The 72,089-nt window shown below is 38.3% G+C and overlaps 2 protein-coding genes and 1 non-coding gene across 3 annotated transcripts in view; 1 reads left to right on the top strand and 2 right to left on the bottom strand.

The window, feature by feature from the left end:
* The window catches only part of LOC103675194 (calcium-binding mitochondrial carrier protein SCaMC-1-like), a 54,106-nt gene extending 49,928 nt beyond the window's left edge, over positions 1-4,178 (bottom strand). The window contains exon 1 of the mRNA XM_008704214.2: positions 3,996-4,178. Within this exon, the coding sequence (XP_008702436.2) occupies positions 3,996-4,178 (183 nt within the window). The remainder of the gene's footprint in view (positions 1-3,995) is intronic.
* Positions 4,179-14,162: 9,984 nt separating this feature from the next.
* Positions 14,163-63,831, bottom strand: LOC103675195 (calcium-binding mitochondrial carrier protein SCaMC-1-like). Its single transcript, XM_008704215.1, has 10 exons — positions 63,652-63,831; positions 59,358-59,484; positions 58,267-58,354; positions 51,871-51,982; positions 50,471-50,628; positions 44,313-44,457; positions 41,736-41,843; positions 34,060-34,227; positions 25,849-25,990; positions 14,163-14,338 (listed from the first exon to the last, which is right to left on the bottom strand). Exons 1-10 carry the CDS (start codon positions 63,829-63,831, stop codon positions 14,163-14,165), a joined length of 1,404 nt encoding a protein of 467 aa, XP_008702437.1.
* On the top strand, positions 25,406-25,512 carry LOC121102152. Its single transcript, XR_005834240.1, has one exon. It is a non-coding gene; the product is annotated as a U6 spliceosomal RNA (small nuclear RNA).
* Positions 63,832-72,089: the final 8,258 nt, after the last annotated feature.

The following is a 72,089-nucleotide window of genomic DNA, read 5'->3' as shown; positions in this document are numbered from 1 at the left end:
GCCTTTTGCCTCAAAGAGGGACAACTCGAAAGAACTACCCCAGATACACAGTTCCTTGAATTGTCTGAAGTCTCTGTTGCAGCTCCATCATAGCTCAACTTTCCCCTCTGTCCGATCCTGCTTCCTCCAGCTCTCACAGGTATTATCCCTAGTAGTACTCACCAGTAAACTGTCTGCACACGAATCTGAGTATTAGACACAGCTTTCATGGAACACAACCTATGACAGCTGGTACCAGAAATGGTCTTAGGAAGCAGACTCTACATGATACACAGTCATTGGTGGGAGATGGTGAACTGTGATGGAAAGAGAATGCATTGGCTGATGCAATATCTCAGTTTTTGATAAATGTGGGAGAAATACCAATTATAAGTACTATGGAATTGGATGGATGTTACTGCAGGCCATCAATGCATTGGAAAAAAGGCTGAGAATAATACAGCACCAAAAATATGGTATAAATATACAATGAAATATTATTCAGGCTTAAAAAGTAAAGATTCTGATATATGCTACAACAGGGATGAAGTCTGAGGATATTATGCTAAGTGAAATAAGTCAGTCACAAAAAGACAGATACTGCATGATTTCACTTACATGAAGTACTTAGAGTAGTCAGAATCACAGAGACAGAAAGGAGAAAGACAGTTGCCAGGGGCTGGAGGGAGGGAGGAATGGGGAGTTATTTTTTAATGGGCATAAAGTTTTCATTTTACCAGATGAAAAGAGTTAAGGAGACAGATGGTTGTGCAAAATTATGAATCTGCTTAATACCAATGAACTCTATACTTAAAACTGGTCAAAAGGGTAAGTATTATGTTATGTGTATTTTACCACAATAAAATAATTGGGAAAAAAATCACAGCCCAAAATAAATAGCATGGATTAGTACTTACAGACTTACTAAGGAATTCAAAAGCGGAGGTGTCCATCATTTAATTCACTGTTCTGAGTCCTACAAAAGCTAAATGGATTGCAGTAGAGGATGACGGTGGACTGCTTCAAACTCAACCAAGCAGCAGAGGAGTCAATTGCAGCTATGGATCCACAGGTGGTATCTTTACTAGAGCAGATTAACACAGCCTCAGGGACATAGAATATGGCCATTGATCTGGTGAATGCATTGTTTTCCATTTACCAAGAAGGAGAACCGGAAACAGTTGACATTCCCATGGCATAGACAATAATATACATTTAAATCTCTTGCCCTCTGTCACAGAGGGACCTGGTCCATCTACATATTCACTATATTGATGACATCATGCTAATTAGACTAGATGAACAAGAAGTAGCAATGGGGGGGGTGCATAGGAGGCGCAATCTGTTAAGTGTCTGACTCTTGGTTTCTGCTCAGGTTGTAATCTCAGGATCCTGAGATCGAGCCCTGTGTTGAGCTCTGTGCTCAGCGGAGGGACTGCTTGGGACTCTCTCTCCCTCTCCCTCTGCTTCTCACCCCCCACTCTAAAAATAAATAAATAAATCTTTAAAGAATAATAATAATTCTCTTATTAAAAAAAAAAAGAGGTAGCAATAGGTTGGAGGCCTTGGTAAGGCACATGTATTCCAGAAGGTGGGAGATAATAGAGTCAATGAAGATTCAGGGATCACATCAATTGAGTATTTCCAGGACCAGTCTGGAGTATGTCAGGACATATCCCTACCACCACCAAAATGAAGGGCAAATGATTGCATCTCATACCACCTAAAAAGGAAACACACACCTGAAGCCTCTTTGAGTCCTGGAGGTAATATATCTCAAAATTAAGAAAACGTCTGTGACCCATTTCTGAGGAACAAGAAAGGTTGACAGCTTTTAATGGGGACCAAAGTTGGAAAGAGCTCTTCAGCAAACAAAGTCATGCAGCAAACAGCCCTGCCTCTTGGGCCACATGTCCCAGTAGACTCTGTGGTAATTACAAGTATCAGAGGTAGGAAAAGATGTTGTGTGGGGTGTATAGTGAGCCCTAAAAGGAGAATCTATAGCAGAACACTCTAACGGTTCCTGGTATGCTATGAGGCCCAGGTAGAAACAGAGAGCTTAAATATGGGACATCAAATGACATACAGCCAGAGTTGCCTATCTTGAGTTGTATTCTGTCAGACTCAAGTCATAAGTTTTGGTGATTTGAACAACAAACCATAGGATGGAACAGTATGTCTGAAATCAAGCACAAGCAGAATCAGAGCACAAGCAAGGCCCACACACAAAGAGTGATCCAGATTTTCACACTCCATCACTGTTACACCATTACCGCTCCCTAAAACCACACCTGTAACTACATGGAGATTCAGTATGACCAGCTGACACAGGACTAAAAGGGATGAGCTCAATTCATGGATGCATTTCTTATGTGAGTGCAAATTTAAAAAGCCCAGTTATGCACTACTCAGCACTACTCAGGAATAACGCTGAAAGACAGCAATGAGAGGAAATCTGCCCAGTGAAAAGAACTTCAAGTAGTGTACCTCATTGTTCACTTTGCACGAAAAGAGAAATGGCCAGAGAACAATATATATAGACTCACAGCCAGTGATAAATAGCTTGGTTAGACTGTCAGTGGCCTGGAAGCAAAAAAGATTGGATAATCAGAGACAAAGAGATCTGGGGAATATGTACAAAGATTGGAGTGGACGCAAAGGAAAAATATGTTTACACCGTATGGTCACTACCATGGAAGAGGTATGAACAACCAAGCAGACAGAATGACGCAGCCAGAAAAAGTCAACCAGACTCTGTCAGCTGACACAATGAACACCAGTGCCAACACAGTGGTATCGTAATGGAGTGTTTATGGTGGTGAAGATAGATCGATGAGCCAAACAGCACGGGCTCCCACTCACCAAGCCTAATATAGCTACTGCTGCTGCCAAACACCCAAGCTACTAGCATCAGAGACTAATACTGAGCCACTAACATAACATCATGCCTTCAGGAAACCCACCAGCCACTGAGCAGCAAGTTGATTTCTCTGAAACTATCCCACCCTGAAAGGTGCAGTGTTTCATCCGGACACATATTTTAGGTACGTGTTTACCTTATTTGCCTGAGGAGCCTCAGCCAGCAGGACAATCCAATGACTAAAGAGTTTGTAATCTTTTGACATAAAATTACACATTACACTGCATTGGGGCTGAAGGTCTTATACAGCAAGGGGGCTATATAATGACTATAAAATCCACTAGTCCTAGCGCATACAGGAATCTCCGAACCATGGGAATATTTTGGACTTACAACACGCAAGTCTCACCAGTAGAGAGCTGAAACAAGTGGGGTGACATCTGAGGATTGTTTTGCACTGATGGAAGGGAAATAGAATAATTGTTTTCTCTTGATATCCTGAAACTTTCACCTAACAGTTTTTAAATAATCAAGTCAAGACTGGTCCAGAAAAGGAAGACATCCCTAAGTTAGGCAAAGCACTAAATCAGCTGAAGCGTCACCATGGATCAAGGTCCGATTCCCCCTAGACCTTTGGTGTGAAGGAAGACATCCCTAAGTTAGGCAAAGTACTAAATCAGCTGAAGCATCACCATGGATCAAGGTCCGATTCCCCCTAGACCTTTGGTGTTGATGTCAGAAAGACAGCACAGCTCTGGGGCCCTATCTGTGCCTGTCTTTTGTACAAGATCCTGAAGCGCGAACCTAGGCTGTGAACATCCTGAGAAAAGAGAAGGTCTCCTACTCATGAATTCACAAAGGCTAACATGGCCCCTGAAATTCTGAATGGGTTCAGTAAATGTCGAATCACCAGAAACGCACTCAGCATCTCCAAAAAGCCCAGGAGTAGGCTCTGGTCATTGTGAAACGTGTTCTAAGAGGGCTGAGAACCTGTTTCGCTGGGCTGCACTACTCCGCGCTGCGGGGACTCACGGAAGAGAACCCCACCCTCACAACACGGGTCTTTCAAAGAAGCTCTGCAAAGAGCCAGTATGGCTTCCCCCTCTTCCCAGCATCTCCCCCAAGCTCCCGCTGCCACATTCCCTTGGTCACTCACATTCTCAGAGTTCGGACCAAACGATGAGCCCCAGTTTTTCAGCCCCTCCTGGAGCTCGACGATGTCCACCAACCCGTTCCCGTCGCGGTCCAGGTCTTGGAAGAGGATCTCGTAGCCGAAGTAGTCATTGTCCTCCTGGCAAGCCGCCGCGGGCAGCACGAAACCCCGGAGCCAGCGCAGCATGGCCCGTCCTGCCCGGCCCGCGGCGGCGTGGCAGCCCGGCCGCCTCTCCTCTGGATCCAGGCGAGGGATTCCCGCCGCCCGCCTGCGCCGCCTGCCGCCGCCTCGACGACGACGACGCTGCTCTCGTGCGTGCGGGTGCGTGCCGTCGGGTGGCCCAGGCAACGGCCCGACGTAGCCTCGGGGACGAGCGGACCCGCGCCGCTAGGCTACTGGGCGCCCCCGGGAGAAACTCGGGAGGCCACCTCGTGGGAAGCCGGGCTTAGGCCCCTCAGGAAGGGCGCCGCTCCCCGGAAGTTGGAAGTTGAGGCGCCAAAAGCAGTGGCAACCTGCACCCAGGACTGTCCGGGGCTCACCCGCGCGAGGAGGGCGCGTGCTCTGCAGGCGGCGTCAGAAGAGCATCCGGGTGTTTCCCAGGGCAAACTGAGCAGCGGCGACAGGTGAGTTGCTCTGACCTGCGTCTCAAACGCCTCACACCGGAGCATCCCGTGCCCCGGTGCCACCCCTCCTCTCGGGGGATGTCTGAAGAAGAGAGTCCTTCCAGAGGGGCCTCCGCCCTCCTGGCCCTCTCCCAGGGACTTTGGGGCTGTTTCCAGAGCCCCCTTCTTCCTCGCCTCCCACTTTCTCCTGGACCCACCGCTCCAGCGGCTCCATAACACCCAGCACTCACACGCCTTCCCCATCCCCCCACTCCCGTCCCCTCCAGCAACACTCTGTTTGTTTCCTATGATTAAGAATTTCATGGTTTGTCTCCCTCTCTGATTTTGTCTTGTTTTATTTTTCCTGGGTTTGTTTCTTTTAGTAACCAGTATCGTGCTGTATGGATTGTTCTTTGATTTGCTTGTTGAAGATGTTCTCAGCTAGCACACTCCTTTTTTTTTTTAAGATTTTATTTATTTATTTATTTGACAGAGAGAGACAGCCAGTGAGAGAGGGAACACAAGCAGGGGAAGTGGGAGAGGAAGAAGCAGGCTCCCAGCAAAGGAGCTCGATGCAGGCCTCGATCCCAGGACCTTGGGATCACGCCCAGAGCCGAAGGCAGACACTAAACGACTGAGCCACCCAGGCGCCCCTAGGACACTCCTTTCATCCATAACATATTCCACAGAATGAGTGTCACTATTCAGGTTGCTTCATTTTGCTGTTATAATTATGCCCGCTTTTGTGCACAAACTTGAGCACAAGGGCTGGAATTTGAGGGGAAGAGTGTCAGTTTGAGCCCTTATCAATCTGAGGTGAAGCTGTATTGACTTGGCATTGAGCAGGTGGCAGGCTGTGCATGCCCACTCAGGCAGGAGGGCAGCTGGACTGTGAATTTGGGATCCACAGGCCAGTGGCATCGTGTGCGACGGGGACATGTCTGATTTTGCTTATGGTCATGAATTCCTTTAAACTTTGTCTGGGAAACTCTACCTCTCCTTCTATTCTGAGTGAAAGCCTTGCTGGATAGAGTTTGTTGTTGTTGTTGTTGTTGTTGTTGTTTAAAGATTTTATTAATTTATTTGACAGAGAGAGAGAGAGACAGCCAGCGAGAGAGGGGACACAAGCAGGGGGCGTGGGAGAAGAAGAAACAGGCTCCCAGCGGAGGAGGGAGCCTGATGTTTATGGCTCAATCCCAGGACCCTGGGATCATGCCCTGAGGCGAAGGCAGACGCTTAATGACTGAGCCACCCAGGCACCCCAGGATAGAGTATTCTTGGCTGTAGATTTTCTCCATTTTAGCACTTTGAATATATCGTGCCGTTTTATTCTGGCCTGGAAAGTTTCTGCTGAAAATCCAGACAGCCTTATGGGGTTTCCCTTGTGTGTAACTGCTTTCCTTTCTCTTGCTGCTTTGAAAATTCTCTTTATCACTACTTTTGGCCATCTTATTTACTTAGTGTCTTGGTGTAGACCTCTTTGGGTTGGTTTTGTTGGGACCTCTCTGTGCCCTTCTGCCTCCTTTTCTTGCTCTTCTCCTTCTAAGATCCCTGTCTTGTGACTGTTGTGCTTGACAGTGTCACTGAGTTCCCTGGGTCTATTCTCATTTTGCGTATTTTTTCCCCTTTAATCTGTTCAGCTTGATTACTTCCCATTACTCTGTCCTCCAGGTTGCTGATCTGTTCTTCTGCTTCCTCTTGTTTGCTGTTTATTCCAGGTGGTCTATTTTTATTTTCATTTAGTGAGTTCATTATCTAACTGATTCTTTTTCAGGTCTCCTATCTCTTGATGGAGGGTCTCATGGAGGTCCTGCACTCCTTTCTCAATTCTAGTGAGTATCTTTATGAGCATTACTTTAAATTTGCTATCAGACATGTATTACTTATCTCTATTTTGTTTAGGTCTCTTGCTATGATTTTGTTGTGCTCTTTCATTCGGGACATATTCCTCTGTCTCATTTTGTCTATTGCTGTGTTCTGTTTCTATGTGTTAGGAAAGTCAGCTATGTCTCCCACACTTGAAGTAGTGTCTTTATGAAGAAGAGGTCCTGCAGTGCAGTGTCTCCTTTTCACCAGAAAATGGTGCTTCAGGGGTGTCTCCTATGTGTGTTGCTACAGGGGTGTCCTACTGTTGTGGCAGAGCTGCGTTTGCCTTCAGTCCAGTCTGTGATGGCTCTTTGCCTATTGTGGGCAGAGTCTGGTGCCTGTGTCCAGGGCTGCCTTGGGCTTGAGTTGAGTCAGACCAGGTGTTTGCCAGAGATGAAGCAGCACCAAACAGCGGGCACTTTCCCTGTGTTTTGCCCTGAGAAGCTTTTGTTGGTGGGTGGGGAGTACAGTCAAACCAGCTGCCTGCCCCAGCCCAATGCTGAGGCCACAGTCAGACTGGTGTGTGGTTATCTTCCCCTCTCCCTGGAGCAGGACTCACTTTGGAGTGGTGTTGACCCTTCTTTGGGCTGCTTGCACACTGCCAGGCTTGTAGCACTGCTTTGATGGGATCTTGATGAGAGCAGTCGGAGGGGGTGGATCTGCTTTGCCATGGCCTCTTGTCTACATCCAGCTATGGAGAGTCTGTCCTGCCAGTCTTCGGGTCACTTTCTGGGTTATTTATGCTGATGAGGGTGTTCTCTAGGTGGCCACATGGCAAGAGGAGAGCCCAGGGTCCTCCTACTCTGCCATCTTTCCAGCAGCCTCTGCTCTACATACAGTATTCTTTATAATATGGGTTCATTATAGATATAAAGAGAAAGTATAGTTGGAATGTAATCAAACTGCTCACCAGGAAAAAAAATTGCATTTATCATATTATGGCCATTTATGTTTCTGTCTCACTACTTGATGCCAAGAACAGAGCATTATTCAATTTCCCCAGAATTTAGCAGAATTCCAGAAAGAAAAAAAAATTCAATACTTATTTAAAGTGTGGAATTATTAAATCTGAACAAGATCCCTCTCCAGAGGGATTTTAATCCCATTGACCCATAAACCTAACTTCTAGGATTTAGGGTGTGTTTGGTAAGGGGAGAAACTTAGAATTTCTCCATGCTTTTGTTCCTTTTCATTTCATTTTTTTATCTCTCTATCCCATTCTTCACCAAATCATAAGATTAAACTTAGAATTAAAAGTACTAGATGTTGACTCAGACATACTTGATCTTGAATCCCAGCTCTACCACATACCTATTATGCAACCTTAGACAAATTACTTTTCTAAAACTCAGTTTTCTCATTTGTAAAATGGGTTTAATAATTATACCTACCTTGTAAGAACATTATTAAAGTTAAAAAAAAAAGATGTAAAGTGCTTACAACTGGCTCATTGTACGCATTTAAAAGTTTGCTAATACTACTTTCTTCATTAGAAGTCATATCCTTATGTTACTGAACAGGCCCCTTGGGCTCACCAAGCAACAGAAATTGACAAGAGGCCTGACAACAGTTCCAGACAAAGCTTTATTGGGGCTTATACTCAAGACAAGGGAGACAGCACAAAGGAAAGTGTCCTCAGGCTGGCTTTTCAAGGAAGGTCAGGGACAGTTTTAAAGAGATTGGGGGTAAAAGGGTAACATTTAAGCATATAGAGATAGGGACTTATCAGTACCCGCACACTGAAAGATCATGTTTTGTCATACATTGCACGTCTGATTAGCATATTAAATCTCTACCCCCAGGCATGAATTTTTTTAAATATTTTATTTTATTTTATGTTATGTTATGTTATGTTATGTTATTTTTTTATTTATTTATTTTATTTTTTTTGAGAGAGAGATCACAGAGGGAGAGGGAGAAGCTGGCTCACTGCTGGGCAGGGAGCCCCACCAGGAGCTCAATCTCAGGACCCTGAGATCATGACCTGAGCTGAAGGCAGATACTTAACCAACTAAGGTGCCCCACCTGGCATGATTTTTAACATTATAATGAGGGGGAAAGTCAGTGAAAGGTCAGGGCTGGGCTCCATTGTGGCTCAGACTGGTCTGGTCTGGTTCTCACAGGAGCAAACAGGTTGCAAGCTTGGCCATGGGGCTTGTTTCGCACTTGTGGCTTCTGGCTTCCTGATGGCAAGAAGCACCTGTAAACTGGGCCAGAGACCTGGGCTATTGTGGGTTTTGGGGTTTTTTTGTGTTTTTTTTAATGAGAGTTTCTGGGTGAGGAGCTTGAGTTCAGTCCCTGCTTTGTCTCACAGCAAGCAATATGGAAAATTTCTTAGTGGGCTATATTGGTGTAATAATATCAATTGTTTAAAAAAGTCACTTGGGAGATATGGCAGATACTTTGGACTGGTACTTCCAACCTTCATTCTGCATTTGTGCTTGGAGACCACAGAGCGCTCAAAACTGCATTTCTAAACTCCTTTGAAGCTAGAGTTCTGTAAGAAAATTAGATTCCCTCCAAAACCTTACACAGAATTTGGAAAGAGGAAGTACGACAGCTTTCTTCTGATGTTTCAGTTGGCATGCAGGGTCATGAATATCAGGTCCAGTTTTTGTGCCTGGACTCAGCATTCCAATGCTTATTCTCCAATTTCATTTCAATCTTGAAGCAAATTTGACAGTGGTGGTGGTAGCTATAGCAACTTTCTGATCTCTGAATTGCAGCTATGTTCAACTCATCAGTTTAGTTCAGGGATCATCTTTATTTTTTCTACAAAGGGCTAGACAGTAAATAGTTTAAGCTTTGTAGACCACATATGGTCTCTGTTTGTTATTTTTTGTTTGTTTTTACTACACTAACCATGAAAGGAAAACTGAGAAATTGGACCTCATCAACATTTAAAACATCTGTTCATCAAAAGACACAATTAAGATAGTTGATGTTCAAGTCCCAGACTGAAAAAGAGATATTCATAATACATATAGCTAACAAATGACTCCTATACAGAATTTTTAAGAACTCCTACAAATCAATAAGAAAAAGGCAAACAACCCAATTAAAAATTTAGCAAATAGAAAAAAGACTCAAACAGGCACTTCACAAGAAAGAATACCCAATGGCTTCTTAATTTATGTGTAACAAAGGTGTTTTTTAAGTTAACTGGGTTCCAGAGGCTGTTGCTATGTTTTTTACTCTTGAAAGTCTGCAGTTTGATAAATTCTAAATAGTACTTTATTGCTCTAATAATAATATTTAAATGACTTCTCTGTTTTCTGAAATGTAAAAGTACTTGTTCAAGCTTCTTTGTTCTTTTAATAATTCAGAAGAAACGTTTGGAATTTCCTCCGTTCTCTGTTCATAAAGGTATAAAAACCTCTAACATGGCTTAATATTCATTAAAATAGTTTAAGACATCAAGCCATGGGGGGAAAATTAAAAAATAAAATAGCTTAAGAATCTGTTTCTCATTTGACAAGATCGGGCGCGTTCAGGGTGGTATGGCCGTAGACAAGAATCTGTTTCTCATTTGAATTAACTTAAGTACCCATCAGAAGATTAGATAAATCTGTGTATGTATATGGTGGAATACTCTATAGGAGTAAACATGAATGAAATAAAGTTACATAGATAAATCTAACAATGTTGACTGAAAAGCAAGTTTTACAAGATATATACAATATGTAGTTATGAAAAATATTTATGGATACACTCATACATAAAATTTTAAATGTGCATAGGAATGAAACACACCCAACTTCAGGATAAGGATTACTTTTCAGGAGGGGGAGAGAAGGAAAGGTAGTGTTTGAAGCAAAAAGGTAGTGTTTGAAGTCAAATAGTACATGACTGATTTATCATTTTCTTTGTGAAGTGCTACATATTTAATTTTAAAATATATATATTTAACAACATATATATAAAGACAGAGCCAATTTACTCTTTTTTTAGTCAGACTGGCAAAAACAGGTCATGGAAGCATTTAATAAATGACAGAGATTAATTCAATAATAATTGTTCCCATCCCAAATGTCAATGCTTTGATATTACTTTCAGAAATAGTCCACAACTTATTTTTTTAAAGGTTTTGTTTATTTATTTATTTATTTGAGAGAGAGAGAGAGAGAGAGAGAGTGAGCACGAGCAGGGGGAGGGTTGGGGAGAGGGATGAGCAGGCTTGACGCTGAGCATGAAGCCCAATCTGGGGCTCAATCTCATGACCCTGAGATCATGACCTGAGCTGAAATGAAAAGTCTGCCACTTAACCGATTGAGCCACCCAGGCACTCCCAGAAATAGCCCATAATTTAAAATGATGTTTGAATACATGTATACAGGATAACGAAAGTAAGCCAGAATTCCATTTAATATAGACCTAGTCCTGAAAATCAAGAAGATTCATAGACACAAGTCAAGATTTCTGAAAGAATTTATAGCTGTGGTATTCTTTCATTAAATGACAGGTTTGGAAGTGTTTCTAATTTATCTTACTAAGAGAAAGAGGAGTACTTTGTCTTCTATATATTAAATAGGAAGACAGCATATGTATTAAATAACACCTATCACATTGTGGGTACTTCAATATTTAACTACAATCAACATTTTACATCTCTATCTACCCCTCTCCGTCAACTTTGATGCTTATTGTCTTACTCTATGGTTAACTGGAATAAAACACATGACTGCCTATAGAGCATTTATTGTGCATAGAGGAGAGTTTAAATTTTATTTCCCTAGCTTATTAGAAGCCAATTCAAAGATTCGTTGAATCCTTGGAAAGGTAGATCCACACATCTAATTCACAGGTACTCTTCTTCATTACTGCTCTTCTCTCCACAGACAACTTGGTGGGATCAAACCTATTTGGGCCACCCGGGGATTAGACTTTTCATGTCCATATATAAACTTCTATATATTAATTGAATTGTATGGAGAAATGCTTCTGTCTTTATTAACAAACAAAATAATGGGAAAATACATAAACTCACAGGTTAGAGTCAGAACACTTCTCCGAATCTAGGAATATGGAAAGGACATAATAATTCCAATTTATATGCCACATTGCCATTCACAAATTGTATTCTAAAAAATAGAGAAAAAAAATGACAAAATACTTTAAATGAGCTCAGTGGATCTGATCCACTGAGAAAATGTTTCAGATCCTCTGAAGGATTTGAAGTATTTCACCAGTATGTAATTATTTTAAGTCAATACCTGATCTTTATAATCTGTATTTATTGAGGGGTACAGCTTGCCATTTATTTTCTTCTCTCTGTTGTAGAGTAACAGTTCACATAAAAATTTAATTTCTAATTAAATTATTTTAATTAAATTTAAGTATCTAATTAAATTATTTTAATCTCTTTTATGTGAATTTTAGAAGCTGAGTTATATATTAATTAGAATCCTTCTATCAACAAATCCTACTAAGAAAAAATGGGAATCCAACTAGAAATTTGGCTTGGTTTTGTCATTCAAACTTATGTTAGTTGTATATTCATATTAATTTTAATTTTTAGGAAATTTAACTTAACAATTTAATTCCATCATTAATAGTTTATTAAGTACCCTATCCCAAAGATCCTCCCCTTAGCCTATCCTAAGGAAATTAAATTCATCTAATTTCACAGCAAATTAAATCATGCCATTTAACAAGAGAGAAAAAGACTATATGAATTATTCTTTTGAGTTTCAACACTCTTTATAGTGAGAGCAAATTATAACTAAATTTTAATAACCTTGATAAGTAAGACATAACTCCAAATATTAGAGTAACTGAAAAATCCATAATCTATAAAATGGCAGAAATATCTTGTCCGAAAAAACACCTGAAAAGAGAGCTGGTCTAATCCAGTTACTAGTTGTTGGCTATAATATAAATTGTATAATTTATTTTTTTTTACATTTTCAAACTGGTTTATCATCTCATATCTCCATTTTTTAAAATTAAACAATTCATAAAATTTTATTGAGACATAATTTACATATAACATTGTATAAGTTAAAGGTATACACTTGATTTGATACATTTATATATTGCAATATGATTACACCAGAGCATTAGTTACCACTTCTATGGCATTGTATAATTATCATTTCTTTTTTGTGGTGAGTACCAGTAAGGTCTAGTCTTTTAGCAACTTTGAAGTCTATAATACAATATTGTTTACTATAATCTTTATGCTGTGCAGTAGGTCTTCAGGATTAATTATATAATTTATATTTATATCCCATTAAATCACAATTTTAGAGCCAATGCAAACTTTAAAATGTACCTATATATATATATATATACAACCTTAAATATCTTTGGCCTGTTCTCTCTCAACATAGATTGAAAAGATAGAGGCAAATTTGCAACAACATGAATGGACCTAGAGGGTATTGTAAGTAAAATAAGTCAGACAGAGAAAGACAAATACCATCTGATTTCTCTATATGTGGACTCTAAAAAACAAATGAATAAGCAAATAAAAAGCAGAAACAGACCCATAAATACAGAGAATAAACTGATGGCTGCTAGAGGGGGGATGTTGGAGGGATGGGCAAAATGGGTGAAGGGGAGTAGGAGACACATGGGAATAAAAGGTACCACGTAGAGAATATAGTTAATGATATTGTAGTAGCATTATAATGACAGATGGTAGCTACACTTGTGGCAAGCATAACATAATGGTGTATGTCAGTTATACCTCAATAAAAAATAAATTAATCCATTTTTTTAAAATGGAGTCAAAATACAAAACGAAACAACCTCTAAAGGGCAAAGAAGAATACTATTCCTCCTTCATATAAGTTTAAGATTTCAAAGGGGGAGTTCTAGCCAGTCTTTATTCTTAAAAATTGGAGTTTAAAAGCACAGTATAAAGGGTAGAAAATATATATGAACTCATTAATATAAAAGAAAAAATATATGAACCTTTTATTTTAACACAGTTTTAAGACCAGGAGTTCTCAATTTTTTCTGATTTACTTTGTTCACATTGGTGAATTTCTTGTAATTTTTAGCAATGTTAAGAACCAAGAGTAAGTTAAAAATGTGTGAATCCACAAATAAGAGTGTTCAGGAAGTGAACAATTAGTCACCAGTATTCCATTAACAACACCAGTAGGAGACTGAGGTGTTATGATGCCATGTAATTCTGTTTAAGACAGAACTATTTTGTTTTGTTTAGTTTAGAGAAAGAAAAGGGGTTCAAAACCACTACTGTTTCCCTCTTAATTATAATTTTAAATGCATAGGTTTTCTTTTAATGCTTTCAAACAGATCTAAAATATGCATACAAAACAGTGTTAGGTTTTTAAAATAGAAAATAGAAAATGCTGAAAAACTTCAAAATATTCCAATTTCCTCAACATAAAAATATATTAGGTTAATAATAAAATTAGGTAATATTAGGTAATATAAATTGCATTTTAATCTATTTAAATGCAAATTTCTGGTGAGTATTCATTAAAATTTAGAGAAGCTTAAATAGACTTTCTGAATATTAAAGATTTCAATTCATAAAGAACTTAATAAGCTATAATTCTGGCTTACAAAAAATTAAAGTTCAGTATTTAATTCTGATTTGTATGTTTATCTTTTTGGAGGATGGATATAGCATCTTTTCATGCAATCCTCTAGAAATTTAAGAAGAAAGACAAGACAATTCTATGCTTATAAATAAATGTATATAAAATGGCAGTTCACAATTTCGTTTCTACACTATTTCCAAGAGTGGTTTTATTGACTCGTAAACCATACAATTTATGCATACTGAAGGAAGCAACTTTAAGAAATTTGGAGTCATGCCTCTGAAAAACCTTAGCATTCCACTGCTTTTATAAATTTGACGAAAGACGCTGATCATATTTAGCTGTGGGACTCCCATTATGCCTAGAAAATGAAAGGAAAGGAAAAAGCCTAATTAATTTGATATTTAGCTTTTTTCAAACATTAACTAAGGTAAAACACATGTTAAAACAAAATATATATATATAATTACTTAAATTCTTTCACAAGCAGTTCCAGGGGGACATCTCTGCTTCATCATAATACATATAATCAGAGACCCTAATGGAACTATCTGATACTCATCTCTATTTAATTTTCTTTCCTTTTGGAACAAATTCTGTCCACTGGTGGTGTAATTTACTTATAATTATTGTAGACATAATTTTCAAAACTAGCTAGTCATACAGAGGTATCTTTATTCAACTTCTTATTTCTTAGGAGCAACTTAAACTGTAAAAACTCAAATATGTTTCTCACTCACTACTTCTTTTCTCAGAGAGTGGCTCCACCATTCTTCTACCTGTTGAAACTTGGAAACCTGAAAGGCATCCATAATGTTTCCGTTATCTTACGTATCCAAACCGTTACCCATCAGTTTTACTCTCTAAATAGCTCTCAAATCTATGTATTTACCTACAGGTCCACTGCCATGCCTCCAAACTACCAACATCTCTTGCCTAGTCTCTTACCATAATCACCTCTTTCATTTTTTTTCTCCATACTTTAACCAAAGAGAACTTTTAATAATGTACCTCTGGTTATGTTACTCTGCTGCTCCAGTAATTCCCCATTATACTTAAATACAGTATGGTCTAGCCTCTGTTTCCTCTTCCCACCTCACTTGTACCATTCCCTTCCTTTCTGCACTCCAGCCATAGAGGCCACTTTCAATTTCTCAGATGTCTCCAAACTTCTTCCCTCTTAAGGCTAGTTGCACATGCTTTTCCCTTTGAATGAAAGTCACTCCCCCAACCTCTGGCTGTTAACCCCATCTCAGCCTTCAGTTCTTAGTCCAAACAATACTTCCCCAAGAAAGTCTTCCAGAACTGCCTCAGCTCCCCCCATGGTAGTGTTTAGAGAATTCCAGTTTTCTTTTGTAGCTCTCGTCACAGTTTATGCATTTTATGTCCATATTTAATTAATAACTATCTTCCCTGCTAGATTATCAATTCCATGAGAGCAAGGACAAATGTCTTTTTGCTTACTCAAACCCCACATGGCTGGCACATTGCTCAGTACCTGACAATATTCTCAGATTCTCATCTAGCATTTTTCTCCTTAATCATTACACCATGTTCCCGAAATTGACGTAGCTAAAGTTAAGTAAAAAGCAGTAGAGAACTGAAAAGTTTGTCTGTTGCTATTTGTTTTAATCCACACATTTCCTCCCTCCATCCTTCTTTTGAAATCTAGATAAAGTCTCTTGAAATTTAAGAAAATATCATGGAATTTCTTGGAGAATGTTTTCTTACTACATTCATTTTTGGCCTTTTATATTTTAGTAGAAGCTAATAACACTGCTCTCAATTTCTATAATTTCATAAAAGAATATGGAACAGGCTTACTTTTTTCCTAATGTTGAACCTACATCCCCCATTGATTTACGCCATCCCATTATTGTGAAAACTGTAAACTATAGAACTGTAAACTATAGTACAATGAGTATACTCACCACCTAGTTTCAAAATTTGACATTTTGCTGTTTTTATTTTTTGTCTCTTTCTCTTTTCTTTATACACACATATAAATATATGTGTATATATGTGTGTGACTGTATACACTCTGAAGGTAGTTACAAACACCATGAACCCTGCAACCCTAAAAACTTCAACATACCCTAAAAACAAAGACATTAATCTACATAACCCAAATCATAATTATGCCTTAGAAAATTAAAAATAATTCTCTATCTCACCAAATACCTCCTTATTAAAATTTTCCCAATTGTCCCAAAAATGTCACTTAGAGCTGGGTTTGTTTTTTCCAAACTAAAATCTAAACAAAATTCACTCATCACACTGGTTACGTTTCTTTAGTTTCCTAATCAAGACTAGTACCAGTCATTCCCCTGCAACTACCACTTTTTCTGTGACAATGGCTGTTTGAATAACACAGGCCAATTGTCTTATAGAATATCCTACATTCTAGATTTGTCTGATTCATTCTTAATAGTATCATTTAACTTATCCCTTGATTCCCTGTATTTCCTTTAGGTCTAAAAGCATTCCCAGATGCCAGTAAAACATTTTGGGCAAGAGTACGTCATAGCAGATGCTATGCCATGTAATATGCACTTCATATTACATTACATCAAGAGGCAGATTATGTCAGAGGGTATTTTTTGTTTTACTGTTGCCAGTACTGGTTGCCAAGTTGGTCAGTTGGTTGTAATGGTGACCATCCAGTCTCTCCATTGTAAAGGTGTGTTTTCCTCTTTGCAATTAGCAATAACTCCGATGGATGATACTGTGGCATCATCATGTAAATATACTATTCCCCAACTCCCTTTAACTTAATAAAGCTTCAATACCAGCTGATGATCCTAAGACTCAGATATTGATTTTGAAATATCACTACCTAGGCACTAAAAGGAAAAATAGCTGATTACAGATTTGAGGGCAGGTACAAGTGACCATGAGACATCGCTTAAAAAAAAAGAAAGAAACAGAAGAGTTCAGAAATAAATATGGAGATGTCAAAAGAACAAAGGAGGATTTTCAGTTCTAATTATGACAGAGCAGTTTGTTTCAGACTAATCCTACAAATAAAAATATATATTAAAATATGAACAAACTACATGAAATCATTGTTTGAGAGTAATAAATGCAAACAAGACGAGGATCCCTGAGAGAAGGAAAGTATAAAGGTAAGCACTACATTTCACTCCAGTTTTGTTTTTTTTACCTTAGGCCATTTGACAGTTTTCAGCATGAGAGAATAGGGTCCAAGCAGAAAAGACGTGGTACTAAACTGAGGACAAAAGTTGGAGTTCAAGGATGCCAATGTGCCAGATACTTGAGGAACAAAATCTGAAATGGAGGTAATACTAGTGAAGTGAGTCCAAAAGTCTCCGTGCAGTTTTCCCTTGAGGCATTGCCAACTCTAAAACTGCACCAAGTGAGATTTCAAGAAAACCACAGAAAAGAGCAGGTGGAAGGCTAAAGATCTAGGAAAAGACCTTAGCAGTTACACAATGCTGGATCATAAAGGTTGGAGTTCAAGCCCAACAAGGTGAGATGAGGCACCTTGGTAACCACTCTAGGCTTTCAGATAAGCCCCACCAAAGGTTACTGTCTAGGAGTAAGGGCCATACTCTATAAGTAAGTACCTTGAAGAAAGACCAGAGCTGAAATAAATCATCCCTAACAAATGTAAAACCAACCTTCAATAGATTAAGGTTGATCTGCCTATACAGTACCTACCTACCAGAGGAAAGGTTAGCCCTATTTGGAGAAAAATAACATCATCCAGAGTTTACAGTTTTTCATACAAAATGCACATTATTCAATCTAAAATAATGAGACATGATTTTAAAAAAAACAGGATCAAATCACTGAAAACATAGAAAACTAGACAACAAAACAAGTATTAATATATTAAATTTAAAATAATTGTGATTAATATGTTTAAGAAATTAGGGAAAAAGATGGAGACTTTCACACAACACCTAGTATCTATTTTTTTTAAGAATAAAATGTAGGGGCGCCTGGGTGGCGCAGTCATTAAGCATCTGCCTTCGGCTCAGGGAGTGATCCCGGCGTTCTGGGATCAAGCCCCACATCAGGCTCCTCTGCTGGGAGCCTGCTTCTTCCTCTCCCACTCCCCCTGCTTGTGTTCCCTCTCTCGCTGGCTGTCTCTCTCTGTCAAATAAATAAATAAAATAAAATCTCTTTAAAAATGCAAGCACCTGGGTGGCTCAGTTGGTTAAGCATCTCGCCTTCAGCTCAGGTCATGATCTCAAGGTCCTGGGATCAGCTCGCGATCAGGCTCCCTGCTTGGCAGGGAGCCTGCTTCTCCCTCCTCCTCCTGCCATTCCCCTCCCCACCGCTTGTGCTCTCTGGCTCTATCTCTGTCAAGTCATAAAAATCTTTAAAAAAAGAACGTATCAAATTTAAGACATCAGTGTATTAGGTTCAACAGCAGATTAGAAAAAGATTCATGATTATGGGGGCCGGGCATAGCGGTTAAGCCGCCTGCCTCTCGGCTCAGGGCGTGATCCCGCGTTATGGGATCGAGCCCCACATCAGGCTCTTCTGCTATGAGCCTGCTTCTTTCTCTCCCACTCCCCTGCTTGTGTTCCCTCTCTCGCTGGCTGTCTCTATCTCTGTCAAATAAATAAATAAAATCTTAAAAAAAAAAAATTAGATTAGTGAACTTCAGAAGATAGGTGCAATAAAAAAAAAGTATCCAGATTGAAGTGCAGAGAGGGGGGAAAGGAATATAAAATACAGAAAAGAACACAATAGGAAAATTGAACATGAAGAAAAAAATCTAACATACATGTAATTGGAATGTCAGAAGAAGAGGGAGACAATGGGCTAGAGCACTATTTGAAGAAATTTTGACTGGGAATTTTCCCAAAACTGACAAAAGTCATCAAACCACAGATTTTAAGAACAGGAGGAGGAAAAGCAGAAAGCAAACCACATTTTAGGCACATCATATTCAAACTGCTGAAAACCAGAGACAGAAGGAAAAATCTTAAAAAGCATGGTGGGGAGGGGGGGAACAGTACCTTAAAACACCAGAAATAAAACTGTTGGCTAACTTTTCAACAAAAATTATGAAACTCATAAGACATTGGAATAATAGCTTTTACTGTGCCATAAAGAGAAACAAACAAAGCTGAGAAAATCTGTTGCTAGTAGACCTTCCACTGAAGAAAGAATTCTAAAAGGAGTTCTTCAACTAGAAGAATAATGATCTCAGGTGAAAGCAAGGAAATTCTGGAAGAAGGAAGAAAAGAAAGCGAAAAGAAAAAGAAAAAGAAAGAAAGGGAGAGAAAGAAAAGGAAAAAAAGAAAGAAAGAAAGAAAAAGAAAGAAAGAAAGAAGAAAGGAAGGAAGAAAAGAAAGCGAAAAGAAAAAGAAAGAAAGGGAGAGAAAGAAAAGGAAAAGAAAGAAAGAAAGAAAGAGAGAGAGAGAGAGAAAAGGAGAGAAGAACATATTGGTAAAAATACTAATTTAAGGTAGGCTGTAATTAACAAAGAATTCACCTTGGAATCTATAGGGTAAGAAAAGAAAAAAGAATATATAACTAACAAGCTAATAGAGGAGAAATATTGAAATAATGAATATACCTAATTAATTCAAAAGGAGACCCAAAATAAGAGAGAGATAAAGGAAAATGAAAAATGTATCAATAAGAAGTAGCACTTTAATATGTGGTTTCCACTTCAATGCAACTGTAACACTGCTTTAAAATATAAATGTATTAAATGTTAATTAAAAGACAAAATAATCACACTGGATTTTTTTTAAAGATTTAACTATACTTTTTACAGAATGGATATACTATATATAAGGACACAAAAAGACTGAAAATAAAAAGACGCCCTAAAAATTATACTAAGCAAACATTAATCAAAGGAAAGCTATTGTAACTACATTAATATCAGACAAAGTAGACTTTTTAAGACAAAAACAAATATTACTAGCAATAAAGAGGACACATTTCATAATAAGGAAAGGATCAATACTAAATTTTAATATACATAATAATATAGCTTCAGACGAGATTGGGCACATTCAGGGTGGTATGGCCATAGACAATAATATAGCTTCAAATATAGAAAGCAAAAGTAGACCAAATTAAAGGAGAGATGAAGAAATCCACAATCCTGTCTAAAGATTTAAACACACCTCTGTCAGTAACCAATGGAAAAAGCAGATAAAAAAAATCAGGATATAAAATATTTGATTAACATTTTAACTAATTTACTTTATAGAACATGTATGTAGAACACTAAATACAACTTCAAAATCTTCTTTCTTTTCAAGAGGATTACAAGTTTACAGTGAACACTTACAAAATTGACCATATCTAGACCAGTAAGACAGGTCTCAATAAATTTCAAAGATCAGAAATCACATAGAGTACATTCTCTTTCTCCAGTGCAATTAAACTACAAGTTCAATAACAGATCATTGGAAAAATCCCCAAGTGTTTATAAATTAAGCAATATATTTCTAAATAACCAATGAGTCAAAAAGAAATCACAATGGATTTGGATGATATTTTGAAATGAATAATAATGAAAACAGTATCAGTTTATGGGATATAAGTAAAGCAGTACTTGGAGAAATATTCAGAAACTGGAATTGGTATATTTAAAAAGAAAAAAGATTTTTTTTTTGCTCCTTTATTTTTTTTTTAATTAATGATTTTTTATTATATTATGTTAGTCACCATACAGTACATCCCTGGTTTCCGATGTAAAGCTCGATGATTCATTAGTTGCGTATAACACCCAGTGCACCATGCAATACGTGCCCTCCTTACTACTCATCACCGGTCTATCCCATTCCCCCACCCCCTCCCCTCTGAGGCCCTCAGTTTGTTTCTCAGAGTCCATAGTCTCTCATGCTTCATTCCCCCTTCTGATTACCCCCCCTTTCTTTATCCCTTTCTTCCCCTACCGATCTTCCTAGTTAAAAAGAAAAAAGATTTAAAATCAATTATCTTAACCAGGGGTCAGCAAACTTTTGCTGTAACAGGCTAGATAAGTAAATATTTTAGGCTTCATGGGCCACATGGTCTCTAGGAACTATTCAGGTCTACCACTGTAGCATGAAAGTAGCCATAGACAATAAATAAATAAATGGCAGTGACTGTCTTCCAATTACATTTTACTTACACACATGGGTGGTGGGTAAATTTGGCCTGCAAGGCATAGTTTGCCAACCCCTGATCTCAACTTCAAACCTAAGAAACTAAACAAAAAACAAATAAGCAAAAAAGAGGATAAAAATAATAAAAATAAGAACATAAAACAGTGAAATAGAACACAAATGTACAATAGAGAAAAACCAACAGAATTAAAAGATGAATAAAATTAATAAACCCCAAGACACTGATTAAGAAAAATAACTAACTGCTAATATCAGAAAATAAAAAGGAGACATCACTGTAAAACCTACAGTCATTACTAAAGGCATATTAAAAGGACATTGTTAATGACCTTATGCTATTAAGATTAAACATTTAGATGAAATGGACAGATTCTTTTAAAAACACAACACCTCAAAACTGATGTAAGAATAAACTAGAAACTGTTATTAAAATATAGAAAGAAAGAAAAAAGCCTTCCACCAAAAATATCCAGGCAAAATTGGCTTCACTGGTGAACTCTCCCAAATATTTAAGGAAAAAAATAATACTAGCTGTACACAAATTCTTCTGAAGACTAGCAAAAGAAGGAACATTTTCTAACTATCTTTATGGAGCCAATGTAACAATACAACAACCTGACAAGAACATTACAGGAAGGAAAATTACAACCAAAAATTCTCATGAACATAATATAAAAATCCTATTCAATATACTATCAATCAAATCCAATATTATATAAAAATGGCAATGCAACATGACCAAGTGAAGTTTAATCCATGATTTCAAGGTGGTTTTAACATTTGAAAGTCATTCATTCAGAGAAAAAAAGGAGAAATAATACTATTATTATGATGCAGAAAAAAGCACTTAATAAAATTCAATACCTATTCATGATTTAAAAAACACTTTCCACAAACTAGGAATAGAAGAGAACGTCCTTAATCTCACAAAGGGTACATTCCAAAACCTACAGCAACATCATACTCAATGGTAAAATACTGAAACAGTTTTATTCTGAGTAGGAATGAGATAAGGATGTCCACTTTTAACCATTATCATTATAGCATTGTACTGGAGCTCCTAAAGAGTGGCGTCAATGAGGCAAGAAAAGGAGGTAAAAAGTATAAAAGCTGGAAAGGAAGAAACCAAACTTTTACTATTCAGAGAGCCATGGCTGTGTACGTATCAAATAAAACAACAACGACAACAACTGAGGCGCCAGTGTGGCTCATGGGGTGAGCATCTGACCCTGGATTTCAGCTCTGGTCTCAGGGTCGTGAGATTGAGCCTGATGTTAGGCTCCACAGTCAGTGCAGAATCTGCTTGGGATTCTCGCTCCCCCTCTCCTTCTGCCCCTGCCCCAACTCGTGCTCTCTCTCTCTCTAAAATAAATAAATCTTTAGGGCGCCTGGGTGGCTCAGCCGTTAAGCGTCTGCCTTCGGCTGGGGTCATGATCCCAGGGTCCTGGGGTCGAGCCCGCATCAGGCTCCCTGCTCGGTGGGAAGCCTGTTTCTCCCGGGGTCGTGATCCCAGGGTCCTGGGGTCGAGCCCGCATCGGGCTCTCTGCTTGGTGGGAAGCCTGTTTCTCCCTCTCACACTCCCCTTGATTGTGTTCCCTCTCTCGCTGTCTCTCTCTGTCGAATAAATAAGATCTTTTGTTTCTCTCATCTATGGAACATAAGAACTAGGAAGATCGGTAGAAGAAAGGGATAAAGAAGCCAAAATCCTAGAGGAGAACACAGGGAGCAACCTCTTTGACCTTGGCTGCAGATACTTCTTGCTAGATGCATCTCCAAAGGCAAGGAAAACAAAGGCAAAAATGAACTGTTGGGACTTCATCAAGATAAAAAGCTTTTGCATAGCAAAGGAAACAGTCAACAAAACAAAAGACAAAGACAACTGACAGAATGGGAGAAGATGTTTGTAAATAACATATCAGATAAAGGGCTGGTATCCAAAATCTATAAAGAACTTATCAAACTCAACACCCAAAGAACGAACAGACATTTCTCCAAAGAAGACATTCATATGGCCAACAGACCCATGAAAAAGTGCTCAACATCACCTGGCATCAGGGAAATCCAAATCAAAACCACAATGAGATACCACCTCACACCAGTCAGGATGGCTAAAATCAACAAGTCAGGAAATAGGATGTTGGCGAGGATACAGAGAAAGGGGAACCCTCTTACACTGTTGGTGGAAATGCAAGCTGGTGCAGCCACTCTGGAAAACAGTATGGAGGTTCCTCAAAAAGTTGAAAATAAAGCTACCCTACAACCCAGCAATTGCATTACTGGGTATTTATCCCAAAGATACAAATGTAGTGATCTAAAGGGGCACTGTACCCCAATGGTTATGGCAGCAACACTCACAAGAGCCATACTATAGAAAGAGCCCAGATGTCCATCGACAGATGAATGAATAAAGAAGATGTACTATATATATAAATATATATATATATATATATACACACACACACACACACACACACACACACACACACACACACACTGGAATATTACGCCACCATCAAAAAAAAAATAAAATTTTACCATTTGCAATGATGTGGATGGAGCTAGAGGCTATTGTGCCAAGTGAAATAAGTCAATCAGAGAAAGATAATTATCATGTGATCTCACTGATAGGTGGAATTTAAGGAACAAGACAGAGGATCATAGGGGAAGAAAGGAAAAATGAAACAAGATGAAACCAGAGACTCTTAATCATAGGAAACAAACTGAGGGTTGCTGGAGGGGGCGGGAGGGGGATGGGGCACTGGGTAATGGACATTGGGGAGGGTGTGTGTTACAATGAGCACTGGGTATTATTTAAGACTGATGAATCACAAACCTGTACCCCTGAAACAAATAATACACTATGTGTTAATTAATTGAATTTAAATTTAAAAAAAGAATAACAGAAGTTTGTAACATCAAATCTCAGTTTAGTAGGGATACTTGTTAGATCTTGAAATAAATGTGTCATTAAAAAATAAAAATAAAATGGTAATATGCAAAAAAAAATAAAATAAGTGTTAAAGGTGTTCAATATTAATAGTCATTGAGAAATGAAAATTAAAGCCACAGTGAGATTTTATTGCACAACAATCAGAATGTCTAAATTAAAAGACTGACAATAAGTGTTAACAAAAATGTAGAGCAACTGAAACTCATACATTGCTGTTATAGTATAAACTGAAATAAACACTATGGAAAACCAATTTGGCAGTATCTACTAAAGCTGAATATGCATTTACCCCATAACCCAAAAATTCATCTCCTGATATATATATGTGTGTGTGTTTGTGTGTGTATACACACCTGAAAGAAATAAGTTTTCCATAGTATAATGGATAATATACTTATTGTGGTGAGGAATTTACAATGGATATAAATGTCAAATCACTATGTTGTACACCTGAAACTTATATAATAATGTATGTCAACTATACTTCAATTTAAAAAATAAATTTTAAAATATTACAATGGATTAAGTGTGGTATTCATATAATGAAATACTATACGGCAAAGAAAATAATTACATGCAATAAACAAAGATGACTCTCCAAGACAGTACATAGTTTTCAAGAATAGGCAAACTAGGGGCACCTGGGTGCTCAGTTGGTCAAGTGTCCAACTCTTGATTTCAGTCCAGGTCATGCATGATCTCAGGGTCGTAAGATTGAGCCCTGCCTCGGGCTCTGCACTAAGCATTAAGCCTGCTTAAGATGCTCTCTCTCCCTCTCCCTCTGGCCCTCCCCCCGCTCACATGCTCGTGCTCTCTCTCTCTTAAAATAAAATAGGAAACTAATAAAAGGTGATTAAAGTCAGAATAATAGTTACCTTGGGGTGGGGGTGTTTATTGATTGGGAAGGGTATGAAGGAGACTTCTGGGGTGCTAGAAATGTACTGTCTTGATATAGTTGGTAGTTTCATAGGTATGTGTAAATAAATTGAAAGAATCTTTCTTTTCTGCATTCAATTGCTAATTTTTCCTAATAATCAGCAGGTATTTTATTGAGTTATTTTTAAGTGAAACAGAATCACTGCATCTCAACTTGCAAAAGACTTTTAACAGTCATTTAGATCGGTATCTCAAGTTTGAATCCTTTGTTATCACAGTCTTACTAACAAACTCTAGTTCACAAAAAGACTGGACCCCTCTGGTGTGAAAACATTCATTCTACTACCTATGGCAGTAAATAAACAGCACCATTCCCATTCATATAAGAAGAATTTCCTAATGTTGTCTTTTTAAAAGAGGCAGCACTGAATGACAGAAATAAGGAGGATTCTTAGACATTCTTCAGAAGAAAAAGTTTAAAATCCCCTAGAGCATGCTAGCTTCGGCAGCACATATACTAAAATTGGAACAATACAGAGAAGATTAGCATGGCCCCTGCGCAAGGATGACACGCAAATTCGTGAAGTGTTCCATATTTTTTTACAGGCCCCAGCAGGAAAAGATGTACATTGCATGTCCTACAGAAATTGACTATCCCTGCAACCCAGACAATGAGAAACTGTCATCACCCCCAATTCTTGCTTTTCTGCAATGGACTTTCCTTCAAAACAACCTCTCCCAACTTCCTCCTTCTTTGCCATAAAATAAGTCCCTCTCCTTTGTTTGTTGAACTTGGCTATGGTTTTGCCATAGCTTGCAGGTCCTGAATTGTAATCTCTGTTAATCCCAAATAAATGCATTTTTGCTGGTAAAAAAAAAAAAAAAAAGAAATCCCCTAGAGCTTTTTACACTGCCATCCTTCGCACAAAAGCTCACCTTGAACCTGCATGCGAGTTCTCACTAGGTGCAGGGGGTAGCTGAAAAACTGACCACAAAAGTTAGAGAAGGCATTACATCCGATCAAAGTCAGCAACCCAGGGTGTTCTGTATCAGTGTTTAGCCAATGAGTCTTCAAAAGCTGGCAGAGAACAAAGTAATAATATACTTTAATAACTATCAAGGAAGAACCAAAATAATAAAATGCTAATATCTTTTCTCACCATATGCATACACGCCTATCTTTTATGTTACATTATAGCAAAGAATATAAAATGCAGAATGCAGTAATCCAGGACAGAGTAATAAGAGCCATAGGACATTTTTGAACTGTCAATTTTTAGTGTAATTTAATGCAGTTGAAGTTAATAAAGCCCTCCCCCCAATATTTCCAGGACTCAAATTATCTAAATATTACTTCTTTATCTAAGCACCATCCTAGCAATTAGAATTATTCAGAGGCATACAAACAACCAACGATCAGAGAACCCTAATGATGAGAACTCACTATCCACTCAACTCTCCGAGCCCTGATTGCCTAATCTTTAGGGAAGCTTATTGTGTCAAACGGTATTTCCTCTAACAGCAATATTTTTGTTTCAGGACTCCTTTACACTCTTTGAAGTTACTGAGAACACCAAAAAGTTTTTGTTTCTATGGGTTATATCTATCAATATTATCTATTGCATTAGATATTAAAACAAAAATTATAATCACAAGAATACATTAAATAGCCATAAGAGCAATAATGTCATCATAAATCACATAGCCTTTGGAAAACTGTCTACTCATAAAAGAATAAGAGTTATAAGGATAAATGGTGATGGTGATTTCATGTTATGAAAATAGTTCAGAATACAGTTAAACATGGCTGAGAAAACAGACACCTATACCGATTGGTCTCATTTTAAATTCATGATCCTAAAATCTTAAGTGGACCTTTAATTTTTCCCTGGAATGATATCATATTTTCCTTGACCATTTACTCTCCAAACATACCAACATCATTATTTCAAGGAAACAACTACATTCTCCATTGTCCTAAAACTTCTGACACTAGCTGATCTTAAAATTCATATGAAAATGTAAGGACACTCAGAATAGCCAAAATAATGCTTAGAAAAGAAGAACAAGAATTAGATAATTCACACTTTCTGATTTTATTTTTATTTTTTTATAATAATATTTTTTATTATATTATGTTAGTCACCATACAGTATATCCCTGGTTTTTGTTGTAAAGTTTGATGATTCATTAGTTGCGTATAACACCCAGTGCACCATGCAATACGTGCCCTCCTTACTACCCATCACCAGCCTATCCCATTCCCCCACCCCCTTCCTTCTGAAGCCCTCAGTTTGTTTCTCAGAGTCCATAGTCTCTCATGCTTCATTCCCCCTTCTGATTAGCCCCCCTTTCTTTATCCCTTTCTTCTCCTACCGATCTTCCTAGTTCTTATGTTCCATAGATGAGAGAAACCATATGATAATTGTCTTTCTCTGCTTGATTTATTTCACTTAGCATTATCTTCTCCGGTGCCGTCCATGTTGCAGCAAATGTTGAGAAATCGTTCTTTTTGATAGCTGAGACACTTTCTGATTTTAAAACTTACTACAGAGCTCCAACAACCATGCCAGTGTAGTACATAAGGACAGATATACAGATCAATGGAGTAAAATTCAGGAGTCCAGAAATAAACACTTTCATTTACGGCCAATTGATTCAACAAGGGTGCAAGATAACCCAATGGGAAAAAATAGTTTTTTCAACAAATTTCAGTTGGCTCTTTTCCAGTTGAAACAACTGGATATTCACCTTCAAAAAGAATGTAGTTAGACCCCTGCCTAACACCACATACAAAAATTAAAAATAGATCATAGACTTAAATATAAGAACTAAAACTACGAAACTCTTAGAAGAAAACCTAGGAGTAAATTTTCCATGATCTTGCATTAGATAATGGTTTCTTAGATATGACACCAATGCACAAATGACCAAAAAAAATTAAAATTAAAAACTTTTGTGTTTCAGTGGACACCATAAAGTAAAAGACAACCCATGGAATGGAAGAAAATATTTGCAAACTGTATATCTAATCAGGGACTTACATCTAATATATAAGAAGAACTCCTACAAGTCAGTGATAAAAAAGACAAACCAATTAAAAATGGGCAACACTACCACTTCATATCCACTAAGATGACTATAATAAAAATGATGGATGATAACAAGTGTTGAGAAGGATGTGGAGAACTTGGAACCTTCATTCACTGCTGGTGGAAATGTAAAATGGTCTAACCACTTTGGAAAATAGTTTGGTAGTTCTTCAAATGGTTAAACATAGAATTATCAAATGATACAGCAGTTCTCCTAGATATATACCCAAGAGAATGAAAACATTTGTCCACACGTAAAGTTGCACTCAATTTCATACCAGCTTTGCCTGTTGTTCCCCCTACTTGTGCTCTCTCTCTGTCAAATAAATAAAATGTTTTTTAAAAGATTTTATTTATTTATTTGAGACAGACAAAGTGAGCAAGAGAGAGAGAGCATGAGTGGTGTGGAGGGACAGAGGGAGAGGGAGAAGCAGACTCCCCCCTGAGCAGAGAGCCCAATGCAAAGCTCAATCCCAGGACCCTGGGACCACCACCCAAGCTGAAGGCAGACACCTAACCGACTGAGCCACCCAGGGCCCCTATACCACATCTTTATCCATTCATAAGTCAATGGACATTTGGGATCTCTCCATAATTTGGCTATTGTTGATAGTGCTGTTTTAACCCGTTGAGGTGTGTGTGCCCCTTCGAATCAGTGTTTTTGTACCCTTTGGATAAATACTTAGTAGTGCAATTGGTGGGTCATAGGGTAGTTCTATTTGTAACTTTTTGAGGAACCTCTATACTGTTTTCCAGAGTGGCTGCACCAGTTTGCATTCCCACTAACAGTGCAAAAGGATTCCCCTTTAACCACATGCTCGCCAACATCTGTTGTTTACTGAGTTGTTAATTTTAGCCATTCTGACAGGTGTGAGGTGGTATCTCAGTGTGGTTTTGATGTGTAGTTCCCTGATGATGAGGGACATTGAGCATTTTTTTCATGTGTCTTTAGCCATCTGGGTGTCTTCTTTGGGAAAGTGTCTATTCATGTCTTCTGCCCATGTCTTAACTGGATTATTTGGTTTTTTTGTTATTGAGTTTGATGAGTTCCTTATAGATTCTGGGTACTAGCCCTTTATCCAATATGTAATTTGCAAATATATTGTCCCATTCTGTCAGTTGCCTCTTAGTTTTGTTGGTTGTTTCCCTCACTGTACAGAAGCCTTTATATTCATTTTTGCTTTTGTTTCCTTTGCCTCCAGACATGTGTCTGGTAAGAAGTTGCTCTGCCTGACATCAAAGAGGTTGTTGCCTGTTTTCTCTTCTAGGATTTTGATGGTTTCCTGTCTTACATTGGGTCTTTCATCCATTTTTAATTTATTTTTGTGTATGGTATAAAAAAGAGGTCCAGTTTCATTCTTCTGCATGTCACTGTCCAGTTTTCCCAGTACCGTTTATTGAAGAGACTGTCTTTATTCCATTGGATATTCTTACCTGCTTTTTCAAAAATTAGTTGACCATAGAGTTGAGGGTCCATTTCTGGACTCTCTATTCTGTTCCACTGATCTATATGTCTGTATTTTTGCCAGTACCGTACAGTATTGATGGTTACAGCTTTGTAATACAGCTTGAAGTCTAGGACTGTGATGCTTCCTGCTTTGCTTTCCTTTTTCAACATTACCTTGGCTATTTGGGGTCTTTTCTGGTTTCATACAAATTTTAGACTTGTTTGTTCTAGCTCTGTGAAAAATGCTGCTGTTATATTAAGAGGGATTGCATTGACTGTAAAATGTGTACTTTGGGTAGTATAGACATTTTAAGAATATTTGTTCTTCCAATTCATTTCTTTGTGTCTTCTTCAGTTTCTTTCATAAGTGTTCTATAGTTTACAGTGTACAAATCTTTTACCTCTTTGGTTAGGTTTATTCCTAGGTATCTTATGGTTTTTGATGCAATCATAAATGGGATTGATTCCTTGATTTCTCTTTCTGCTGCTGCTTCATTATTAGTATATAGATATACAACAGATTTCTGTACATTGATTTTTATATCTTGCAACTTTGCTGAATTCATGTATCAGTTCTAGCAATTTTTTGGTGGAGTCTTTTAGGTTTTCTACATAGAGCATCTCGTCATCTGTGAAGAGTGAAACTGACTTCTTTGCTGCTTTTATTTCTTTTTATTGTCTGATTGCTGAAGCAAGGACTTCTAGTACAATGTGGAAAAACAGTGGTGAGAGTGGATATCCCTATCCCTGAACTTAGGAAATAAAAGCTCTCAGTTTTTCCCCATTGAGAATGGTTTTAGCTGTGGGCCTTTCATATATGGCCTTGATGATGTTGAGCTATGTTCCTTCTATCCCTACTTTCTTGAGGGTTTTTATCAAGAAACGATGCTGTATTTTGTCAAATGCTTTTTCTACATCTATTGAGAGGATCATATGGTTCTTATCCTTTCTTTTATTAATGTGGTGTGTCACGTTGATTGATTCGTAGATGTTGAACCACCCCTGAAGCCCAGGAATAAATACCACTTGATCATGGTGAGTAATTCTTTTAATGTACTGTTGGATTCTGTTATCTTATTGAGAAATTTTTCATCCATGTTCATCAGGGATATTGGTCTGTAATTCTCCTTTTTAGTGGGGTCTTTGTCTGGTTTTGGAATCAAGGTAATGCTGGCCTCATAGAATGAGTTTGGAAGTTTTCCTTCCATTTCTATTTTTTGGAACAGCCTCCAAAGAATAGGTATTAATTCTTCTTGAGATGTTTGGTAGAATTCCCCTGGGAAGCCATCTGGCCCTGGACTCTTATTTGTTGGGAGAGTTTTAATTACTGATTCAATTTCTTTGCTGGTTATGGGTCTGTTCAAATTTTCTATTTCTTCCTGTGTCAGTTTTGGTAGTTTATAGGTTTTGAGGAATTTATCCATTTCTTCCTGTTGCCCAGTTTATTGGCATATAATTGCTCATATTATTCTCTTATAATTGTATTTCTGTGGAGTGGGTTGTGATCTCTCCTCTTTCATTTGTGATTTTATTTAATTGGGTCCTTTCTCTTTTCTTTTTGATAAGTCTGGCTAGGGATTTATCAATCTTGTTAATTCTTTCAAAGAACCAGTCCCTAGTTTTGTTGATTTGTTCTACTGGTGGTTTTTTTTTTTTTTAATTTCTATACCATTTATTTCTGCTTTAATCTTAATTATTTCCCTTCTTTTGCTTGTTTTAGGCTTTATTTGCTCTCCTTTTTTCCAGCTCCTTTAGGTATAAGGGTAGGTTATGTACTTGAGACTTTTCTTGCTTCTTGAGGTATGCCTGTATTGCTATATACTTCCCTCTAATGACCGCCTTTGCTACATCCCAAAGGTTTAGACTGTCATGTTTTCATTTTCATTTGCTTCCATTTATTTCTTTATTTCTTCCTTAATTTTCTGGTTGACCCATTCATTCTTTAGTAGGATGCTCTTTAACCTCCATGTATTTGTGGTCTTTTCAAATTTGTTCTTGTGGTTGACTTCAAATTTCATAGCATTGTGGTCTGAAAATATGCATGGTATGATCTTAATCCTTTTGTACTGGTTGAGGCCTGATTTGTGACCCAGTATGTGATCTAATCTGGAGAATGTTCCACATGCACTCAAAAAGAATGTGTATTCTGCTGCTTTAGGATATGTTCTGAATGTATCTGTGAAGTCCCGTCTGGTCCAGTGTGTCATTCAAAACCATTGTTTCCTTATTGATTTTCTGCTTAGAGGATCTGTCCATTGCAGTGAGTAGGGTTCAAAGTCTCCTACTATCATTGCATTATTATCAATGAATTTAAGTTTGTTAGTAATTGATTTGTATATTTGGCTTCTCCCAAGTTGGGGACATAAATATGTACAATTGTTAGATCTTCTTGTTGGATAGACCCCTTTCCTATGATATAGTGCCCTTCATCTCTTACTACAGTATTTGGTTTAAAATCTAGTTCATCTGATATTAGTATGGCTACTCCAGCTTTCTTTTGATGTCCATTAGCTTGAGATGGTTCTCCACCCCCTTACTTTCAATCTAGAGGTGCCATTGGAGCTAAAATGAGTCTCTTGTAGGCAGCATATGGATGGGTCTTGGGTTTTTTTTTTTTATCCATTCTGATAACCTATGGGGTTTTTTTAATTAGAGTGGGGAGTGTTTGGACATTTAATGAGGTGTGCTTTGATCTGTTTGTTAAGGTAAGCCTGAAAAAAAAATAAAAAGTCTAATTCAAGAAAAAAGATAAAGGAACAAAGGAACAAAAGAGGAAACAAACAGACAAACAAAAACTATAAGCCTGATTCCAAGGAGTAAGAAAGTAAGAAGGGAAAAAGAAAAGAGAAGAAAGAAAGAAAGAAAGAAAGAAAGAAAAGCCTGATCCAAAAAAACGAGAAAAGTAAACAAACCAACAAACGAACAAAAAACCTTAAGCCTGATTCCAAGGAAAAAAAGAAGAAAAATATAAAATAAAATAAAATAAAATAAAATAAAATAAAATAAAATAAAATAAAATAAAATAAAATAAAAATATTAAAAATAAAAAAGAAAGCCTGGTCCTATTTCCACTGGAACTGAAGCTGACACTTTGGAGCACTCTATGATCGGTACACCTGGTAGATGAGGGGGGACTGTGTTGATCTGAGGGAGAGATCCACTGCTCTGTCTCACAGTCAGACCTGCCCTTGTAAAGATGCCCCTGCCAGATGCAGGGGGCTGGGTTTGGTGTAAGGGACTCCAGCCTCCACTGGAGGTGCTGTGTTTCTCTCTGAAGTCTGACAGTGCTGGTAGGTGGGGGGTGGAAGATGGTGTCACCCGGCCCTCTCATCTCCAGGGAGGGGTACTCACAGAAAAGAGAACAATCTCCTCTCCTGTGTCCCAGGCTTTCATCAGATCCCTGCCCTCAACCTGTCTGTGCTCCGCCTTGGGCACGCCCGGCGCCACAGTTCTTCTGTGTTTTATCTCTGGCCAGTAGCTGGGATTCAAAACTCCAAATTTTAAAGGGCCTGGCACAGTACAGACCTGCTCCCCTCCCCCAGAGGAGAGCCTGGCATTGTGCCCGGCACCATTCTGTCCCAGAAAAGCAGTTGCGCCATGCGCACATGGTGGCTGGAGTCTATGGTGACGCACATCAGAAAGCTGCCACCAGGTTATCTGCGCCTGTGTGCGCCTCTGTCTCCTACAGCTGAAAAGCCACTTGAAGGCTCCCAGCAGGCCCTTTGTCCTTGGAGAGGCAAAAACACTCTTCGAAATGTACTTCAGGAAGGGGAACTTTCTCTCCCAATGCCACCTAGGGGATCCCCTCACTGCAGCATATTGTGAGCATCCTAAGTGCTGCTCTCTCTCTCTCCCTCTCTCTCCCACTCTCTCCCTGACTTCACTCTGAGAAAAGGGCTCCCTCCCCTTCATGGCACTGCAGCTTTTCTCCCCCCCAGTTCACAGCTCTGAACCTCACATCTGCCATGTTCTCTCCCTCCAATCGTGCAGATTGTTTTCTTAATCCTCACTCAGATCAACTTCCTAGTTGTTCAAAATGATTTGATGTTGATCTAGCTGTGTTTGAGGGATGAGGCAAGCTCAGGATCCCCCTACTGCTTCACCATCTTAGCTCCTCCTCCCCTCTTACTTTTTTTTTCCTTCGAGAATCAAGTGACTTTAATTGATTTGGAGTAGATAATTATCATTACCAGAAATTATCCACAAGGAAACCGAGAGCAAGAGTAACATGAGCCAAATCAGACATCTGATGCCAGAAAAAATGCAAAGCAAGACAGTGTCATGCAGTCTGGAGATCAGAAGAAAGGTTAAAAAACAGATCTGCAAGTAAGTGGTATACCAGCTATACTGAAACCCAGCAACAGATGGAGTCATCGAAGGACAGTGGGTTGTGTGCAGGGAGAGAAGAGGGGAGATTGAAGTCAATACTCCTAGAAAACTACCTAGTAATCCTGATGAAGAGGAGCAGCAAAACAAACTGCAAAAAACTGTGTCTTCTATTGACTCTGCCTTAAATGTATGATTTGATAAAAAAAGAAAACTTTAAGTTGTATTATAATTTCAGATCTAATAAATTTGTTTTTAAGTCCATCATGGAAACAAACTCACCTCGTAAATAGTAAAATCTATGCCTACATATGGTATAACAGCCAGAAGACTAGGAACATAGCCTTTGTAAAAGCCAGTAACACTTTCAAGCTTCCAAATCTTGCTGGCACAATCCAAAATCCCAGAGTACTGTCCAGTTCTACTCACGGCCATATTAGTTTTTAAAACCTGAATGTGAAAGAAGATAATGTTGTAAGGTCATTGATCAGTTATCTAACCCAGAGCATTACCACAAATTGTAGGCTACAGAGGTCACCCATTATTATAGAATTAAAAAGAGAAAACAATCTTAGGTTATCCTGTATTTTTAATCACAGTATATCTATATATTTTCCTACTGTTCCCTGGAGTATTTTAGTTTTCCATAGGAATATTTTACAAATAGTGTTTAAATTCTTTTACTGAATTTCTTAATTTAACTTCATAGGAAGATAGAGTGGCTGAATTCAGCTCTGTTTTCTTTTTGTCCAAATTATAAGATAGTAACCATAGCTATTACACTGTGACTCAGATAAGGGACCCAAAATTTTAAAAAAAGAAGTTCTTATAACCTCCCACCCCCAAATTTAGGATCCTAAGAAACTGATATTAGGATTTCACAAACAGCTATACATGTATATACATACACAGGGAAAGTATAAGAAAAATTTTGGAAGTTATCACCAGGAATTCCAATATCCATCAAATAAGAGTTACAGAAGGAGGAAGAGTTCCAGGGAAGATGATGGAGTAGGAGGATTCTAAGTTCACCTTGTCCCACAATTACAAATGGAAAACACCCACATCAGTGTAAATAACCCAAAAAACACCAGAAGACCAGCAGAACAGACTCTCCACAAGTAAATGGAGAGAAGAGACCGATCAAAGAGAGTAGGAAGGAGGGTGCCATGGCTGGGAGCTAAATGGAGTATGGGACTGTCCAGGGGCAAAGAGGCAATATGGGCAAGAGAGGGGAAAACAAACATACCCTCATACCAGGCACCCCAGGCACAGGAATCTCACACAAGGAAGACAAATTCACATAATGTTTGGCTTTGAAAATCAGAGGGGCCAAATTTTGAGTTCTTACAATCAGTAGGACCTACCACCTGGAACTTTAAAAATCAGTAGGCTTAGCTCTAGGAGATCCAGGAAAGCCAAAGGAAGATGAGTCCCTGCTCTTAGAGAGACAACACAACAAACAAGCACGTGGAGATACAGCATAGAAGCAGCAGTTTGAAAAACGCCTGGAGTATATGGGAGGGAGATTTGTTTACTATATCAGAGTATGTGCCAGAGGGGCGGGGAATGTTGAGAGACTTCTCCAGGAACAAAGGAGCTGGTGGGCACAACTTCCTCCTATCATTCCCCCACCCCCCGTAAAGACACACAGACACAGGTGGAAACCAGCACAGTGCCTACACCCACTACAGAGTGCTAACTTGCTAACAGTGCCCTGCCCCTGCATTCTCCTGCAGACACACCCCCTCCAGGCAGGCCTCAGCTCCAGGTCCCCTACCACAGCAGACCTGTGCAAACCTTGCTAACACTGTGCATCTCGCTTCCATGGACTTCTGCATATCTGCCCCCACAACCAGGCCTGCCTCAGTCCCCTGAGGCTGCAGTTCCCCTCCCACAGTGGATCTGCCCAGACCTTGCTGGAACACAGTCCCCACCCCCACATTCTTCTGTGGACTTGCCCACTCCAATAGTCCCTTGATCAGAGCCCATCCAAAGCAGTGCCATAAGCCTGGCAGTGTGCAAACAGCTCCAACAGAGGCAGCACTACTCCAAAGTGATTCATGCCCTGGGGAGAGGGGAAGATAACCACACATATGAGACCAACTATGGCCAACTATGGCTGGGGGCAGACATCTGGTCCGAATGCAGGCCCTGCTGACCAACAAAAGCTTCTCAGGGGACAACACAGGGAAAGCACCCGGCAGTTCAGTACTACTGCATCTCTGGGAAACACCTTGTCTGACTCAGCTTAAGCCCAAGGCAGCCCTAGACTGGCCCACTAACAATACAGAGACCAAACTGTCCACAACAGGCAAAGAGAGCCATTGCAGGTGACCAGACTGAAGAAAAAAGTGGCTCAGCCATAATAGCAGAGCACATGCAATACACACAGGAGACTCCTGAAGCACCAGGTTCTGGCAAATGGGACACTGCCCTACAGGACATTACAGGACATCTTCAGAAGGCCACTACTTTTAATAGCAGGAGACATAGCTAAATTTCTTAACATACACAAACAGACACAGAGAGTAAGTCAAAATGAGGAGACAGGAATATGCCCCAAATGAAAGAATGAGACAAAATCACAACAAGAGAGATTATATGAAATGGAGATAAGTAATATGCCTGATAGAGAACTTAAAGAAATGGTCATAATGATACTCACTGGACTTGAGAAAAGAGTAGAGGACTTCAGTGAGGCTATTAACAAAGAGACAGAAAACATTAAAAAAAGAGGGGGGGATGAAGAACTTAATAACTGAAATTAACAATATGCTAGATGGAATAAATAGTAGATAAGAGGAAGAAGAACAGATCAGCAAACTGAAGGACAACTCTTAATCTCTCCTTTTGTTTTGAATGATAACCTTGCTGGATTGAGTACTCTCGTGTGCAGGTTTTTTTCTTTCAGCACTCTGAGTATATAATACCACTCCGTTATGGCCTGCAAAGGTTCTGCTGACAAATCAGCTGATAGCCTTATGGGGTTTCCCTTGTGTGTAACTGTTTTCTGTTCTCTTGCTTTTAAAATTCTTTTTTTATCACTATTTTCCCATTTTAATTACTATGTGTCTTGGTGTGGACCTCCTTTGGTTGATTTTGTTAGGTCTCTCTGTGCCTCCTGGATCTGGATTTCTGTTTCCTTCCCCAATTCAGGAAGTTTTCAGCCATTATTTTTTCAAGTAAATTTTGTGCCCCCTTTCTCTCTCTTCTTCTGGGATCCCTATAATGTGAATGTTGTTATGCTTAATGGTGTCACTGAGTTCCCTAAGTCTACAAATTCAAAAAGATCAAAGACATACCGTACATCTTTTCCGACCACACCACTAGTGGTCAGAAACTAGATCTAGTTTCAAACCAGAAATCAACCACAAGAAAAAATCTGGAAAGAACATGGTGGTTAAACAAAATAATGCTACAAAACAATGAATGGGTCAACCAAGAAAATAAGGAGGAAATAAAAAAATACATGGAGACAAATGAAAATGAATATACATTGGTCCAAAATCTCTGGGATGCAGCAAAAGCTATTCTAAGAGGGAATTTTATAAATATACAGGCCTACCTCAACAAGCAAGAAAAATGTCAAATAAACAACCTAACCTTATACCTACAGGTGCTAGAAAAAGAATAACAAACAAAAACAAACTGAGGGCTTCGGGGGGAGGAGGGGGTTGGGATGGGATAGGCCGGTGATGGGTATTAAGGAGGGCACATATTGCATGGTGCACTGGGTGTTATATGCAAGTAATGAATCATGGAACATTGCATCAAGAACTGGGAATGTACTGTATGGTGACTAATATAACAAAATAAATATTATTAAAAATAAATAATAAAAAATAAAAATAAATTTTAAAAAAAGAATAACAAACAAAACCTAAAACCAGTAGTAGGAAGGAAATAATAAAGATTAGAGCAGAAATAAACAAAACAGAAACTAAAGAAATAATGGAACAGGTCAATGAAATCAGGAACTGGTTCTTTGAAAACATCAACAGAATTGATAAACCTTTAGCCAGACTCATCCCAAAAAAAAAAAAAAAAGGAGAGAGAGCTTAAATAAAAATATCAGAAATGAAAGAGGAGATATAAGAACCAACATGACAGAAACACGAACAATTGTAAGAGAAGACTATGAGCAAGTATATGCCAATAAATTAGACAACCTAGAAGAAATGGATAAACTCCTAGAAACATATAACCTCCCAAAATTGAATCAAGAAGAAATAGAAAATTTGAACAGACCAATTACCAGCAATGAAATTGAGTCAGTAATCAAAAAACTCCCAACAAACAAAAGTCCGGGACCAGATAGCTTCACAAGTGAATTCTGCCAAAGATTTAAAGAAGAATTAATACCTATTCTTCTCAAACTATTCCAAATAATAGAAAAGGAAGGAAAACTTCCAAATTAATTCTGTGAGGCCTACATTACCCTGTTACCAAAACCAGACAAACACACTACAAAAAAGTGAACTACAGGCCTATATCTCTGATGAGCACAGATGCAAAATCCTCAACCAAATATTAGCAAACTGAATCCAGCAATACATAAAAAAAGTCATTCACCATGATAAGTGGAATTTATTCCGGGGATGCAAGCATGGTTCAATACTTGTAAATCAATCAGTGTGATACATCACATCACCAAGAGAAAGGATTTAAAAACCAAATGATCATTTCAATAGATGCAGAAAAAGAATTTGACAAAATACAATATGCATTCATGATAAAAACCCTCAACAAAGTAGGTTTAGAGGGAACATATCTCAACATAACAAAAGCCATATATAAAACTTATACTAAAATTCTACTCAATGGTGAAAAACTGAGGGCTTTTCCCCTAAGATCAGGAACAACACTAGGATGCCACTCTCACCATTTTTATTCAACACAGTATTGGAAATCCTAGCCACAGCAATCAGATAAGAAAAGAAATAACAGGCATCCAAAGTGGTAAGGAAGAAGTAAAACTTTCACTATTTGCAGATGACATGATACTATATACAGAAAATCATAAAGACACCACCAAAAAGCTACCAGAACTGATAAGTGAATCAGTAAATTTCCAGGACACAAAATCAATTACAGAAATATGTTGCATTCCTACGCATTAATAATGAAGTAGCAGAAAGAGAAATTAAGAAAACAATCCCATTTACAACTGTATCAAAAGTAATAAAATAACTAGGAGGTGAAATACCTGTATTGTTCAAAAACTATAAAACCATGATGAAAGAAATTGAAGATGACATAAACAAATGGAAAGATATTCCATGCTCATGGATTGGGAGAAAAAAATATTATCAAAATGTCCATGCTACACAAAGCAATCAACAGACTAAAGGCAATCCCTATCAAAATACCAACAGCATTTTTCACAGAACCAGAACAAATAATCTTAAAATTTGTATGGAACCACAAGAGACCTCAAATAGCTGAAGCAATCTTGAAAAAGAAGAACAAAACTGAAGGTATCACAATCCCAGATTTCAAGATATATTACAAAGCTGTAGTAATCAAAACAGTATGGTATTGACACAAAAGTGGACACATAGGTCAATAGAACAGAATAGAAAGCCCATAAATAAACCCACAATTATGTGGTCAATTAATCTTCAACAAAGGAGGCAAGAATATGCAATGGGAAAAAGACAGTCTCTTCAGTTAATGGTTTTGGAAGAACAGAACAGCTACATGCAAAAGAATGAAATTGGACCACTTTCTTAAACCATACATAAAAATAAACTCATAATAGATTAAGGATCTAAATGTGAAACCTAAACCATAAAAATCCTAGAAGAGAGCACTGGCCATAATTTCTCTGACATTGGCCATAGCGACTTTTTTCTAGCTATGTCTCCTGAGGCAAGGGAGACAACAGCAAAAATAAACTATTAGGACTACATCAAAATAAAAAGCTTCTGCACAGCAAAGGAAACAATCAACAAAACTAAAAGACAACCTACTGAATGGGAGAAGATATTTGCACATGACATAGCCAATAAGGGGTAAGTATCCAAATATATAAAAAACACATACACATACAAATACACACACACACACACACACACACACACACACACGTGCAAACCCAAATAATCCAATTTAAAAATGGGAGAAGACCTGAATGGACATTTCTCCAAAGAAGACATACAGATGGTCAAAAGACACATGAAAAGATGCTCAACACCACTAATCATAAAGGAAATGCAAATCAAAACCACAATGAGTTATCACCAAACATCTGTCAGAATGGCTAAAATCAAAAACACAAGAAACAACAATTATTGGCGAGGATATGGAGAGAAAGGAACCCTTGTGGACCTTTGCTGGGAATGCAAACTGGTGTAGCGACTGTGGAAAACAGTATGGAAGTGCCTCAAAAAATTAAAAATAGAACTACCATGTGATCCAGTAATTCCACTACTGGGTATTAACCCAAAGAATACAAAAACACTAATTCGAAAAGATATATGCACCCCTATGTTTATTGCAGCATTATTTACAATAGCCAAATTATGAAAGCAGCCCAAGTGTCCATAGATACATGAATGAATAAAGAAGAAGTGCTGTAACTCTATGTTAACTAACTAGAATTCAAATAAAAAATTGAAAAAGGGGGAAAAAAAGAAATATATATATATATACAATAGAATATTACTCTGCCACAGAAAAGAATGAAATCCTGCCATTTGCAACATGGATGAATCTAGAGGGTATAATGCTAAGTGAAATAAATCAGTCAGAGAAAGACAATATCAAATGATTTCACTCATATGCAGAATTTAAGAAACAAAACAAAGGAAAAAAAGAGACAAATGGAAAAAGTCTTCAATATAGAGAACAAACTGATGGTTATCACAGGGAAAGTGGTTGGGGCAATGGGTAAAATAGGTAATGGGGATTAAGAGTGCACTTATTATGATGAGCATTGCAATGTATAGAATTGTTGAATCTCTATATTGTACACCTGAAAGTAATATAACACTGTATGTTAATTATACTGGAATAATTAACGAATTAAGAAGAGTTACAGAAGGAGAGTATAGAAAGATCAAATAGAAAAATATTATCCTGGGTGGCTCAGTCGGTTAGGTGTCAGACTCTTGATCTCTGCTCAGGTCTTGATCTCAGGATCGTGAGTTTGAGCCCCATGTTGGGCTCCGTGCTGGGCATGGAGCCTACTTTAAAAAAAAAAAAAGAAAGAAAGAAAAATATAATCCAAAATTTAATAGTAAAAATTTCCCAGGACCACAAAAATGCCAACTTTTTCACTGAAAAAAATTTAACTACTATGAAGAAAAGAATCCAAATCTATGCATGTCATGGTGAAATTTCAGAAAAACAATGATTAAGAGAAAAACCTGAAAAGCTTCCAAATTATTAGAATTAATAAGGGTAATGTAGAGTGGTTGGATGGAAGTTAAAATCCAAGAGTTTTCATATATACTAGCAATAAACATTAGCAAAATATAATGGAATACATTAATAGTAATATCACAAAGGTACACTAATATGAAAGCCTCATAATGTGTAAAACATCTATGAGAAAATTATAAACCTTGGCAAAGAATATAAAAAAGATTTAAAGAGAGAGAGAGCGATACCTCCTTCCTGGACAAAAAGATTCAGTGTTACAATTGTCATTTCTTCCCAAAATTCTTTCAGTACAGTTAGTCAAAAATCCCAACTGGTTTTGTTTGTTGTTTTTAAAGAAACTTGGCAAGCCGATTTTAATGTTCATACAGAAGGGAAAATGAAAAAAAATGGAACAGTAATAGAAATGCCAGTTTAGATGTCACAGCTCTGGTGATACTGCCCTGGCAATAAGTTTTCCCTACTCAATGTAATTACTACTAATTGTAAGAGGATTCTGGCTCATTTGAAAAAAATAGCCATAACTTTCATTAAAATTAGCAATTACATCATTTTCTTTCAACAGCACTTACCTCCAAGGGGTAAATAAGAGATTGTGCAGTAGCACCAGCCAAAGAAGCAGAAGCAAATTGCTCAAAAGTTTTTAATTTGGCTCCTTCAGAAGAAAGAAACTTCTTATACTGTATTAATAAGAGTTCAAAGGTATGTTAATACTCAGAAGTCCCAGAGGGCATACAAACTTATTTAATATCAATGAACACCTATTAAAAATCATAATGCACATTACCAAGGACCTAAATACAGTCATGCCCTTTAGATAGGAGGCCCCAAACTTAAGAGTAGAGACTTCAGCTTGTATGTCTTTTTGCCTAGAATAAGATCTGGTATCTAGCAGACACTCAACAAGTGTTGATTATGATAAGGAATTATTATAATGGAATGGGAACCAATGAGATGGAAACAACTAAACACCTTATGTAGTAAGTTCGGTGGCAACCCTATCCAATTTTAATGAAGCAACATGACATCACAAACAATCTTGGCCAGGTCACTTACTGAGTAATCCAAGATAAATTATCTAACTTCTCTATAACTCAGTTTTTTCATCTGGAAAATGAAGTTAAGTGCCTTGTCCATACTGGTCATCATTATATCTGCAGTCCCTACTTTGCAGGATTTTTGTGAAGATTAAATACAATAATGCTGACGTGCAACATGCTTCTGCATGGACACTGTGGGAGCTGTCATTATTACTGCATAATGATAGTAAAATTTTCCTTAAAGAATAGATTTTCTGTAGAATATTTCCTTGGCCTTTATTTTGGTCTGTATTTTAGCTTCTTGTTCTAAGCCAATCAGTACATTCTATCACTCTGAAATACTGATTAGTTCAAGGATTGATAAATGACACAATCTGAACCAGTGAGACCCAAGGAAGTGTTTTAGGAAGACTTCCCAAAAGAAGCTTCCTTGCTCTTCTGAGAGAACTACAAGAAGAGTTAGCTCTCTTCCTGCTACACCCTGAAAGCCTCTGGCAGTCATCTTTCAATCACAAAAAGAGTAAGTCTTAGGATAAAGAACTCAGTGGAAGTCAGAGAGAAGAGATGGGGATGGTGTGCAGTCTTTGGTGACACTGTTGATCTGATAAATAAAGCTTCACCAGAAGTCCACCCTATTTCTAAATGTGAGAAAATAAATTCCATTTATTATGGAAGCCAGTTTGAGTCACACTTCCTGTTATTTATGACTTAAAGATTCCTAACTAATATGGACACCTCAAGGTCCACATGCCCAAAACTAAATACACACACACACACACACACACACACACACACACACACACACATCCTGCCGCCCAAAAATATACTGCAAATGGTGCCCTTGAGGATTTTTGACATGGCAGTCCTGCCCAAGTGTTCCCCATCACAATAAATGGCCCCAGTTGAACCCCCAGAGTGACATCTCCCTCTCTTTTACACTCCACAAACAATTATAACAAAATCTTATCCACATCTTAAATATCTGCAGAATCTGTACACTTGTCTCTCTCCACTGACATCACTCTCATCTCTCACCTGGATTACTGCATATTGTCCCAACCATTCTCCCTGCATATGCTTTTGCCTCTCTTCCCTTTGTCTGTCTGCTTCCTCAGCCGCCTCTTTAACCACAACCACCACTCTAGCCATAGGGAGCTTCTTTTAACACCTCAAACACACCTTGCTCTTTTGCTTCCAGGGCTTTGAACACAGTGTTCACTCTGGGTAGAATATTCTTTTCTCTATCTTTCAACTGGAAATTTTCCACTTACCCTTTGGGTTTCAACCTAAATGTTACCTCCTTGATGAGGCCATCCCTACCCCTCAACCTATTTTGAGTCCCTCTGTAGAACTTACCCACAGTATCCTACATTATGCTTTATGTATTAGTAATACTTGGGACCACTGTTTCTTGAATGCTTATGATGTGCCAAGCTACTTGCAAAATAGATACTATTTTCTATATTTTACAGAGGAGCCAACTGAAGTTCAGAGATGTTATGGGAACTTATCCAAGTTCACACAGCTAGAATGGGGCAAATACAAGTCTGTGGTCTCTAAAGCCCGGCTCTGTCCCATTGTTTCATTTTTTCTCACTTGGTTCAACCATATTCCTGTTGGAATTCAGTGAACTTAGTATACTGCTGTGACGTTTCCATGTAGATACCCAAATCAATTATTTAAACTAACTTTTATTGAGGAAATATTAAAAGAAGGAATTTTCTTTTAAAAACAGCATAATTTTAAAATAATAATAACAGGGTGCCTGGGTGGCTCAGTTGGTTAAGTGTCCAACTCTTGGTTTTGACTCAGGTCATGACCTCAGGGTCATGGGATCCAGCCCCATATCAGGCTCTGCACTCAGCATGGAGTCTGCTAGAGATTCTCTCCCTCTCCTTCTGCCCCTCTCCCTGCTCATGTTGGCGCTCTCTCTTTCAAATAAATAAAGCTAAAAAATAATTAAAAATAAAATAAAATAATAATATTAAAATAACGTTCCAATATAAGTAATTGTCTCCCTTTGTTTTATAATAATCTGAAGCAATTTTAAAAAAATAAAATTGAATAACTTTTCCTTGTAAATAAATGTCATAGGTAGTATGGCTTTACCTGTTCATACGACCACACCTTAACAGCTGTTTCAGGGGCAATCTTGAGAACATTCACACCATTTCCTCTCCATAGAGAAATGACTCCACCCTCTTTGACCATCTCTCTTAAACGGTTTATTATCCTCACGTTCTTTGCTTCTACACTCTGAGCCTTGAAAAGGAAAGGAAGAATTTTGAAAACAGACAATATGATTTGGAGAACTTTGAAAACTGCATATTGTCATTTTTATGTGGTGGGCAGGAAAGAGTTAAAGTTCCCTGGATATTGAAAGTCTCTCTTATTGGGGAAACAGCAGCTGTTCTGGTGATTAGACAGGTTAGGAAGCATGTTTATTTTGATCCCTGCACTATAGCTTATGAAGGGGGACACTTTACACATGGGACATGAATAAACATGCCATAGACATGGTTGCTTTGTTTCCTACTCCTCAGGTGGATGGACAAATGGTTCTCCCATCATGAAAAGATGGGAGATATAAACGCAAACAGAAGAATCAGGGAAATAACATTCCTGAGAAGTTAAGACTACTGACACTCAGAGGATTTATTGCTAACAAGGGGCTATGAGGCCTCTAACAAGTATGATCAGTATGGTCAGTGTGAGTAGAGAAAAAATGGAATCCAACTAATTTTGTGGCCAAAAGACCTGAGACCTTACTCCAGGGCATACACTGGAAAACCAATACCCAATTTAGCCTTGAGAGAACATAAGAGAGTATGCCCTATGTATTGGATATATTGCATAGAGCAAAAGAAAAATTAAGCACCGAACAATGTGATTCAGCACGTGAGTAAAGATAACTGAAGGAAGAAAGGACAAATTCAACAAATATAGTCCAGTAAGAGAAGATGCAAAAGTGGTTTTAAAATAAAAGGTATTAAAGAGCAATTTGGGGGATGCCTGTCTGGCTCAGTCAGTGGAGCATGAGACTCTTGATCTCAGGGTTGTGAGTTCAAGCCCCGTGTTGGGGGATAGAGGTTACTTAATAATAGTGTAAAAATAAATAAAGAGCTATTTGTTTTTTGGGGACCTGGGCAGGCAGCCCTTGCAGTGTAATAGTTGAATATTTAATAAACATGGAGGAAATCAGCAGGATCCCTACAATACATACATGAAGAAGAAAAGAGGGGGAAAAAACTGACTAAATTTATTTTTTAATTTTGAAAAAGAACCAGAATGAGGATAATCACCAAGTCAGTTGCAGCTAAGACCATTACCAACTATTTATTGAAGAGAAACAGACATTTAAACTCAAAATGATAGCTGTATTATACAGCCACAATAATAAATATGTCTGCCTTAAATATACAATACATCTGTATAGGAGGCCTGATAGTCAGCCAATATATAAAATAAGGAAATAATTCTGCACTGGCTGATTCACAATCACTAAGTTAAGCCCTTGTATACCTACCACCTACAACAGCAGTCACTCTGGCTCCAGAGTGTCCCAGGTGGGCTCCACTCTGAAGAGGTACCTGCCCCAGTGACCACCAACCAGTCTATATGCCTGTCTTCTCTTGTGTCATCCCTGGGCCTCTTTGTTAAGAGCAAGTCCAGACCAAGACAGGAGAGACAGTACCACTGTTTATGGCATTTGCACCTTGACAGGCAAATGCTAGGCATCCATTTGACCCCAGAGGCTATGACAGTCCACCATCAGCCAGTGCAGCCCAAAAGTGACCCCACATACCCTCATCTTTATTGGTACTGCAGACTCTCTGACATTCTTTCATCTACACAGGTTGTTAAATATTTTTAAAATCACTCCTCCTATAAGTTAAGTAATGATGTGATTTGGGTTTTTGCAAATATTCTCCTTTGAGTAACATAAAATGGTGTATCAGTTAGCTATTGTTATGTAACAAAGCACCCTAAAAAACTCAGTGGCTTGAAACAACAAACATTTCATTTGCTGGTGATTCTATGGATTAGCAATTGGACTGGGTTCAGCGAGTGGTTCTTCTGCTATTCTTCCCTGTGGTTATTTGTGTAGCTATAGTCATCTGGCAGTTTGACAGGGGCTGGATAGTCCAAGATGGCTTCAGGCATATGGCTGGTGTTGGTGCTGTTAGCTGAGCATCTCTCTCTCCATGTGGTTTCTTATTTTCAAGTAGGTTAGTCCAGACTTCTATTATGGATGGTCTTAGGGCACTTAAGCCAGCATGAGCAAAAGTTGCAAGACCTCTTGAAGTCTAGGCTTCCAAGTCACACAACATCCCTGGACAAAGCTGGCCCAGATTCAAGGGATGGTGAAATTAACTCCACCTCTTGATGGGAGGAGTAGCAAAGTCATTGCAAAGGTGGGAAGAATTATGGAATCTATCTTTGCAAACAATCTACCACAAGGAGGTATGGCACTAGATCCATAGTGAAAGAAATATAGTTCTAACACACCAGCTGGCTTTACAATACATAATATTTATATCATCATAAGAATGTAAATGGTATTTGTTAATTTTAAACATTTAAAATCACCCCATTGACAAAACTTTGAGGATGTCAATATGATTGTAGAACAGAATGTAATATTAACAACCTTGATAGTTTTGAAAAGGGTGTACTTCAACTCTCTCCAAAGTTGTCAAAAATGCCATTAGTAAGGTAAAAATATAAGTGACAGGATTCATTCCAGTATTTAGATCCTTCTAGAAATTCTGGTTATTGTCTCTCTTGCCAGCAAAATCTTTTATAAAATAATATTATTGTTGGTGAGGATACAGGGAAGCAGGTAATATTACACATTGCTAGGAAAAGTGCAAGTTGGTATTATCTTCCTAGAAGGAAGTTTGACAATGTATCAGAAACCTTAAAATATGTTCAGAATTCCACTTATGGTAATGACAAACTAGTAATTAGGAATGAACTTCCTACCAAGGACAACTGAAAAAAGCTGATGAAATATATATTTCTTAAAGTTTTCTTAAAGGTATCCATGAGCTAACAAGACAGAGACGTATTACAGGGCCAATATGTAGGAGAAAACACAGAAAAGTAAGATTAGCATTCAAATGTATTTCTGAATGCAGAAGAAACAGTTGTGAAATTAAGTTGTTTTGATAGCCTCACAGGATTAACAAAAAACAAAATATAAATCCCAGGGCCCACCAAAGGTATAAGTTTCTCACATACCACCTCCACTTTAAATGGGGACTTGCAGGGCTATACCCTCATGGTAAGTGTAAACCAGAAGAAACCAGCCTTTGCAAGGACTTGCAGCATGGTTTTGTATCACCTGGGTGGTCCAGGGAACTTCAAGACTCAAACTTGAATTAGAGTGATCCCAGATTGACAGCACTCCCAGGCACCTGACAGAAACAAACAGAAATCTAGTCTGAAGTTGGATGTCATCATCCTTGCCTGCAAATTACCACTACAAGTAATATTTTAGAAAACAACAACAAAACTAATGGAGGGGGGAAAAGCAGAATGATTTTTTTAAATACAACAGAAGGCAAGAAAGGAAGGAGGATATTAAAACATGCAGGGCAAATAGAAAGTATGAAATAAGATGGTGGGTTTAAATGAAAATACCAATAAATACATTAACTGTAAATGGAATAGATCTTCCAATTAAAAATGTAACAAAACCCAACCATATGCTGCTTTAACTGGCTTATCTAAAACACACAAGTACAGAAGGTTTAAAAGTAAAAGAATAACAATGAATATATCCCACAAACTCTAAACAGAAGAAGGGAGTATGGCTATGTTAATGTCAGACAAAATAGAACTAAAAGCATTTATAAAAATCTAGAGGGTCCTTCACAATGCTAAAAGATTCAATTTGCCAAGAGTATACAAACTTTTGGCCTCAAGATATATAAAGGAAAAATTGATAGGCCTCAAGGAGAAGGCAAGGCCTGGGAGGTCTCCTAGTACGCCAGCTTGATGAGAGAAGTCTGAGGAAGTATGGTGCAGTGTAAAAGCTTGAGACTGCCACACATAGAGGGAAAGAGCAGCTAGCAAAACAAACAACAAGACTACAAAAAAAGTTGTGGAGTTTTCAAGAAACTGATTTACAGAGAACTTACTTCTTGTGATCATTGCTTGTTTCTCTTGGTGACAAGGAAAGAATGCAAATAAACAGGATGTGTAAACTTCTTTGACAGCAAAAATCCTGAGTTGCTACTAGACTAGATCTTAAATGTCCTCATCACAAGAAAAAAAAATGCAACTTTCTAGACTTCCCACGATGATTGTGTTTCAGTTGTACAAATACTGAATCATTATGTTGTATACCTGAAACTAATATATATGTTATCTGTCAATTATATCTAATTTTTAAAAAATTCTGTGGGAGAAACATAGCTAGAAAACACAACCGACTGCAGAAGAAATCTATACCAGCTACCTAAAATATCCAGTCCTTTATTTTGAATATGGAAGAACAATAAAGGATCACCATATATATGGGGAAGGAATGGCAGCATAAAAATCTAAAACTAACATTAATCAAACTAATTCCAGAGAAAATAGTGACAAATCAGGAAGCCATAGTTAACTAAAACAAACAACATAAAGGACCCTCTAATATGTCAGAAAGAATCAAGATGATACTGAATCAATAAAAATAAAAAAAAATAAGAAAAATATACTATGAAAAAGGAACAATTGAAGGGATAAAAAGAGCTCTTGGAAATTTAAAATGTGATTGCCAAAATAAGAAGTTCAACAGAAGAGGGGCGCCTGAGTGGCACAGCGGTTAAGCGCCTGCCTTCGGCTCAGGGCGTGATCTCAGCGTTCCAGGATCAAGCCCCACATCGGGCTCCTCTGCTATGAGTCTGCTTCTTCCTCTCCCACTCCCCCTGCTTGTATTCCCTCTCTTGCTGGCTGTCTCTATCTCTGTCAAATAAATAAATAAAATCTTAAAAAAAAAAAAAAGTTCAACAGAAGGGTTAGAAAATAAGATGGAAGAAATTTCCCAAAATGTTGAGTAAAATGACATAATGATAGAATATATCTATGAAAAGATGTACAGCAGGTCAATCCAGAAGGCACAACATCCAACTAATAAGAATCCCAGAGAAAGAAAATGGAGGAAAGAAAATTAGGAAAGAAATCATAAATTATACTAATGCTGAGGGAAAACATAAGTTTACAGTTAGGAAGAACCCACCAAATGTCAAACACAATGGATGATAAAAGAACCTACTTTAAACATTATTTTGTTTTTCTTTTTCTCCTTATTGACAATTTGGCTGAGCATGGACACCAAGGCTAAAAATGCTTTCCCTCAGAACTTTTAAGGCATTACTCTATTATTTTCTAGCATCTATTGTAACTTGAATAATCTGATGCCACTCTGATTTTTTTGTAGATGATATGTTTTTTCTCTCTCTAAGCTTTTAGTCATGCTTCTATCCCCTGCCTTAAACACAGAACACTAGCAGCCAGCCAGGTAGGCCTCCTTGCTCTGTATATTTTATATAAAAATTATGGAGAAATTTTTTACTTGGTGACCCAAGACAGGTAAAAGGAGATAGCGACTGAATGTTGTCATATGCTCATAATTTCTGCCCTAAGTAGAACTATGGGAAGAATGGAAACCCTTTTCCTCTGTTTCAGTTGTGCGGCCAAAACCACAGAGACTTGGCCACCACACTCAGGCAATCCCTCCATGGCCTGCACCATCTTCAAGGGGACTACAACAGCTCTAGGACCCCAAACTTTTCAGACAATTGAAGAATTCCACCTATAGAGCCTTGTATTTGCTAAGGAATAAAGAGGGAGAGCAACTCTTTGACCAGCCTCTGATTCTTGGTGTCACAACTTCTAACCCACGGAGAGAATCAGAGTATTGTCTATCCTCTTCCCCTACTCCACAGAAAAAGGAGACTTTCCGAATTTTTGCCCTCCCTAGAATACTAGTGCTAGATTATTAAATTGTATTTAGTTATTCATTTACATATCTGCCTCCATCACTAAGCTCCAAAATGCATATGGATGAGAAGGGTGTACTGTTTGTTTTTTGCACCCTCGAGTTGAGTGCCTGGCAGCCTACTGAATAAACGAGTCTAGGAGATTACTGGCAAGGAAGTAATTTCTACATGACAATATCAAGGAATCAGGTTAAGACCTCTGAAACCCCTCTTTTGAAAAGCATCAAATATTATTCACATTACTCAGAAATATGCACATGAACTATGTAACACACCTGCATTAGGGTTTTTAGACGCTCTAATGGCGCTGTGCATGTTCGAGCACAAGTACCAGCTATGCCTCCAGCCAACAGATATTTCCATGACAGGCCAGAGCTTCTCTCTTCATCAGTTAAATCATGAAAAGTCCATCTTTCTCCCATATCAATTCCCTATTAAAACAAAATAAATAAATAACATTATAATTAGATCTCAAATGAGTACATTCTCTCCTTATAAGATCTAAATAATGTTTTATACATCTCAGCTCCACAGTAAATTAATATCAGCCTTTCCTAGAATTTTGTGCTTCACCAACCCATATATTTTAAGTAACTCATAAATTAGCTTGGAATACTATCAGTTATAAACTAATAATATTTTGGGCAACCCTTTTGGGTCCCCTCCCTCCTTAAGAGCTTTGTACTATCACTTTGCTATCACTCAATAAACCTTGCTTTGCTGCCCATCAAAATAAATAAATAAATAAACAAACTAATAATATTTTTATCATGTTTAGAATAATCTTTACATTTGCCATTTTTAAGTCTATTACGATTTTCAATTCAAAATTATTTGCCAAAGATTGAATACAAAAAAGAACAACCCATCAGGTTCTACCAAATGTTGGTAGCTGTGGTGAGATACAGGCTAATAAACTACTAGGGAAATAACTATTTAATTGGCAATAACGTAAAAGTATCTCCAGTGTTCAAGACCTAGTGGATCCCCATGTTATGTTCAGTCAGACTCTTTACCTCTAACAAAACAAATATGAAATATAAGCACACATTTGGAAGCAGTTTCCTTTTATATCTTTACTTGCAGTAGAATTGCCAACTCTCCCCCCCACCAACACACAAAAAAACAAAAAACCCTGGACCTTCCCATGTGGTGCCCAGAGCAGACAATAAGCTCTGCTGTACATGAATCATAAGTAGGATTTTTTTTGAGGGCCTATGAATGTGAAAAAACTAGAACCTTAGTGCTCTTTCAAAGGAATTCCAGTTATGGTTTATTCATTTATCCAACAAGTATTTATTGGGAATGTGCTGTGTGACAGCAATCAGCAATTCACAGTCCCTACTTTCAGACAAGAAAATAAGCAACTATAATACAGAATAATGGTGCTACGTAGGAGTAATTAACTGTTAAGTGCATAATTATTCCCAACAAATGGGTGCCTTTTACAAGTTGAAACTTTGGTTGAAGTAAATATTCTTTGTCACTTCAGATACTTCACATTATACAAATTTGTAAGGAAATAACATTCTATATCATCACTTGTTTAATCAACAAAACCTCACTAGCTAATATTCTGGCCCCATAATTTTCAAACAGTTTATAACATGTTACATTTTATGCCCATGACTCATGGTATAAAATATACAAATATTAAAGAAGAGATCACTTACAGTAAAATAGTTCCAGTGACGGGCAACTTCCTTAACATCTCTTGCAGGTTTAAATAAAAAATACTTCCTCCATTCGTCCCAGTCCACTGTCATTGACCCATCAGTATCCATGCTGTATATTTTTAAAGGAATATGCTCAAATATAAATTGTGATTCATAAACTTCAAACAGCATTATCAAAATGATATCTTATATTCTTAAAGTCAGAATATCTGGGTTATAGTTGAGCTCTGTCCATTGTTACTTTTGTGATGTAGAATGCATCCTACATCTCGAAACTTCAGTTTCTATGGGAGTAAGTTCTACAACATAGAGCTTTAGAGTATTTTTTTTAAAGATTTTATTTTTAAGTAAGCTCTATACCCATCATGGGGCTCAAACTCACAACCCTGAGATCAAGAGTTGCACACTCCCCCAGAAGAGCCAGCTAGGCACCCTTAAAGTATTATATGGGATTATATATATGATGGCCTTGTGAAATATAAAGAACTACAAAACTATATGCAGGTATTCCTGCATCCCAATCTTCTCCCATTTCTTCTTAAACATTTTCCCTTCTTTCCATCTGATAAACCTCATCTTGTAACTTCTCTAGCAACAGAATGATGACTGAAAATTACCTTCTTGGTAATTCAGCTCTTAAAAGACAATTTCCACTTTCTATGGACATGAAATTCAGATATAAAAATATCATAAGAACCCAAATACCCATAGAAGTATAACTTCCTTTAATATGGAATAATATAATTAAGCCAATTTTAAGAATTTTAAAGAATTCCCATCAGAGAATTTCTCAAATCCCTGAAGGAAATTAAGAATTTGAAGAAAGATAGTGAAATATATTGCTGAGTATGAACTTCCCAAAAGTTCAACTTCTTGTCTCAGTCAGCTCCCTTTCTCAGCTTCCTCTGTTGCTAACCTTCAAATATCTCCTCAAGCCACCAAATCAACTCCAGACATTAAATCTCAGGCCATTGTCACCCTGTTTCTCCCCAAAACGTGAGTGTTCAAGCATTCTCATTTAAAAAAAAAAAATCTGTTGACCTTACTCTCCCCAGTATCACTTTTATCTCTCTTTGCCTTTGCAGCAACACTTTTTTAATTTAAATTCAATTAGCCAACATTAATACATCATTAGTTTTTAATGTATTGTTCAATGATTCATTAGTCGCATATAACACCCAGTGCTCATCACATTGCAATAATACTTCTTAAAGAGTTGTCTATCTTCTCTCCCTCCAGTTTCTCCTCGTCATTCTCTCTTGAACCTGCTCTCATCAGGCTCTCACCACCATTACTTCACCAATGGTCTCCACAGTGTAAAATCAGTGGTCTGGTCTCTGTCCTCATCTTATTTAGTTTATCAGCAGTATTTGAAAAAGACAGCTGCCTCCTCCTTACATTTTCTCCGTTTGGCTTCCAGAACAGAGTATTCTCCTGGTTCTTGTCCTTTTTCTCTAGCTGCTCCTTCTTACTCTTCTTTACTGGTTTCCCCCTCAATCCCCTGCCTCTTAACTTTAAAGAATACCAGGACACAGAGTATATACTCTCCCCCTGGTCATCTCTTCCAGTCTCATGGCTTTAAATATCATCTATAACCCCACAACTCCTAAATCTCTGCCAGAGTATTCCTCTGAACTCTAGACCCCTGTTTCAAGCTGCCTATGTGGCATCGCTACTTGTATGTCTGATCAGCATCTAAAAGAGAACAAGAACAAACCTAGACTCTGATAACCACCCCATCCCAAACTTCCTTTTCTCAGTCTTATCCGTCTCAATGCATAGCCACTCCATTATTTAGATGCTCAAGTCAAAACTCTTGGCATTAACCTTGACTATTTTCTTTCCTTTTTACCCCACATGTGATCCAGAAGTAAATCATATCAACATTTCAAAACATATCCAGAATCCATCCTCCTCTGTCCTGGTATAAGCCACCCTCAAATTTTGTCTGTATTATTGCAAAACTGTCCTGATTGGTCTACCTGCTTTCTCTCTTGCTGCCTACAAACTATTTTCAACACTTGAGACAGAATGAGACTGCAAAACCTAAGTTAAATCATGGCATATGTAGTTTTAAAACAATCCAATGACTTACAGAGTAAAAGCCAAAGTCCTTATAATTTCCCTCTCAAGATCTGATGTGCTCTGATTCCTGTTAACATCTCCTAGCACCCTCTTCCTCATTCACTCTATTCTAAACACACTAGCCCCCTCTCAGTGCCTCAACCGTATAAATGCACTGCTCAACTTAGGCCTTTGCTCTTGCTGTTTCCTTTACCTGGAAGGCTTTTCCCCCAAAAGATTATCATGGCTCCTTCTCTCACCTTCTTCAGACCTCTACTCAAACGTCACCTTCAAGATCTGCCCTACCCACCATGTCTAAAACTCAGCCCCCTGTGCCACTCACACACACAGACTGTTTCCCTCACCTGCTCTATTGGTGATTATTGCTAATCGCCATTAACATAGATTGTTTATCTAGTTTACTGTTTTCTTCTCTTGTTTATTCTGAGTTACATAAGAGCAGGGATTTTTGCCCGTTTCCTTCGCTACTACATCCTTAGCATCTAGATGAATGTCAAGCACTCAATAAATATTGGTTGAGTAAATGAATAAATTTCTCCCTACCCACTTTCATCCTTACCTCCTGTGCTCTAGACCTAGAGGGTGAAATGTTGACTTTTACTGAAGGACTCTCTGTCTCTGTCTCCATCGCTCTCTCTTTCTTTCTCAAGCCGTTGGTCCCATTCCTTCCCAATCACTTATCTCCTCTCTCTACAGCATATCCAACAATATTTCTCCTCAAATCTCTCCTATCCTTAAAGAAATAATAATAAAAATAAAAAGACTTGCCTGACTGTCTTCTCCTTCTTATCCAAATATCCCAAATCAGTAAACCACATTCACGGTCCCCACATCCTCACCTTCCATTCACTCAATAACAATCTGACTCAACTCTTTAGCTCCCTACTGAAAATGCATTCACTGAGGTCTCCAGAAATCTCCCAAATTTCAGATCCAATGGATGATTTTCAATATTTATGTTGCTGGCTCTTTCTATTAAATATGACATGCTCCACTGTTGGCTCTTGTGATACCATTAAATGAATCAGAAAACACGTATTGATCTACTCGTATGTGCCAGACACTATGGTAGGCACTGACTACAGAATAATAGATAATATACTCTGGTTCCTGCTTCACGAAGCTTTCAGTCTACTGGTAACAGGGAGTATGGCAAACAAGCTTCTGTAAACCTGCTGTAAAAGCAAACACCAGGAAGATAAAGTTTCAGAGGTTAATGTCACATCTAAATTGAGACCTAAGGAGTAAGTAGGAGATATTCAGTTGAAGGAGTTTGAAAGGGTCTTCCAGGCAGAAAGAACAGTTTGTACAAGGTCTGGAGGATAGAAAGACCATGGTTTTTCAAAAGTTGAAAGAAGCTCAGTCAGCCTAGAGTACAGAGTAGAAGAAAATTTGTAGAGATGATGCAGCTGGAGAAGCAGACAGGGGCCAGATCACAGAAAGGATTCTGTGTTCCATCTTAGCTCTTGGTATAGCATCGCTTATTAATATGGACACAAATGGTCTAATGAAGTGAAAACAACTCAAATTCAGCCATACACTTATAAAAGTTACAAAAACCATACTTAGATATAAATCCAACTAAAGATACAAGACCATTTTAGAGAATGTATAAAAATTCATTAAAAGACATAAAAGAGGATTTAAATAAAGATATATATAATGTTCATGGAACAGTAAATTTAACATCATAAGCATATCAATTCTCTCCTTAATTAATTTATAAATTCAATGCAATTCCAATTAACATTCCAAAAGGAGTGTCTGTGTGCACACATGTGTATGTAACTAAATAAGTCAATTCTAAAACTAATGCGGAAAAGCAAAGGGCCAAGAAGAGCACAGATACTGTTGAAGATGAGGAAAGTCAAGGCATCAAGATGGATTCTAAAGTGATAGTAAGGGGCACCTGGGTGGCTCAGTTGGTTAAGCGTCCAACTCTTGATTTCAGCTCAGGTCATAATCTCAGGGTCTTCAGTTTGAGCCCCACATTGGGCTCCATGCCAAGTGTGGAACCAGCTTAAAATTCTCTGTCCCTCTCCCCCTGCCCCTCCACCCGCCCCGCTCTCTCCCCCCCCAAAAAAACGCACATTGACCAGAAAAATAAATATATAAAGTGATAGTAATTAAGACATTTGGTAATGATGTATAATAGACACCAATGTAATAGAATAAAGAGACCAGAAACACATCCATACACAGATGGAAATTTGAATATGACAGAGGTAAGCATTTAAAATCTGTGGGAAAAGGCTGGGACCAGTTAATAAAAGATGACAGAATAACCAACTATGGGAAAGAAAGAAAGAAAGAAAGAAAGAAAGAAAGAAAGAAAGAAAGAAAGAAAGAAAGAAAGAAAGAAGAAAGAGGTGGGACCAGTTAATAAAAGATGACAGAATAACTAACTATGAGAAAAGAAAGAAAGAAAGAAAGAAAGAAAGAAAGAAAGAAAGAAAGAAAGAAAGAAAGGGAGAAACGAAGAAAAGGAAGGGGGAGGCAGGCAGGCAGGCAGGAAGGAAGGAAGGAAAAGAAAGAAGAAAATGGATCCTTATTTCACACCATAATATCAATTACAGATGAGTTAAAGAACTAAATGTAAGACACATTTTTTTAATGAAATATAGCTTAGTATCTTGGGGTGTTTGGGTGGCTCAGTGGGTGAAACATATGACTTTTGGTTTCGGCTGAGGTCATGATCTCATGGGTGGTTAGATAGAGCCCCATATCCCAGGCTCCGTGCTCAGTAGGGAGCCTACTTAAGATTCTCTCCCTCTGCCCCCCCCCCCACTCACACACGCAGGAATGTGCATACTCTCTCTCTCTCAAGTAAGAAAAAGAAATAGAGATTAATATCTTTATGTCCCAGGCTAAGGAAGAATTTCTCAAGATGTGAAAAGCATATCCATAAAGGAAAAAATGGAGAAATCAGACTACATTAAAATATTAAACTGCTGAATGACAAAAAAAAAAAAAACACCTAAAAATGAATTTAAAAGTAAGCAACAGGCTAGGAAAAGATATTTGCAATGCATATAATCAACATAGGATTAATATCCAGGGTTTAGAAAGAACACCTGCCAGCCATTAAGAAAAAGACAACCAATCTAGCTGAAAAATAGGCAAAAGACATGACTAGGTAATTCACAGAAGAGAATTATCCAGATGGCCAACAAATATATGAAAAGATACTCAGACTCACTAGTAATGGGGAATATGGTTAAATTGAATCAAATTAAATTAAAACCATAGGACAGTATTTCTGACTCACTGGCTTGAAAAAATATTAAAATATTAGAAGCCTACAGTATCAAATATTTGAAAAGAAATACATTTTTAGTAGGAAGCTAAATTGGTACAACCACTTGGAAGGACACTTTGATATATGTAATTAAAGTTAAATGTCAGCATACCCTATAATCAAGCAACTCTACTGTAAGTAATATACAAGGAGATGTATACAAGAACATTCACTGCAGCATTGTTTTTTATTAGTAACAAAACAAAAAAAATTTAAACCTAAATGACCATCAGCAGGAGAATTCATAAGTGAATTGAATTATATTTATTAAACAGGACCCCTACTGTGGCTAAAATGATTAACTAGAGTTTCATACACCAGCAGCAACAAATCTTAAAAATAGAAGGCTTAGAAAAAAAGTAATTTTAAAAAATATGTGGTATGCCACCACTCAAGGTCTTAAAACATGAGAAACAATACCATATATTTTAAGCGTATGCCTACAAATAGAGAGATAAAAGTCTGAATGAATAGTACATTCAGGATAGTAGTTACTTCTGGCAGCAGGGATGAAAATGAGTATTAGAAATACATTGAAAACGTCAACTCTGGGTAATATTTTATTTATTCAAAAAAAATTGAGCCAAATATGGCAAAATGTTAACTATGATAAATCCAGTGAAGCCATGGTTGCTAAATTTTTACCTTTATCTTTCTATACATTTTCCTGTATGAAATACAGTTCATAACAAGGTAGCCTTATCCCAGGAATGAGTTAATATTTGGGTGGTAGATTATGTTGACATTGGGCAAATTACTTAACCTCACTATTCAAAAATTTCCTAATCTGTGAAATGAGGAAAGTAACACTTTGACTATAAAGTCTTGTAAGGATTAAAGTAGATAATATACATGAAGTACTCAGAAGAATGCTACCAAACAGATGCTCAATAATTATAAGCTATTACTCATGCTTCCCTCAAGTTTCCAGTGTTGTCATTATTATAATGAAAAGGGTCTTAAAGTAAATAAAAAAATTTTTAAATGTATACACACATATAAGGGCTGACCTTTCAAGAATCTTCACTGCCTCTTTTTCAGAAATCTGTATACCTATTAAGTCGAGAGCATCAATAATTTCTGAAGTATCAATCACTCCTTTAAAGGAACAAAGAAAATAAAGATTAACTGGAAGTTTTGAAAAGATACAGAGGCAAAGAGTTAAGCAGTATTCACTGCATTTTTGCAGCATTTCGTAAGACATTAATATCCCAATTATCTCTTTTACTTGCCAAGATAAAAAGAAGAGACTGGAGAGCCCATACGATATTTCCTGTATCAATAAATAATACTACCACCCTCCAATGTTGCTCAAACCAGTTGTTCTTGCCTCTCTCCTTTCCTTCACCAATTTCAATCACCAGATGTGATCTGTTCTATGTGTAAACATCTCCCAAGTTATTTATTCCCATCACCACTAATCCCATTTCAGTTTAGACACACCAATCCATGCTCCACACAAATTTGATGGTGCTGCTCCTCCTACTGAAAAGTCTTCAGTGGCTCCCACCTTATTTCCCCAGGGATCAAGTACAGAAACCTTCACAGGCCGCAAGGACCTCCATGATCCTGCCCAAGCCCGCTTCTTAGCCTCATCTCTGAAACTTCCGCTTGCTCTCAGCCTCAGCCTCACTGGTCTTCCTCCAGTTCCTCAGACATGACCTGCTCTCCTGCTGTGACCAGTCTCCCAGCAAGCCATTTTCCCTGCCTGGAACACTTTCCCACTCCTCCTTAAGCTAACTTTCACTCATCTTTCCAGATGTGGCTTACCCACCATTGCCACATGGAGCTTCATGTAAAAACCTTATCAAAATGTTATAAATATCTCTTAGATATTTATATTATTCAAAGGGAAAAAGCATATTGTCCAAAGGGTACAGGCTTTTCTGTTGACAGTTGTTGTTTTTGAAAGAGAGTATGCAAATAAAAATTACATCACTTAAAAATATTACTTAGAAGTAATAACAGGCAAACAAATGACAGGATTAAATAAATGAATTTTTAATCACTTTTCACAGAAGCCAAATATCAAATAATAAACCTTTACTAAAATATGGTTAATTCTTGGCTATACATGATTGCTCACCGTATAATGACATACCATCATTATTTGTGTCCAAACTCTTAAAAGTCAACCTCATTATCTTCTCATTATCTTTAAGGTACTGCATAAATGTGCTAAGCTTCAACAGATTACATGCGTTAGTATCAACAGATTTTAATAATATCTATGAGAGAGAAGAAAGAGTATTAGAGAGATGAGATTCAGACAAGGTAGATTACAAATTACAGTGTTTAAACATGTGTACATTTATCTTATATAAATTAGATATTCTGCCATAGATTATTGGTACCTTAGTTTTAGAGTAAAATTTCTAACACTAAAAACATAGAATCTTTGAGTATTGGAACTTTAAAAAAGTTTAGCAACTGACTAGTCTACACTTCTACTCAACAGTCATGCATGTATTCACTCAGTAAATGCTTAAGAAAAAGAAATGAATCAGATATAACCTCTGCCTTCAAGAAGTTTACAGGCTAACAGGGAACACACCAAAGCCACTATGATAGAAAAGATTCAAGGTTCAATAGCCAAATTATGGAAGCAACCCGAGTTTCCTTTGATAGATGAATGGATGAAGAAGAAGTGACATATACATGTTACTCAGCCATAAAAAAGAATGAAATCTTGCCCTTTGCAACAACATGGATGGATCCAGAGAGTAGAAGGCTAAGTAGAAATAGGTCAGTGGATTTTAAGAGACCAACCAAACAAACAAAAAAAGAAACAAATTTAAAAAACAAAACAAAAAAACACAGACTCTTAAGTATAGAGAACAGAGGGGAAGTGGGGTGGGGGATGAGTAAAATAGGTGAAGGGGATTAAAAGTACAGTTTTCCTGAGGAGCACTGAGTAATGTGTAGCATTGTCAAAGCACTATATTGTACACCTGAAACTAATGCGATGCTGTACATTAAAAAAAAAAAACTAGAACTCTTGGGAAATATGTCTACATATTTTGTAAAATTCCTATAATAATAAATGTTTTATTGAAGAACAGAAATACTAATTACATCATAAACTAAAATATATCTAAAGGAAAAAAACACTCAAGTTCAGTGGGTAATAAAGATGTGAGGGAAATCATCACAGAAGTGGCTCCATCTGAATATTTTAAAAATGAGTAGCGAAAGGTGAACAAAGTTACAAGAGTATGAGGGATGTAGCAGAGACCACTGGCTGTCCACCAAAATTCCTTCTTGCCTTCTTTGGGCACACCACTAGATTACATTTCTCAGTCTCCCTTGCCGTTAAATATGGTCATGTGAGCAAGGTCTCACCAATGAAGTAAGAGGGAAAGTAATGTGTACCGCTTCTAGGCCTAGCTAAAAAAATCCTACATGCTCATTCCACTTTCACTAGCTGAATGCAGGTAACGATGAGAGACCCTTTAGGATGGTAGAGCAGTAAGAAGGAAAGAATCCAGATCTTTGAGTAACTGTAAGGTGGAGAACTGCACCACCAGCCTTAACACCTACCAAGAAATCATCTTATATACCATGCTAAGAGGCTTGGATTTTCCCACTGACATTGTCGAGCCCCTGAAGAATTTTAAGCAGGGTCATGATACAATCAGATGTATCTTTTAGAAGGGTCATCTGTTGGCAATGTTGAGGGAAAAAATGGTAAGAGGAAAGGCAAGAAGACTGGTTATAAGACTGATTACAGTGACTTAGGTGAGAGATGGTGGGGGCCTGGGCTTAGCAGGAGCAATAGGTATGGAGAGGAAGGGAACTGGTTATGAGATATACTGAGGAATTACATAGGACCGTGTGATGAGCTGCATGTTTTTTGGGGTAAAGGAAAAGGAGGAATATAGAATGACTTGGTGGTGGAACACTTAGCTAAGACTATGATCAGAGGGGAAAGTACAGAGACTCAGAAGCTGGGGCTAGCTATCCATTTGTGAGTCACCCACACTAGGATGAGAGTTGGAAGCTTGAAAAGTAATCTTGAAGCACACCTGCGTTCGAGGGGTGAGCCAAAAGAGAGTCCATAAAGGGATCTGAAAAGCAACAGCCTGAGACCTGAGACAGAGTGCCAAAAGAGAAGATACAAGAGCCATCATCAGTGTTCCATGCCGCAGAAAGAGCCCAAGAGCCAAAGTGCACAATGCAGAAGTCCTCAGTGACCTTTCACAGAGGGAAAGAATGGTGACCGAAACCTCACCACAGAGAATAGAAGGCAGGGAGCGAAGACATAGCTTTGTCAAAGACCAGACTACATACAGAGGAAAATGATAAGACAATTGCTAGGTGGGGAGCCAGGGCCATGGGAAGATCATTGTTATTAGAGGGGAAGAGCTTGAACACACAGGAGGAAGAAAGGGAATAACAGAAGTTGTACTTTTCCTGTTTTAAAGGAGATGGAGAAGACACGAAGTTGACAATGTAACTGGAAGAACCAACTTTGAAAAGAAGAAACACCTCATTCCTTGAGACGAGTGGAAAGAAACTGAGCATAGATGTAAATAAAGGTAAGATTATAGTCTCTGTATCAAATTTATTGAGGCTTACTAACAGCTTTAAGTTCAGTTAACAATTTTAGGCATTTTTCATTTATTTGCTCATTAATCATCATAACAACCCTATGAGCTAGGCACTATTATTGTCCCAATTTACAGCTGAGGAGATTTTACAAGAGGGCCAGAAATGTGAAGGAATTCAGTGCAGTTCACCTGTACTCACTCACTGAAGTAAGGGGCACATGCAGCTCCTGGAAGAGGAGCAAGGAATGGGAGGGGTTGTGGCTGGGATAAGTCAGAGTTTCTCAGCCCCGACGCTATTGATATTTAGGACCAGATCATCTTTTGTTTCCTGTACACCGTAGCAACATCCCTGGCCTTCATTCACTAGATGCTAGTATCACACACACACACACACACACACACACACACACACATCCCCAGCTGTCATGGCCATCTAAAATGTCAAAAATGCCAAATGTCCCTGAGGGGCACAATCACTCCTAGTTGAGAACCACTGGGATAAATGGAATGAAGAAAGAGTGGCCTCTGGACAGTCTGATGAAACAGAAGACGTAGATCTTTATTAGAGGGAAATGGAATATTAAGATTATGGGGCTATATTCAGAAGGAAGGCATAAAGTCATCAGTTTGTTTTCTGTATAATGCAAAGTGAACTCAGCAGAAAGCCTTGGACACAAAGAATCCAGTGAAATCAATATACAGTGTATATGATTAAGACTGGCATCTGTGGTTGGGTAGGCCTCAGGGAACAAATCATCAATTTCTATAACAATATGTGACACAGCATTATCCAGGATATGTAGTTATCTCCCCATTTCTCTGCCATGCATTTTATAAATCCCAAGAATTATGGACTTAACAGTAAATGCTACTGTCCTGATTGTCTGGACTCCATGTTGTATGACCTCACATCCATTATTTAAGTCAAGCCTGCCAGATGGAAACTTATTAAATATTTTTATTTTCTTTTACTGAATTTAATTAAGTCACCTCATTAAGAAAAAGATTTCCAGAAAACCTGGTGACCCCTTCCCCTTTTCAAACACTCCCATGCTGCTGCTGGGCCTCAGAGTCTCTTAGAGAAGCTTAAATTAAAACACTTTTTTTTTTTACTCTAGGTGGTCAGCTGGTTAAATGTACTGTGGAAGTGGGGCTTCTCTGAGAACACAGCAGTCAGTATTAAGCTAAATGATAATTCTATGCTATAGTAAATGGCATATTGTTGCAGTATAGTATAAATACTTCAATAGTGTTAGGTTAAGCTGAAAATACGTGGTTGTAATTAACGTGTTAGGATCAGAACATCTCCAGTGCACACACAGGAGTGTCCCCAAAGGGCATGATGCAGCCCTGAGGCAGGAGCATTCTGGAGCAAACGGCTGTGCAGGCTGCATTGCCCAAGCTATGGGATGCCCTTGCAGAATGAGCCATCCCAGGCCATCAAGGCAGACCCTTGGAGTTCCCAAAAGCTAACAGAATTTGAACACAGGCCATAGGCATTTAGCTCACTGGGGACGTATGGTTAACGTTGCGATGGTGCAAGCAGGCCTTTTAAGAGTTTCAATGGCTTTGACCCCACTTAGGCAAGATGGTAAAGTCTTCAACACGTTTTCTGTGGCAGGTCACTATTAGGACAGAAACTTACGAAAAGTGTTCCAACAGCGGGGCAGTTTTAAGTGAAGCAGCTCACAGGCAAAGAATTTCCAAGCCTGGAGAGGAGGTCAGGAAGGGCTGAGGGGGTCTTCTCGGTCCCCACCCCAGTCCCAGCCCCACCCCCACCTCCTAATGGTTCCGTGGTCCTGCAACCTCCCATATTCTGTGCGGCCTGAACGCACCGCGGCCCACCTCCTCGTCCTGGCCCATGGGGATACCCATAGCTTCCAGTTCTTTCTGCAGTTCTGTGATGTCCACCATGCCATTCCCATGGTGGTCCAGCTTCTGGAAGAGCTCTTCAAAAAGGCGGTCGGATTCTTCTCCCTGGCCAGCCACCGTGGGCAACAGGAAGCCCGATATTCGGCGCAGCATGGTCACAGAGCGCTAAGGCTCCCCTGAATAGTGGGAAAGCCCCACCGTCAGACGGAGCTGCCAATGCAGGGACCGAGTGTTGGGGAGCCTCCGAGGAAGCAGTGGTGGCGGCAGCTGCCCGGCTGCCCCCAGCGCAGCAACTGACCCTGGAACGCATGCGCTCCCAAGCCCCTGGGTTCCGAGCCAGCCGGCTGGTCTGATCCCGCCTGTTGGGCAAAAGGTCTGGTTCTGGATTTGCTTCTGCCAGTCTTGGCGTGGGGGGCGGGGGGCAAAGCTGCTTGGGACCACCGTTTTTGTTGTTGTTTTTCAGGTTAATGTTCGTCCAGGGATTCTCAGACAGCACATTCTTAATTCAAACTCCAAACTGACAGAGGGTAGCCCTATCGTTACGAGTTATTAAGGGAGGATTTTGGTTTTTGTTTTTGTTTTTCAATTTCGCGCTCAGAGCCAAAGTTAACTAGATCAGTCTCCATGGGGCAATCCTGGGCCAATTCTCTCTCTTCTTATTACACCAAGGCTTCGTCTCTCATTCCCATAGGGTTGTTGAAATCCAAACCCCTCAGTAACCAAGGGAGAAAATAGTAAGACTTCTTTTTACATTTTTAAAAGTAAGGGGAAAGTAAGCTTTCTAATATTTAACATGAATTGGCAACTGCATTATATATAATACTTAAATAAGTGCACACAGATTGTGGGTGGATGAACAAAGAAATTTGGAGCCCATTGTTCTTGTGTAATGGGATTGATCCCCTGGTCAGTAGGCTAGATGAAAGACTTGGTAAGAAATTCAGGAGTCGGTAATCAGCAGCCACCAAGGATTGCCATCAGAAACACTGCTCAAGTCAAGAGAACAGACCAGCCACAGCAGTGGAGCAATGGAGACCAGCACTGAACACATAGACAAAAGACCAACTGATGCCAGCTAGCATGCTCCAAGGATCTAAACGGGCAGTTTGGCCCTTAGCCCCAGTGCCACAGAAGTCACAAGTAAACCACATTAGGACCTCAGACACCCAGATTCTCTCCTAGAGAGAAAATTAGTGAGCAAACACATTTTATCCAAAAGAAAATAAATACTATCTAAAGAGACTAATCAGTTACCAGACAGTCCAAGCATTAAAACAAATTAGATATTTGGTTAACTTTTTTTTTTTTAATGCACTAGGTGGGACTCATGAGAAAGATCAGAAAAACCAGGTTAGGCAAATAAAATACATTTTATGCACATATCTGATTTTTAGTGTGAGCAGAAATTTAGGAGTCTTTGTCCCATTAGTATCATTCTGGACCCATGGGGTTTTTTGTGTGTCTTTTTTTTTTTTTAAGATTTTATTTATTTATTTGACAGAGAGAGACAGCGAGAGAGGGAACACAAGCAAGGGGAGTGTGAGAGGGAGAAGCAGGCTTCCCGCCAAGCAGGGAGCCCAATGCAGGGCTCGATCCCAGCACCCTGGGATCACGACCTGAGCCAAAGGCAGACACTTAACAGCTGAGCCACCCAGGCGCGCCCGGACCCATGTTTTTAAATCACCTCCGTGTGAACTTACACTGCTGATTGTTTCTTTATGATCTGTACTGATGTTGGGACAAGACAAGGTGAAAGTCAAAACCTTAAGATGGCAGAGGGGTGCCCGGCTGGCTCAGTCAGTTGAGCATCTGACTCTTGATTTCAGCTCAGGTTATGATCTCAGGGTTATGAGATGGAGCCCTGTGTTGGGTTCCCCACTCAGTGGAGAGTCCACTTGAGATTCTCACTCTCCCTCTTCCTCTGTCCCTCCCCCTGCTCAAATGCTCCCTCTCTCTCTCTCTTTCTCTCTCTAAAATTAAAAAAAAAAAAAAAAAACTAAGGATGGCAGAACAGAAGGATGGAAAGTGTCCGAGCTCTCGATCGCATTGCTGAGCCAGTGAAACAATTCTGGAACCAGTTTCCACTGGACCTGTTTGGACAGGAAACTAATCAAACCTCTGTTTTTTAAGCCACTTTCTGCGGGCTATTCTGTCACAGCTAAAAGCATACTCATAGAAAATCATAACTCACAGAATAATTACAAACTGAGATGAGTGTAATGAAGGAGAATTGCACTCAACTCAGTTTGTAATTATTCTATGAGACCATAACAGGGACCATAGTATATATTGGAGAATGAAGGAAGGCCTCCTGAATTTAGGTGATATTTAAGCCAAGTCCTAAAGGTAAGTAGGGGTTTGCCCATTAAGAGTGAGGAAAATATCATTCCTTGTATTTTTAACATTCCTGAGAAGAAAAGAACTTAGAAAGTTCAAAGAACTAAAAGAAGGCCACCGCCACTGGAGAATAATATACAACAGAAAGAATGGCACAAGCTGAGATTAAAAACACAGGCCACATTAAAAATCCTGGCTTTTATCTCAAGAACAATATAGAGTTATATCAGCCAGGATAAGCCAGGTTATGCTGGGATAACAAACAACTCCAGAATCTCAGTGACCTTCAGGGAGAATACCTCATTTGTACATATACCCATCACAGGTCAGCAATACGTTCTTCTCCTGGGATGTCACTGCCCTTACTCTGCGACTGAGGTAGCCACTACCTGAAACATCATTGGTAGCCGTGGCAAAGAGAAAAAAGAGCATGGAAAAGCAGGCTGTGAATCGTAAAGCCTCTGCCTGTAGGCGACATATTCAATTTCTCTGTTTATTTTATTGACCAAAACAAGTGACATGCTCTCCTGACTTCAAGTTCTCCCGCAGGGAAGAATGCTGAATATTGGTGAGAAATATTACAGCCTACACTAGGAACCATTTATGCATTGGCAGCTGAATAACATGGTTTAATTTAACCATGTGTAAAGATTCTGCTAGTTACTGTGAGGAGGATGGGGAAAACGTCAGGAACCAGTGCAGTGAGGTCAGTTAGGAGTGGTCAGCTTGAGGGGAGTCTGGGTGGTTCTGCTGGTTAAGCATCTGCCTTTGGCACAGGCCGTGATTGATCTCAGCGTCCTGGGATGGAGTCCTACGTCGGGCTCCCTTCTAGTGGGGAGCCTGCTTCTCTCTCTCCCTCTGCTGCACACTCTCTTTCTCGTTCTCAAATAAATAAAATATTTTTTAAAAAAAAGGAATGGTCAGCATGAACTAGAGTGGTGGCAGTAGAGGGAAAGAGAAGCAGACAAATCATGATATATTTTAGAGGTAGAACTGAAGGATTATGAAGGATTGCAGGATATGAGGGAGAAAATGATACCTGCAATAGACTGAATTTTTATGTCCCTCCAAAATTAATATTGAAATCTTAACCCCCAATGTGATGGTATTAGGAGGTGGGACTTTGGGGAGGTGTTTAAGTCATGAAGGGAATGCCCCCTGAATGGGATTAAGCTCCCTGATAAAAGACACCCAAGAGTTCTCTTGCCCCTTCCACCATATGAGAACACAGCAAGAAGGCGTCTACAAACCAGGAAGCAGGCCCTCACCGGACACTGAATCTACCGGTGCCTTGATCTTGGACTTCCAGGCTTCAGAACTGAGAGAAATAAATTTCTGTGGTTTATAAGCCACTCAGTCTGTGGTATTCTGTTATAGCAGCATGAAGGGACTAAGACAGTATCAAAACAACTTTTAGGTTTCTGGCATGAAGCACCATGTAGATGGCGTTGTCAGTCCCTGAGGTGGAGGAGATTAGGATTAAGATCAAGAGTTCAAATTTAGACTTGTTAAGGTGCTGGTGAGTCTTGCAGGTGGCAAAATTGCATGGACAGTTCAGGAAAGAGTCCAAGCTGGAAATATAAATTTGTAAGTCATTGGCATACAGATAGCTTTTAACCTTGTAAGAGAGAAGAATATCACTTAGAAAGTATAGAGTAGGAAAAGGGCCCTACACCAAGCTCTGGAAAACTCTAAAATGTACATTTCGAATGCAGGCAACAGAGCCAGCATGGCATAGTGGTAAAGAGCTCGGGCTCAAATTCAAACTGCCTGCAACTGAAGAATCTTGGGCACATGACATAATTTCTGTGAATCTCAGTTTCCTCATCAGTACCAGTTCTGTCTCAACATTCTGTTGTGAGGATTAAGTAAACAAAACAAACAAACAAAACTTACTATGAGCCCTGGCACATAGGAAGCACTTCATAAGTGGAAGTTATCATTAATGTTATTTTTATTAAAGGATGACTGAGAAAGAGCCTTCACAGAAGTAGAAGAGAACAGGAAAGTGTACTATTAAAGAAAACATGAGAAGAGGCTGTTTTTAGAAAAAAAAAAGTGAAATGCTGCTCAAAGTGTCAAATGCTGAGTAAAATTAAAAGCTAGGACTGTAAAGTGTCTTTTGGATTTGGCAAGAAATACATCAGCATTTTCGGTGTATTGGTGGAACAGATATCAGACTGGGGAGAGTTAAAGACCCATCCTACCTCATACTATGCATAAAAATAAATTCCAGGTAAAATAGAGACCCAAAAGTAAAATGTGAAGTCTGAAAATTTAGAAGAATATGTTTGTGATCTCGGCGTAGAGGAGTTCCAAAATAAGACATTAAAAAAGCATAAACCATGAATACAAATTTGATAAAACTGAAAATATCTGTGCATCAAAATACATCATTTAAAAGGTGAAAAAGAGTCACAGAAAATTCAACATTACGTAGTATTCAGACTATATAAGGAATCCTAAAGGAACCCTACTTTCAAATCCTAAATCAGTAAGAAAAGGACAGTTGACTTAAGAAGCAGGCAAGTAATATGAACAGGGATGTCATCAGGACCTACAGTCTATTAATGTTTCTGTGTTGTCACTGTCCTCATTTCATTGTGCCTTTATTTGTCTCTTTCCTTCCACTTACATTTCATAATCCATCATCTTAATCACTACTTTCCATATCCCTTTACACATTTGCTCCCTCTTTCTTTGCTTTGCTGATTTTGCAAAACCATAACCTTGAGTAAATCCAACTCTCCATATTCTCTGCAACGTCACCTCTCCCTCTCCCTCATATCCTTCATCCAATACTTCATAAAGTTCTTTCGGTTTGATCTCTAAAATACATCATGATCTGTCTGCTTCACTTCCCCTCCATTGCCACCACTCTAGCTCAAGCTGACCACTCCAAGAATTTCCTAATTATCTTACTGCACAGGCTGACAACATCTGTAGATGCCCTTCCTCCAATGCAACGGAAACATGGATGAAAAGTCTGTTGAGGGGCGCCTGGGTGGCACGGCGGTTAAGCGTCTGCCTTCGGCTCAGGGCGTGATCCCGGCGTTATGGGATCGAGCCCCACATCGGGCTCCTCCGCTGGGAGCCTGCTTCTTCCTCTCCCACTCCCCCTGCTTGTGTTCCCTCTCTCGCTGGCTGTCTCTATCTCTGTCAAATAAATAAAATCTTTAAAAAAAAAAAAAAAAAGAAAAGTCTGTTGAGAGTTTGTAAGTATGATAGTGGAAAGATGAAGGGGACCTGTGCATTGGCTTCCATTCCTCCAGTGAAAAATGAAGAACTGGTGAAAATGAGGATGTTAAATGTGAGGGAGAGAAAATCAGAAAAAAAAGGATGTCAGGGCCAGAAATTAGAAGAAATGGGAGAAAGTATAGCATAGTTATTGTGGAGAGTGGGAAGGCTATGCTATAAGAGAAACTGCGTAAGATTTTGGGGAACCATGAGTACCCATTTGTGGTAATGAATTTATAGGACATCTATTGGTGAATCTTACTGTGTATCATGTAGCCCAGAATTGGACACACCAATCTCATATAGTTGCAGTGGACCAAGCCCATCATATCAGCACCCTTGGTCAGAACTACCAATACACCAGCTCTCACTGTGCTATGACATGGACTTAATTCTAGTCTACTCTCCGAAAGGCTCTGCACCTATTTATTCCACTCAGCATATACAGCTTATGCATAATGGAGAACTAAGACAGAAAAAAACAGCGTCCTGATGACTACAGAGCCATCATATCAGCCTCTGGACTACATTTTCATGAAACAGAAATAAACACAGACCATAAGCCACCATTATTTCTGGTCTCCTGCCAAAATGTTTTTGGTCTTCCAAAAAGGAATCCACTTTGGCCAGGGAAAAAAGCTAAATGTAATTTGGCCTACTGATCAGTAGAGGGTGATAGAACATCAGAATGACAGCTTAAGAACACCTTTATGAACCACGTTGTAAGCATTTTTCTATAATTCATTCAATTAATATTTTCCCCCGACTCATTGATATATATAATTATGAATACACAAAGTATATAAATCCATTCTGAATAAATGAATGGTTCATCACCTGGAAACATTTGGTGAGAAAAATAACAATTTCCAGTATTCCTCTTTTATTTATTATTCTTTTTTACCTTTTTTTCTCTATGTCCTACAATATCATCAAAGTTCATCAATTAAGGAAAATGTCACATCATTTTTTTTCCTATCAGTGTTGCAAATATAGTTTGTTTTATCAATATCTTTCCAAGAGTGATCAGGTTAACGAGACCCGATGTAATGGTTGCACTGAGACACCTGTGGCTATTAACAAAAGGTAAATGATAAAATCTTTATGTTATCTATGGGTAGAATCATTCTGAAGCATGAGATTTGATCTCCTTCATTTATGTCAGTTTCTTTGGCTATGACTCATGTTATGTAATATTAATGAGATCAAAACTTTTCAAAATGCAATTATAGTAAAGCATTTTATATAATACCATAGTGTGTTTTAGAAAGAAAGAAAGAAAGAAAGAAAGAAAGAAAGAAAGAAAGGAAGGAAGGAAGGAAGAAAGAAAGAAAGGAAGAAAGAAAGAAAGAAAGGAAGAAAGGGGCTTTTCTTCATCAGAATGTGTTTTGTCTAAAATTATTGTAGAAGTGCTGCTGTTATTCAGATTATTATAGGTTTAATTAATTCTCCTTTATGAAGGATATCAATTGGCAGTTATTTATGGAGCACCTACCAGATGCTCAATTTATGTTTTAAATAATTAACAAATTATTAAAAAGTGAGTTGCTTAACACAACAGAAATTAACTCTCTCACAATTCAGGTCAAAAGTCTGAAATCAAGATGTAAACAAGGTCACTTTCTTCTGGAGGCTCTATAGGGGTATCTTCTCCTTGTCTCTTTCCCAGTTTCTAGTGGTTGCCAGCAATCCTTAACTTCTAGCTGCATCATTTCAGTCTCTGCTTCCATTATCACATGGCCTTCCATGTGTCTCTCTATGTCTTTACATGGTCTTCTTAAAAGGACACCAGTCATTGGATTAAAGGCCAACTAGTATGGGCCCTAGTATGACCTCATCTTAACCAATTACATCTGTAAAGACCCTACTTTCAAGTAAGATCACATTCTAAGGTTCTGGGTAGCCATGAATTTTGAAGGGAACACTACCCAGTACAAGTAGTAATGCTATTTTGTATATCTTGAAAGAAATCTTAAAAGAGAAAAAATAAGATGGTTCTCCTTTATGGAAATAATATGGACACCGAATATATTATATTCAGAATAGACAGACACCAAAATACACTCAACTGAGTCTTTTTATGCTACTTTATTTTCACATTCATGTGTATATACCTTACCTTGTTCCATAATGGTTTTGAGGTATCTTACAATAAAAACACTTAGTAATGTGCACAATATAAAATGTATGTGGCTCACTATCAATAAACAGTGTATACTTTTTGTTGAGACCCAGAAGAATTAGAGACTTCGCAATAAATGAAGATAAAACCCTCTCTATAAATGCAATCCCCAAAATTCCATCACATAAAATTCATAATTGCATTATTGCAATGTTAAAGAAAGGAACCCTTTTCAATCTTCCAGTTACTATGTGTTTTAATTTATTTTCATTTATGAGATGCATAAGACATAGAACAATTATTATTGAGAAAGCCCCAAATAATCATAAAGTCATTTTCTGAAACTTGACCCTGCAGAGAATAATACCTTTAATGGGTCCTTACTTGAGAATTGCAGCCAGGTGGAGGATGGGAGCCAATTGTCAATTAAGTTCTATCTGAATTCATATTATGTCGAAGACATTATCACAATTCTTAGAGTAGAAAGTCAAGACCAAAGAATGCTAAACTATACATGATAAAGGGAAACATTATCAGTAGCACAATTCTTATCATCAGACAGGAGAGAACGCTCATCAGCTCCTTGGGAGAACCAAAATTTTATGTAGCAATGAGTTGTTTAAAAAATGTCTCATTGAGTCATGAAAGAAGGTAATGTCCTTCAAAAATTCCTAAAGTAATTGCAATAACAGGAAAGTCAGCTTCTTGTCAACAG

The sequence above is a fragment of the Ursus maritimus genome, unplaced genomic scaffold (genome assembly GCF_017311325.1).
Source record: "Ursus maritimus isolate PB19 unplaced genomic scaffold, ASM1731132v1 scaffold_12, whole genome shotgun sequence".
NCBI classification, from domain to species: domain Eukaryota; kingdom Metazoa; phylum Chordata; class Mammalia; order Carnivora; family Ursidae; genus Ursus; species Ursus maritimus.
Note: the sequence above shows the minus strand (reverse complement) of the source record. Positions and strands in the feature narration are given on the sequence as shown.

Excerpts from the sequence above, each read along its gene's own strand:
- LOC103675195 (XM_008704215.1), bottom strand. The coding sequence starts at position 63,831 with ATGCTGCGCCGAATATCGGGCTTCCTGTTGCCCACGGTGGCTGGCCAG. Across the intron at positions 58,355-59,357 it reads TTTGGACACAAATAATGATG|GAGTGATTGATACTTCAGAA; the intron begins GTATGTCATTAT and ends GTTCCTTTAAAG. Across the intron at positions 44,458-50,470 it reads CTAAAAACCCTAATGCAGGT|TGTAGAAGCAAAGAACGTGA; the intron begins GTGTTACATAGT and ends CAAGGCTCAGAG.